At 35.2% G+C, this 72,089-nt stretch overlaps 1 protein-coding gene across 2 annotated transcripts; it reads right to left on the bottom strand.

Annotated features, from left to right (window-relative positions):
- Positions 1–29,591: 29,591 nt before the first annotated feature.
- LOC122294008 (serine/threonine-protein phosphatase BSL3) lies at positions 29,592–54,733 on the bottom strand. 2 transcript variants are annotated; one of them, XM_043102476.1, is made up of 21 exons: positions 53,927–54,731; positions 51,894–51,954; positions 51,650–51,728; positions 51,458–51,537; positions 51,278–51,372; positions 51,050–51,149; positions 45,642–45,711; positions 42,886–42,987; positions 42,714–42,795; positions 41,235–41,414; positions 39,233–39,506; positions 38,902–39,139; positions 38,619–38,789; positions 35,588–35,826; positions 32,357–32,441; positions 32,152–32,250; positions 31,868–32,067; positions 31,701–31,776; positions 30,647–30,782; positions 30,410–30,549; positions 29,592–30,272 (listed from the first exon to the last, which is right to left on the bottom strand). In XM_043102476.1, the coding sequence occupies exons 1-21, from the start codon at positions 54,357–54,359 to the stop codon at positions 30,189–30,191; spliced, it is 3,024 nt and encodes a 1,007-aa protein (XP_042958410.1). In that variant the 5' UTR covers positions 54,360–54,731; the 3' UTR covers positions 29,592–30,188. The 2 variants fall into 2 exon arrangements, with proteins under 2 accessions (XP_042958410.1, XP_042958409.1); XM_043102475.1 differs by having other exon boundaries at positions 31,868–32,250; positions 53,927–54,733.
- Between the last annotated feature and the right edge of the window lie 17,356 nt (positions 54,734–72,089).

The following is a 72,089-nucleotide window of genomic DNA, read 5'->3' as shown; positions in this document are numbered from 1 at the left end:
GAGTAGAATTAACTGGGTCAGGGAAGTTCAATCTTGCTTTATTCTAGAATCCATTGATGGATCCTTGAGGTGAAATCCTAGTTGATACCAAATATTAAAGAAATTCTTTGAGGCATTTCTTTTCATGACCAAAAAGCTTTTTCAGCTATCCTAGTTATCATGCCATTATTGCATGGTGTATTTTTCATAGTCAAACCCCTTCAGCCTTATTTTACATAAGCCTTTATGTGTTCTTTTAACTACATCAATCATTCTCGTTCTAAGCCTAAAAAACCATGAATTACCTTTTACATTTTGAGAAAAATACTTCTGTGGAAATCTACATTTAAAGAGAAAGTTAGTTCAAAGAAAATTATGCTTTGTTTGATCAAAGTGTGTGGAAAAAAAATTGAACAACAAAAAAAGAATTAAAAAAAGTTGAAGTGGTTAAAAATTTGAAAAGGCTACAAGAACCGAAGTGGCTGACTGAAAAAGGTTGGAGGCTAAAAAAAAATATCCTTGTTGGGTTTGTCTTTTGCCCAGAGTTGATTTATCCATCATGGGAAAAAACATAAAATAGAGAAAACTCAATAAGTGGAGTGTGGATCACTTTAGAGTTTGCTAAATGTGTATTTGGTAATACTTCATTGATTACAGCAACAATAATGTCACCAGTATAAGCATATAGTTGAGAAAGAGTTATGGTTTGAATCCTGTGAATATCTCTTTTATTGTTCTTTCCACCAAGTATTTTTTCAGTTTGCTTTGATTTTCCTTATCCATTTCTTTCTTAGCACACATCCTATGGCCAACCATTACAACCTGATTAAAGACTTTTTGATCTCTGATTTTGGTGTTTGATTACATTAGTAGAGAGGATTTCTAAAAATTAGACTTATGTGGTTAAGTTTTGAGATAATTCTTATGGTCTCATTTTTTCTATTTTTATCTGAGTTTACAGGTGGTTTGGAGTTAAATTGATTATATCACACACACACACACACATACACTCAAGTTCTTAGCTCTAGGTTGACGTAATCTCTTAACTCCTGCTTGAAAATTTGCTAAATTTTTTATTGATTTTCCTGCTATCCTTGATATTAAAAGAGTAAGATACTAGTGATGAAATCTAAATTCATATTATGGCTTGGTAAGTGATGAGGTTTTTCTACAGGGTCTCATTGATATTGTCTATAGTGGTCTTTTATTTTATTTTATTTTTGTTTGAGGACAAACAAAGTTTCAATTTTGGGGGTGTTTGATGCCTTGCATAAATTCATATATTTTATCTCTTCTTAACTTCAAAATTTAGTATGATTTTCTTTATTTTTGTCAGTTTTAGGCTTCATTATTTTCTTGGAATTTTATTTCATATTTGAAAAAAATGAATATTTGAATGATTTTATCTTTAGAAGACCTTTGGTTTGACTTGGCAAAAGGCATGCAACACAGGCCCTTCCTATGATTTTACGAAAGACGAATGATGCCGAAGAACAAGGAAAGCAAGATGCAAACTGGCAACAGAATTTTGATACATTTTGAGCAGTATGCAACGCTAGGGCTTTTTGGCTTGGATACTGGAAGGATCATATATGTAGAAGCAGGCAAAAGTTTTAGCCTTGGGTGGGCCCTTGGATGAACATAACGGAAAGAGAAGGTTTGACTTGGCACAAGCCACATACGCAGCATCTTTATTCTTTTCATTTTAAATGGCTAGAGAGGATTTTGATATGCATGAGGGGCAGATTTCATTTTGGCTTGAGAAGCTAGGATGTGAGACACACAGTAAAGGAAGCAAGAGACGCATGAATGCAGGACCCAGTAGGGTTTGCTTTTCAGCTTGAATGGAAATGAAGGAAGTTAGAGTTTTAATATTTTTGGACTCTCACACCAAAAGAAGAAGAAGAAAAGAAAGGAAGTTTTAATTTTTGCATGGCCTCGGGATGCACGGAAGAAATAAAGGGGATTTTTCTTTTTGCTTTGAGGAGGATGCTGCGACTACGAAGAGTATTTTTCAATGTGGATTATTTTCTCTCAGAAAAATTATGGTGAATTCATTGATGTTGAATTTAATTTTTAGTTTGAACTAAATTTTTTTTACTCTAGGAAAACTATGTAATGTTTCAAACTATGCTTGTTTTTCTATACTAATTTGAAGTAATTCTTTTCTATGTTTGTTGATTTATTCTGAGCTTATTGCTTGTAATCAGCTAGCCATCAATTAGATAATTTTGATCTTGTGATTTGCTATTGAAAAAGGAAATTATAGGATAGAACTTATATATTTCAACATGAGTAAATATAGAGATCAAAAAACTTATATGAATATATGTAGTCTTAAAATCATTGGTCTTAATGCTTTCTTGCTTTATTAATTTGCATATTCTGTAAAATAATGAACAAGAATATTTTCAATTGACTATCGAAAGAGGCCTTTGGATGAGTCTGGAGATTTAGCAAACAAACAAAGAGAATTAAATTCAATTAGTTAGATGAGAAAAACATAGTGAGAGATTATATGAAATCGATTTCCTAGAAGTTCTTTTTCTCATTAATTTGATCTTCAAACAACATCTTTCTTTTCCTTTGAATATTTTCTTTCAATTTATTTTATTTCAAATTGCAATTACAAAAATCTTAGTGACTTTTCTAAATAAAGTCAAAATTTGTTTAATTTCGGTATTTGTAAGAAGTTACCAATCCCTGAGAACGATACTCTTCTCTTCATTTTACTATAAAATTAAAATACTATGCACATGTAGTTTTGCAATGATTACCGAACAACCTAACTCCCCATGACGGTTAATAGGCAAGTCCAACCCCCTGGCAACCCTGCCTCCCCCATGGAAAAGAGTGGGCCCGGCCTCTCGGCCAACCTAACAAATTACCCTGTCCCCATCATGGTGAATTGCGGACCGGCTATTCAGCCATCCAAAATTTTCCTTCCCGAGGGTGCCAAATAGATGGGTGTAATGCATAAGGCCGCTTGATCCCTCCTGTGGTGAAATGCGGGCTAGTCCTCAACTGCCCAACAACTTACCTTCCTCGTGAGTGTCAACAAGCAGTAGCAAGTCTAGTTCCAAACTGTCCGAAGAGACTACCTCCCCAAGAGAGTCAACAAGTGAGACCGGCCCCGTAATGGCCTAACCTTCCTAAGGAGGAGAATAGATCCAACCTCATGGCTACTCGAACAACTTACCCCGAACTCTGCCATGAAGAATAGTGGGATCAGCACCAACCTAAGCCTCACTTACCTTCCTTGCTACCCCAACTGATGGGAGCAGGTCTAGTCGCAAACTACCCAAAAAACCTACCTCCATGTGAGGGCCGATTGGCAGGACCAGTTGGCAGGACCAACCTCCAGGGCAGCCTGACCTCCCTATAGAGGAGAGCAGATCCAACCTCTCGACTGCCCAAATAACTTACCCCATCCCAATCATAGTGAATTATGGACCGCTTCTCAACCGTCCAACAAATTACCTCCCTAGGGGACAAAATGGGAAGCCATGACTTAAGGCATCCCTACCCCTCCCTCGACAGAGTTCAGGTTAGTCCTTCGACTACCTGAAGTAACTTTGGAATGCTATCTCCCTCCCTCGCAATAGAACGCCTCTGACCTTTATCACTCCTCAGTAAAACAGCCCATATTTGCAAAATTCTAGATGTTATTTGCACTAACTGGTTTGACTCTCACAGTTCAAATACACAACTCCCACCTACCTTCCCATTGAGGACCAACAAGCCGGTCTGGCCTTGCAACGAAGTGCAAGCCCAGTCTCTCAATGGCCCGGTGTATCCCAAGGCGAGTCAGCCTTAACGAGCTACTCAACCCCCATTAAGGGACAAAGATTACCTCCTCAGAGGACTATAGGGGAGGGGGTGATGCCCCCAACCCCTGCTTGGGAATGAATGGTGACTGGAGCGTCAGGACATATAACACAAAGCTACATACCCCTCGTACATGACAGTTAAGATGCAATGCACCTGTTGATATCTAATAGTATGCAGTATATTGCAGTGAAAATTATACTTAGATCAATTGAAATAAAATAGATAGATATCATGATACCAAAGCACATATTCCAAAAAATAAATTTTCATAATAACCATCAAAGACTTCATATTTTTGAAAGAAACTCCCAAAATATGGAACCATCACATCAAGAGCTATCAAAACAAGTCATTCCTCAAAAGGTCTTATAGACAAAAACCAAAGTCCCATCAAAAGAGGTCCCCATAACATAAGTCCTTTAGTAAGGCCAATCCTTCTTGGCCTTGTCCTGATTCAACAACCTCCTCAACTGCTCAAAAAGCTGCAACACTTCAGTAATGAATCAGCCGGCAGCTTCCAGCCTTTCCAAAATGGACTGCTCTGAAGAGACCTCTCTTCGGAGTCTCTTTAGGTATCTAGGGAGCTGGTCTTTTACATTTCCCCATGACTATCTTCTTGGGCTCTTGTCATAACTTCTACCATTTCGGGTTGGAAAATGATAGTGGAAAATTACAATAGTGAAATTTTAAAAAATCTCAGTAAGTAAACAAATAACATGTAATAGATATCGTAAGCATATGTAAGCAAACTCAAAAGGAATGCATGGACATGAGACTTTACTTATGCATGTGACATTTTGAAAATGTCGTGTGCATCATGACTTTCATAAACCTTTTGTCTTTCATAGAATATATTTTCATCATTTCATTCTTACTCATATAAACATACTTATGAGCTCTGGATCTTGTTCATATAACATGCATAGCATAATTTAGAGCTCAAGGCCTTTCTTTGACTTTTAACTTATAAATGGATACCTCATGACTCTCCTATGCACTGTGTGTTCCCCGCTAGTTACCACATCAACCTTTAGCCCACTTTGACCAAGGTGACTACATTTTATTTTTAATCATTCATATTATGACAGTTCACTTTTCGTCTTCACCGTAGGGTACCTACTAGCTTAAGGTGCAATCTCATTCTGGTATCCTTTTCTTTTAGGAACCATTCTAAGTCCGCCAACAATACTTTGTCAACCCAAGAGTTACCACTCCATTTTAGACACTCCTGAGTGGTTAGAGGAGTTCTACTAGGGCATTTTCCCATCCTAGCCTTTGGGGTCATGACAAAACTTTTTAAAAGACTATTTTATATTTTAGAAAACTTTCACAAACCCAATGCATATAACATGAACTATGAAATTTTGAAATTTCATAGGACACATGCAATGCCGAAACTTTAATTATAACCATGTGACAACAATCATGCATATCCATATACATCTTACGTTATGGCTTGAAAATATTAGAACATGCGATCATGTTCTAAATCATAAATTCTAAGTCATTTGATCAACAAACAAGAAGCAAACATTCACAATATCACTTACACTATACAATAGCCGAAACCATAAACACTAGCATGCAAGAGAATAAATTCCATACTTTTAAAACTTCTAATCACAACATGCCAACCCTTTTATCCATGGTCATAGCCGAAACCTCTTAGTCTTTAAAATACATGTTACACCCATTTTCATGAACTTAAAATCTTCTAATATGTTTAACAAAACTTTATCCATAAATTTCCATGTATAGCTAAAATATACAAGTGAGCATGCATAGGATAAACAAACATTTCATTGTGATTAATCCTTTAAAAGAATAGGTAATGTAATCATCTTCATGAACATTTCATAAACATGAAAAAACCGAAACCCTAGTTATAGCCATCCACTTCATTTTCATCACATAAAATAACAACATATAAGCATTACAATCTTGAGTTGAACATTCACACTAGGATCCGAACATAACATATGAAAGATCATTATGTCAAGCATAATCATGCAACCGAACAACAAGTAAGTTCACATTGCATATACATAAAATATCAAGAACAAGTTAGAGATTTACTTACAAAATTCCACAATCGAACACAAGCAAGCTGAAAATATACATATAAAAATATTAGGTTTGGTTTGTGAGAAACCCTAACCCATGTGTGCACGTGTAAGCTCATGCCATCTAGTCTAAGGAAAAACTTCCAATACTTCATACCTCCACTCACCAAGTCCAAAACTTTCATCGACTCAAACCCTAGTTCAAAGAAACCCTAAAATCGTGTGTGTAAAGGTGTAAGTTCATGTGGAAAAATTCCTCAAAACATGAGCTATCTTCCTCTAGCTCATGTCTGTGTGTATAAGCCTAAGTTCATGATGAACTTACTAAATGTTGAAAACTTCTGCTCTCAAGGCCGTGTGTGATAAAATGGAAAATGAGGATTTTTGGCTTCATACCTTGGTGATTCTTTCCTTAGAAGCATCTCCTAGCTTAGCTTGCCTTCAAAATGTTACTTGAATGAAAAGAGAGTAATGTGAGTGGTGTTTGGGTGGTGAGAAAGTGAAGTTTAAATTAAGAAACACGTTTTATTTTATAAACATTGAGTCTTTTGTATCCCGGCATGAAAGGAAAAGTTGTTTTAAAATGAACGGTAATTCCCATCATCTTTTTTAAAATCATTTTCTAAAGGTCCCACCACAAGGAGGGGCGTTACAGTCTGACTGTAGAAATCAGGTATAAAAGGCAATCCCGAAGTACTAGGAACTCTTTTTTGAACTCTCTATTCTCTTGAACTCAATATTGAGACAACACTGACTTTAACAACAGAGGCTCCCTGGCCACCACCATGGCCACAATCTCGCAATGTTTTCTTCTTGTTTGCAGGCCTAAGACTGAAGACCCGAGTTGCTGAGAGGCCTACCCAAAGACGTTAACAGTGAGTTTTTGAGCTCATCATTGGTGTTTGGAGGGATGCTCGAACACATTGTTGTGGCGTTGGTCAAGCAAAGGTGAGATGTTGTCAACCATAAAGGTGGCGAGATGCTACTCGACTGTTGAGCCTCTCTGAGTTGGCAAGATTGCTTCTCGTTGCTAGGGGCAAGCAATTGTGGATGCGTACATAGCAAAGTAGTAACCTATCACAAGAATAGTGAGTCGCAGTGGGCGAGCAAAGGAGCTTACCCACTATATGATTAATCACGGGTGAGCTCACATATAGTTGGTGAGTCACGACTCACCAACACAAGTCCGCTATGACTAGTAGTCACTGCCCACCACGAGTAGTGCCCTGGAGGGACCATTGCTCGCTATGGGCTCAATGAGGGTGGCAAGGAGCTTCCTTCGTTGATGAGGAGCTTCCATGGCCAAGGTGGGTGGTAAAGTAGATCACAGTGGCAAGTAGGCGATCAAGTAGACCACTATGCAAAGGAGGTGGTCAAGCAAACCACCAGTGGGTGAGATACCTGACCCAGGAAGGTGGTCGTGCAATGCTTGCCTGCCCGTGTACATGGTGAGCTATGGAACTCGCCATTGTGGTAGGACGTCGAGGTTAAGGAACACTTCGCTGGTGATAAATATAGTCAAAGGTCTCAGGGTCAACCGTTGGTGGCCCCCACTAGTCCACAATGAGTGGGAGAGGTGGGACTCAATTGTGTGTATGCCCTATGCACATAAATCGTGAGGTATACGTTACCTCCATGGTTGGGACCACTTTGGCGGTGATGTAGGTTCACGACTAGCTGCTGTGAGCCTTACAAATGCATGTTATGTGCATGGCCTCCACGATTAGCACCACCTCACATGACCATAGCAGTTGGGGATAGCTATCACAGAGACAAAAAGTCTTGGAAATCCACATGTAGTTGATGGGATCTTTGCCGGTCCCACAATGAGTGGGCGAGAAAGAGCCAACTAGGTGCATGTTGTGTGGTCGTTGTGACGAGCACCACATCAACAAGGGGTGGTCGAGGACCACCCTAGTGAAGGCAGAGGTCTTCGATAATCCACTTGTGGCCGTCGACGTCACTGTTGAGAGCCCACTGTGGGCTAGGCAGAGTGGACGTCCTGGGTGCATGGTGTGCACCTAGCCTATATCGTGCTTGGCACAGGCTCCGCCTCCATAGGGAGGGGTGGTTGGGACCACCTTGGCAGGAGCAGAGGGAGCCGGTGGTCCACATAGTGGCTATCAATGCTTATGCCTAGCCTATGGCAGGTTGGTCCGAGTGGCACTCTTGGGTGCACAACGCGCACTCAATCTACACCATGCATGGTATGTGTGCATGCCATGCACGATCAAGATATCCCTCAGTGCACTGTGCACTTTAAGTGTACAGTGCATGTGGTGAGACTCTCTCCTTGTGTGGTGTGTTGGGGGCATTTTCCACTTTGGGTCGTCACCCTTCAATTTTCAAGCAGAGATATTTATAAAAATAAGAGGTGTAAGGTCGAGAGCACTTATCTGAGGGGAGTTCCATCTGCTCACTCGGGGATGATTTTGTATGCCGAAAAATCTTCATTCTCCCACTCTCAATGTAGAGAGTAATCATATCCCATAGACAGTGCCAACTATTATTACTTAAATTTTCACAAAAGATCAAAAGGGAGGAAAGAATTATTCCTGGCCCACGATGATAATTCGGGCATCGATACGGTGCTCTTCATGTTCATCCATGAAATAAATAACAAATAAGCAAATAAAAATAAATAAAGGCACATAGATTTACATGGTTCGGCATAATGCCTATGTTCACGGGTTGTTTGAGAGTGAAATCTGCTATAATGGGTGATTTTATAATCTCTCATGGCCTTACATATCTTACAATACAATAGAAGAATTTAAAGAAGACCATTTGGAATCATTGTGTGTGTGGTGGAGTCTAGACATAGGGAGCTTCTGTGGAGAGCCTATCAAATTTGTGAGGATCTCCTCCTTATATAGAGGTCTATTTCCTTAGAGTGATTGATCCCAACTTGCCTTGTGAAGCCTTTTCCTTTTAGAAGTTTGCATCTCTTTCCTTTTAGGAGTCTGAGTGTCTTTCCTTATCTCTTTTTAGTCTTATCTCTTAGCTTGATTTTTGACTTTATTTTGAGGTTAAATTATAGGCTGCTAATTTGATCCCTATAGTATATTATTCAAATGGTTTCAATCAATGATGCCACATCTAATAGCCCACCAAAAATTCAACGGATGAATTTCTTTAGGCTTTAGGAATCTCGTGAAAACTCCATAAATTTTTATGAATCGACCAATCGCTTAGGTTTTAGTCTGTCAGCATAGTCAATGTTACCACTTACTATGGTGCCTGATGCATGATTTTATTTATTTAAGGTAGTTAGTAGAGTCAGATTGGGATACGGTTTGATCCATCAAACTCAAATGATTATTTAGAATTTTATGGTGCAATAAGCTAATTTTCAGTTTTTGAACGAAGCACTGTTCAAAAACTCACTTTGATTATTTCATGGCACTTACGCCAAAATTTGATAAACAATTTGCACTATTAGGTTAGTATGATTATTTAAGATTTTACAGTGCAAAATTTATTTTCACTTTTCCCAGAGAGAATAGTAACCCGACGTAGTACCAAATAAAATCACAGTGTGGAATGTCCAAATTAGGTTAGAAAATTTTGGTTGGACACTTGGCAAGATTTTAGCCATACTTGTTGAATAGTATTTGACACTTGGAACCAACAGGAACCATGAGATGGAAATGTAAAAGAAATCAAGGTGTGAGATCATGCTAGCTAAGCAAAATACTATTCCATCCAATCATCCATTTTGTGCCAAACTAAAGAGGGTTTCAACCCTAGTGAAACCTTAAATACTTATAATCCAATCGAAACCCCAAAAAGCTTGAAGGAAACTAAAACCCTAAACGGTTACCTCAAACCCCAAACTTGATTTCAAAACCCTAATAGATCCAATTTTTACTTTAATCATTTGATTAAATCACTTCCACATGTTATTAATCTCTCAAATTCATGTTATGACATCCCTCAAATAGTCCTTGAAGGGAAAGCAAAGGCCAGCTCACCACAACCACCTACATGGCACCTCAAGGCAACCCATACCATGGGCAATTTGCCCCTGGTTTGGCCAAGACATCCATTACTCAAGTGTCACTCAAGACCTCACTTCACCCTCTAGTTTGTGTAAGAAGAATACAATCATTTTAATTTATTTTCCCTTCTCATTTCATCTTTTTTCCAACATGTTTTCTAGAGAGGAACTCAGAAGCTCTCTCGAGCAGTTTTCTAAGCCTTTTTTCTTGCTTTTTTCTTAAACTCTTGTAAGTATTTTCTAATGATGATTCCCTTCCTATTTGAGTTTAGTTTCTGTGGGTATATTTTTTGTTTGATTTCATGATCTTTTGATCGGTAAAAAGTTATTTTGACCATGGAATTGTCATTCTTGGTAATAAACTGGATAGTGTGCTGTATTTTAGAGTTTTTGACCAAACTAATGGACAAATATTGGTCCAGAATTGCTATGGAGTGTTTATTTTCAAATAGTTAGGGCCACATGTCCAAGAGTGACTCCTATCCAATTTTATTAATAGACCCTCACTTATGAAGGAGGAATATTGTAGTTACATTTCAAGCATTTGGAGGTTTACATTAAAAAAAAAAAAACTCAGCATGCAAAAAAAGGACCAACCTAACCGAAAAAACAAAAACCAGAAATAAAAAACAAACCTCTAAACATTCTGGACAAGGACCAACTCTAAACAACTCTCAAATTAGGCAAACCACATCGATCAATACACAAAATTCCTTTAAGCATATGAGGAATATTTTCTTGTATAAACTCTTTAGAACTTCCACTACTGCCTAGTCTCACAAGCCAATCTACGGCGGAATTTTCTTCTTTAAAAACACGTTGATACCGCACATTCATCCCACTGAGAAGACATTTGATTTCTTCCCAAAATTCCTTCAAATACCAAACATTACACCGACCTTCTTTTAGCCAATTAACAATCAAGAGAGAATCCAATTGAAGGACAATATTATTAATACCATATAACTTACAACATCTCAAACCAAGAAGAAGCGCCATCAATTTAGCACAATTATTAGAACCAACACTAGTATATACAGCAAACACAAACTGAGTAATGCTCGCATGACTACGTAACATGCCTCCTGCACCATATTCACCTAGATTATGAAGACTGATACCATCCACATTTAATTTAAACCATCCCCAATTTGGCTAATGCCAAGAAATTGCATGCACCTATTTTGGACGAGCTTAAGTAATCGGCAATTGCAACTCTTGTAGAACAGAAATATCTCGTTTATTCCATCAGTCAAAAACTCTCAATCTACTACCAACCTAACCAATCCAGTATTTAACTGACCTCCATAAAGCATCAAAATGCTCCCGACGACCTTCCATTCTAGCCGAGCACCTCCATGACCACAAACATCAAGTTAAACTCACCGAAACCAAACCAACCAGATTACTGACCTGTGAGGATTTTTTTTGTTCTTCAAAACCATGCTTCCACCATCTAAAACCAAGATCAATTAAACACATATGGTATACCCAAAAAATTAAAGCAAGTCTTCCATAGTTTCGAAGCAATTCTACCCCTATATAAAACATGATTTAAATCTTCAAAAGCACCTTCTTTGTAACATTCACATTTGAAAACCACAGGAATACACCTTATATGGTCATCTATGCTCAAACTATGTGAAAAAGCTTTCCACATTGCAACGGAGAATTTCTTTGACAAAGATGAATGCCATATCCATTCTGACCATTGTCATTTTGGAGCAACTACACGAACTAAATCCCAAGCATTTGAGGAAGTAAATCTGTCATCCGAGTTACCCAACCAAATTAAAATATCATAACCATTTTTAGTTCCCCCTATCTTAGACAAAATCTTATCTGATAATTCGCGCCCCATAAGTTGCACCAAAAATTCCACATCTTAGCTGTTTTCCAGCATACATTCTTTAATTTTTAGATTTGGAAACTCCACAATTCTGAATTCATCACATATCGGGCTTGGCTTTAGCCATTTATCTCTCCCAAAGGAAATGTTACCTTCTTTAACAAGCCAAGTTGAGTGACTAAGTACAATAAGGACCGAGTCCAAGATTATCTTCCAAAACTAGGTCCCCTTTAACGGATTGACTAAAGAGATATGCTGGTTCTTCACATACTTGGCATTAAAAAAATTAGTCCACAAAGAATTTTTTGTGAGAAGTTTTCAAGCAAACTTAAGATGCAAGGATTTTTTAACATAAATAAGACTAGTAGACCAACACGGCCTTCATCAACTAGTTTACACAATATATCCCATTTCACAACCCCCCCCCCCCCCGAACCCCAAAAAAAGTGCTAAACAAATGATTAATCACAACAAGAACAGACTTCAGGGCATGTAACACTACTAACAAATGAACTAGCACAATTGATAAAACATGCTTTAAGAGTAATAAGCAGGCCCCTAAAGATAGAAATCTCATCTTCCATCCCTCCATTTTCTTTCTTATTTTTATAATCAAATCCTCCAAATACAATGACTTCATTCGACTAGAAATAATAGGTACACCCAAGTATTTAACAGGAAAACTCCCAACCATGAAACCTGTCATGGATAAAATTTCTTGTCTTCTAGATGAAGAAATTTTTTAAGAGAAAAAATATAGAGGGTTTCTCTGCATTAACAAAATATCTCGACCAGCTGGCATAGACATTAAGCGTATCTCTTATCATTTTAACAGACTTTTTTCCACCATTAACAAAAATCACTATGAAATCTGGATAAAGTAGATGAGAGATCAAAGGGCCAAAACGTAGCTGGGAAAATAAACCAATCTGACCATCCTAAAACTTACTACGTAACAACCTCATGAATACTTCCTCAACATTAATAAATAAGTAAGGAGAAATAGGATCCCCTTGATGAAGACCACTTCCACCCTTAAAGAAACCTTTTGTCATACCATTTATCGCCACCAAATACCAAGTAGTAGTAACACATTGTTTAATGAGATTACAAACATCAAAAGAAAAACCAAATGCATGCAAAACTTGGAATAAAAAGTTCCAATGAACTATCATAAGCCTTAGCCATGTCTATCTTCATCATAATATTACCACCTCTAACCAGCTTCTTAATATCATGAACCAATTCTTGAGTAATACTAATGTTTTCAAATATACTTCTTCCTGGAAAAACTATACCTTACTCTATAAAAATTAATCTACTCAAGACTAACATAAGTCTTCCAACCAACAGTTTAGAACAAATTTTATAAACCACTGAATATAGGCTTATTGGTCTAGATTTACCAAATGATGAAGGATTAGGGACCTTTGGAATTAAAACAGGTTAGGAAGAAGTATAATACCTAGGAAGAGAAAGAGATAACCCCAAGAAAAATTCCTGCATAGCCTCAAGAAGCTCAGGTTTCACCAGGGACTGCAATGATGGAAAAAACCTAACCCAAATCCATTAGGGCCTTGACTACTATTGACCGGGATTGAGAATAAAACATCCTTAATTTCTTGTTTCGATGGGCACCTACAAATACTCTAATTCTCCATTTCTAATACCTCAGCTTGAATTAAATGTGAAAGAAACAGAACTGAGACGCTTGAACGAGCCTAAAAAATTCCTTAAAATATTGCACGTCTTCATCATGAATGGCTTCCAGGGAGGATAAAATCTGTCCGTCACTGAGATGCATATTGTGAATTGTAATATGTTTTCACACCTGTAATGCTGCAAAGAAAGACGAATTTACCTCTCCATTATCAATCCATGTTTTTTTATTTTTTTTTTTAGCAATCCAAGTTTCCTCTCTTTTTAACCAAGAAGTAAGTTCCAGCTTAGACGCTAAAACATCAGTTTCAAAATCTTCCAAGTAATTTTCTTGGAGTTGTGCCTCGCCTTCCTCCACTTTTTCTTCCAGCCTTTTAATATGACCCACAGTCCATCCAAAAATCTCCTTATTCCAACGTCTAAGAGCTATTTTAAGCTTAACTGCAAGTTTCAACAAGCCAGAACCAAAACTACCTTCCTGCCAGGCTAGCGATATAATCCTCCAAAAAAATCATCATGCATAGTCCACATTTGTCGAAACTTAAAACACTAGGACCATAACACAACGGCATGTCCATCAACCCAAGTAGTAATGGAGAATGATCCGAAGACATGCATGCCAAATCTTTCAAAGAAACTGAAGGATATAATTCCAAATACTTGGAGTTACAAAGAGCTCTAACCAGACACACCCAACTTTTTGCCAACCCCCCTTGCCCAGTGCACCAAGAAAATTTATTCCCTGTAAAAGGAAATTCAATCTTCAATATCCCTCCATCATCTATAAAAGTTATTAATATGTTTATATGAATGTTTGTTAAGGATGTGTTGCATGATAAAATTTTTTGATGAAAGCTTTTCTTACGTCTAGAAATTTAGAAACTAGAAGGAGAAAAACAGTTTCTGTTTTAAGAAAGTTCAGATCTTTTGTGTTTTAATCTTCCCCCAAAGACTTTGATATTTTTATTTGATGATCCTAAGCCTTTGATCTGCATGTTATGATCTTTTTTTGAAGATTTTAGTTGTGGATTTGTAAAGATATGATCTACATGCATAAGGATACTCGGTTAATTAAAACATATGAGGTTTTTGGATAGATCCATGTTTTGGTTTAATTTTGGCCTTGTGATTTTTAGGTTTAATGCCTAGATCTAATTAAGGACATATTTTTAAACCATATGATTTTGTTAGTTTGATGTTTATCATGGTATGTCTCAGATCAAGAGGATCAAAACCAAAGTCAAGAAAATTCTATTTTGATGAAGTGTTGGTGCCAAGTGCTTCAAGTTGGATTGTTGTGACTTTTTGTGATTTGTATTTGATAATTCAAAGCATGTTAGTTCTTAGGAGTATGTTATGGATATGTTAGAATAAATTCTTAAATTTTTGGAGATCGTGGAGATGTTTTAAAAAGAGCCAAAACGTAGAGATTTACGAGTTTATGTTTTGATTAAAAGTTTTGATCTTTTGGCATAAAATTTTTGTGTTTTTGTGAAGTGGATTTTGTTGGATTTTTAAAGCATATTTTTAAGCTTAGGATAAGAGGATCTTTATTGTAATATTTTGGTTTGAGCATAAGTTTTGAAGTTAGATGAATTTGCAACAAAATCAAGAGATATGGCCTTTGGAGTGTTTTGGCCATGGTGTTTTTCACATGGTTATATATTGTTTTAAATTTTTCTAATTAGATATTTGAGTTAAGGATAAATTTTATAGGAAGGAAGAAAATTTTGGGTATTTTTAGAGTTAGGATGTGAAACCCTTAATGTAGTGTTAAAATGATTATTTTCCCACATGTAGACAGCAAAATGGTCAATTTACTCTAAAATAGCATTTTCATGTTTCTAAGTAATTAGTGATGAAGTTCTAACATTTAGAATCCCTATTTACAGTCTCTCATGTTTCGTGCTTTTCTCCGTAAATGCAACAATCACTGTAAATTAGCTTCAAACTCAATGCTAGATTACCATGTACGTGTGATGGGTAAGAGAACTAATATTTATGTACTTATGTTATACTGTATACCATGCTATGCCATGTCACTACATGTACGACTGTTACGCATATTATATTCTATTACAAAATATTTATCTGCCACATAATATACTTTGTCACGTAATATTATCTATTACACATTATGCCATGTCACATAATATTATCTGTTACATGTTATGCCAATTCACGTAATAATTTGTCTGTTACACATTATACCATGACATGTAATGGTTTGTCTGTTACATGTTATGCCATGTTACATATTGTTTGTCTATTTCATGTTATGGCATGTCATATGTCTCATGTACATGTCACTTTATATTACGTTAGGTCATCTTTTCATTTTATGTCACGTTTTGTCTCAAGTTCAGAGTGTGTCTCGCAAACATCATTTTCTCAGTTAATCATGTATGGGATACTCATAACGTAATCACTATGATTTTTTTAGTATCTCCATTTATAATTCACGCAAGGTACTTCCGGCGTAATCATTTTGATTGTTAGAATACCTAAACTTAAATGCTCTTGATGTAATCATTCTAATTGTCAAAATATTACTAGTTACTCCTGATGTAATCATTTTGATTGTTAGTGTATCTCATTTAAAATATTCATGGTGAAATCATTTTGATTGTCTGAGTACCTCTGATGGAATCTATTGGGAGAAATCATTCTAATTGTTCACTATTCTTGATGAAACAATTGATGAAATCATTTTGTATAGTCAAAAATCATTTTAGTTTCACGTTCACATTCACATTCAATTTCAGTTCATGTTATTTCACAATCAGTTTCAAGTCACGCAATTTCAGTCAATTCTGAGTTCATGTATTTCACGTTCATGCTCATTTTTTTTAACAATCAGATCAGTTCATGTCATGTCAAATTCATGTTTCAATTCATGTTCCAACTCACATCATATCAAGTTTGGTTTCAACTTCAGTCCAAGTTCAATTTAAGTCATGTCAATTCATTCCATGTTACAAGTAAATTTATGTCATGCTTGTTTATTATTATGATTATACATTCATGTCTTTACTATCATGATGTTAAGTAATCCCCCCGTCTAGTAGGCGGTATGTTAAGTAATATTGTATTACATGTTCCGACATTTTAGATTAAGTAATATTGTATTACATGTTCCGACATTTTAGATGTTTGTCCAATCTTGAGTTGAATCTGGGGGCATCACACAACAAGCTAATCTAAACATTTGAACCTGATGTTTGCCTACATTTGAAATCGTATGCCATCTAAAAGGATGTTCCCTCAACAGCATATGAGTTTTAGCAAAGTCAAATTTGAGACATTTGCAACCTTGGGGTTCTACGAGTTATGTTCATACCACTCTCATAATTATGGAAAACTTGGCCCTAGAGCAATTAAGCATATCTTCATAAGATATTCAAAGAGTTCAAATGGCTATGTAAGGTATGGTGAACATCCTAATGGAGAAATGATAGTCTCATGATGTCACATTTATTAAGACTGATTTTTCCAATAATGGTGAACCAAATAAAGGTCTTAAACTTTTTGAGTTCAAAGAACTCAAGGGAATTACACCATCTTTTGGTGAGGGTGGAGAATTAACACATCCTATAATCACAAAAGATACTAAGAGTAACTTGCCTACTAGTGGGAGCCTACCTTTAAATAGTCACAAGAGTCTCAGTTACGTAGAAGTGAACGTGGAACCATTTCTCAATGTCATTTTGACATTGAGTAAGAATCTTTCATTTGTGATTTTTATAAAGAAGAACTATGTGGCACCCCCATTTCTTAGTAGCATATTCCATGATGATCCGAAGTGCCATGGGTGCAAGTCGGTCAGCAACACTCCAGATCTTACTCAAAGCTAGGCGTGCATTCTCGTATGAACACACAACAAGTAAAATAAATTGCAACGGAATAAGTTAGGGATTAGTTGGAGACTAATATTAAATATTCCATAGATTTGTACCAGTAAAAAAAGTTAACCTTTAGTAATAATATCCATATGTCATCGTCACTTCTTCCCAAATGATATTGTACATTGTCATTAGTTCATCACTTATATCAAAATACAACGAACCTTATATAATTCTTCACCTAACTAATATACATCTTAACAATTATAAATATCTATTAACCGGAAACAGTCCTTTGTATCTACACCTCGGGCGGGATTGGTCCTTCTTACTCTGGAAACTCTTCCTGACATAAATTTGCATCAAGATCTATGACTCTAGTAAATGAAACCGCAGGTGGGACCACCACAGTGAGACTTCTAAAGTATCCCAATGGGTTAAAACCCATGACAATACTATTAACGAGAGACAATAGAAATGAATATGCATGCACTGTTTCATGTAAATAAAGTCATGAACACATATTTATGCATGGCAACCTCATAATAAATCTCAAGTATAAATGCATGGTGAGGAATTACCCTCTAAATAGGCAAGGAATGGCCCTCTTACCAATCCACATCAAATCCACAATACCTCATTGCATAAGTACCATCAGGAAATCACTCCACCATTTGACATAGAGAATCACTCTACCGTGCCAACGTGCAAGATCTTTTACCAAATCTAGAACCATTCTACTCGAGGAATCACTCTACCTTGTCAACACACAGAAAGACACCACACATGATCAACCCAGGGACTCTTTCTACCTGAGTTATCAATTGAGGCCAATAAGAAGACATTTCCCCCATATCATAATGGGAAATTACTCTACCCATATAAAAATTCATGGCAACTTGCCTTAGAAATGGTGTGGGGACTTCTCAACCATCCATGATTATCAACACACAATAAGACTCAACACTCATAAATTACATCATCATCAAATTACAATTTCAAATTCATCATCTCAAAATCACAGTATAAAAGTAACTGATAAACATAATGAAGAAAATATACTTTCATGTAGGAAGGAAGTGAGTTACAAAATATGCAAAATCCTGAACTTATAACATACTCTACATTCCCAGTGTGGTCATAAAAGCTAACCTACTTTAATAGTATTTCTAATATTACAGTAGTTTCAATGTCAATCCTTTCGTTGTAAGCCTTGAAGTCCCTTAATTTCTTGAAGACTCTAAGCAGAAGAGAGAATGAACACTTTTTTTTATCTCAAAAGTGAGATTTTGGCATTTGTCCAATTTGATTTATACTGTGGGATTGGCAGCCCTAGTTCTAGCGTCCATCTGACTCTAGACATGCTTGAATAAAAGACCTGCAATCTCAGCCGTCTATTTGCTCTCTAGCCTTACAGGATGGTAGAGACTGATGGGGACAAGAAGTGCACATCCTTTGCAGCTTACCTTGGGTCAAGTCCCACTATCTTTCCTTTAAAAAGGGTCTCCCACGTGGCACTGGACGATACCTTTGAAATCAAACAATATGGCTTGCAGTTCCATGATCTTTTTTCCGCATGCTTACTCCAGATGTGGCATTTCTTATGGAGTATGAGCCTCTATATACACAACCTACCAAACTCAGAGCACCTCCATGTTATCTCGAAGAGCTCTCATGTCTGTATCAAGCTTGTCCTTCCTTATCTCATCAAGGTACGATCAGCACATTATTTTTCCGCTTGATCCAGGGTGAAAAATCATTTTTCACCCATTGCTAAACCATGTCAGCCAAGCTTTCTACAAAGTGCCGCTCACCTTTCTCCTGGATTAACTACACTTTGTGCGCCTGGCAAACCCTTGGGAGGGGATCTCTTCCCTTGCTTTGGCGTGGTCCTCACATATTAAGTTTACTTGCTACAGATAATTTGTAACAACCCACTATAAATTCAATGGTAGAATTTTTATAGGCTTTAAGAACCTTGTGAAACCTCCATAAGTTGTCATGAACTGACTAATCGCGTTGGTTTTGCTCTATCTAATAGTCAGTGTTGCTACTCATTATGGAGCCAAAAATTCAATTTTATTTATTTAAGATAGTTAGAAGTGTCAAAATGAGTTACGGCCTGCTTAATTGGACTCAGTTGATTATTTAGAATTTTATGGCTCAATAAACCCAATTTCAATTTTCGGACGAAACATTTGTTTGAAAACTCATTTTGATTGTTTTAGGATACTTCAGACTTCAGAGTTGAATTTTGATAAACGATTTGCACTATTAGGTTAGTATGTATATTTAGGATTTTACTGTATGAAATTTATTTTCACTTTTTCTGAAGTGAATAGTAACCTTAATAGTAGCATCAAGTGCAGTGTTTTCAAAATCACAATGTGGAATGTCCAAATTAGGTTAGAGTAGTTTTTTTATTTGGACACTTGACAAGATCTTAGCCACACTTGGTGAATAGTATTGGACACTTGACACCAAGAGAAACCATGAGATGCAAATGTGAAGGAAATCAAGTTGTGAGCTCATGCCACCTAAACTATCAACCATAGTGAAATCCTAAATACCTAGAATCTAATTGAAACTCCAAAATCTTGGAGAAAACTGAAACCCTAAATGGTTACCCGAAACCCTAAAGTTTGCCTTCGAACCCTAAATGGATCCTATTTCTAGCATTGTGTTTAATCACTTGATAAAATCACTTTCTTATACTATCAATCCCTTAAACTCAATCTATGACATCATTATTCAACCCTTTAAATTTTAAAAATTTGATTGGGTCAAGAAAAATTAGATTTGGGCTTGATAGCATCTCAAACCCTAATGAATCCCTCTTTAAACCCCAAAATGAAGCCAACTTGTTTAAGGCCCACAAATTTTGGCCACCTTGGTAAAGCTTCTTAAGGAAATTTCCATCCACCCATGGAAGCCCAACCTCTATCAAAGGTAACTCCAAAAAGTCACATGATGTGAGGGGAAATCCACCTCATCACCTCTACTCTACACAGCAGTTGTAGCCCAAAACCACTCATTATTTTCCCCTTGTTTTGATCATGCAGGACATTTCCTCACTAATTTCATCACTTTCATTTTTGTTCTTAGAGAGGACACTTAGATTCTTCTCTCGGGCAGTTTTATGATCATTATTACCTCCAAGTCTGGAAGCCCTTGTAAGTATTCTTACCAAGCTTCCTTCATGACAGTTGTTCCTATTTGAGTCTAGTTTTTGTAAGTACCTTTTTTCTTTGATTTCATGGTCTTTTCATTGGTCAAAAGTTGTTTTAACCATGAAAATTTCATTCTGGGCAAAAAACTAGATAGTGTGTTATATTGTAGAGTTTTTGACCAAGCTAATGGATAGATCTTGGTCTAGACTTTTTATAGAGTGTTGCTAAGATGTTTATCTATAAATTTTTGTTAAGGATCCATTGCTTGATAAAAGATTTTGATGAAAGGTTTTTTGAGATATAGAAACTTAGAAACTAGAAGGAGAAAAACGGCTTTTGTTTTAAGAAAGTTTAGATTTTTTATAGTTTAATCTTACTTAAATGGCTTTGATATTTTCATTTTATGTTCCTAACCTTTGATCTACATCATAGGATATTAATTTGAAGCTTTTTCGTGTTAGTTTCAAATATATGAATTTTTATGCAAGATAATATTAGGTTGGGTCAAAAGTTTGATGATTTCGGCTAGATCCATGTTTTGGTTTATTTTTCGCCATGTGATTTTAAGTTTAATACTTGGATCTACTTTAGGACACATTTTTAAACTATATGATGTTGTTGGTTTGGATATTTTAACATGGTATGTATCGGATCAGATGTTTGATCAAAGCCAAGTTGAGAAAAAGATTATGTTTTTGACTAAGAGTTGAAGCCGAGTACTTCAAGTGAGATTTTGTATTTTTTAGTGACTTTTATGTGTTGATGATTCATAGGAGTGTGTTATTAACATGTTAGAAGAAATGTTTGAATTTTTGGGGTTCTTGGAGATTTTTTTAAAATGGTCAAAACCTTAAGATTCAATGGTTGTGTTTTGGTTAAAAGGTTGGATCTTTTGCTTAAAAACTTTTGTGTTTTGTGAAGTAGATTTTGTTGGGTGTTTTAAGCATGTTTTTAAGCTTAGGATATGAGGATCTTTGTTGCAATATTTCAGTTTGATCATGAGTTTTGAAGTTGGATGAAATTATAACGAAATTGGAACAAATCAAGAGATATGGCCTTTGGAGTGTTTCGCCTTAGGGTGCTTTTCACAATTTTGATTGGTTTCAAATTTTTCTATATTGATATTTGAGTTTAGGACAAGATTTACATGAGAAATGTAAATTTTGGTGATTTAAGTTAGGGATAAAATGGTCATCTTCCCATATGTAGAGAAAAAAATAGTAATTTTACTCTAAGTTAGCATTTTTCATGTTACTAAGTTATTAGTGATAAAATTTCTAAAGTTTTAGAATCTCTACTTACAGTTTCTTGTGTTTCGTACATAATCCCATAACGCGACAATCATTGTAAGTTAACTCTTAACTTACTATTATATTACTGTGTATGTGTGATGGGTAAGGTACCATTGATGTACTTAAGTTATCTTATATGACATGTCACCTCTTATATGTCCGTTACATATTACACTTTGTCATGAAATACTTATCTGTTATAAATTTATTCTGTCATATAATGCTATCTATTACATGTATGTCATGTCATAAAATATTATCTGTTACATGGATGTCATGTCACAAAATGTTATCCATTACACGTATGCCATGTCACGTAATGCTATCTATTACACGTGTCATGTCACGAAATGTTATCTACTACATGTTATGCCATATTACAAAATATTTTGTCTCATATTACGTCATGTCTTTTGTCTCACATTCATCTCATGTCACTTTACGTTCAAAGTTTATGTCCTTTCATCTCACATCACATTTTATCTCGAGTATAGTTTGTGTACTTCAGGAATAGCCTTTGAAGTCAAGTCAAGTCCGTTCTCGTTATCACGATTCTAAGTACTAGGATGGGGTAATATCCTAGCGGCATTGCTTTCTTTACACTAGAGTGTCTAATCTAGTGTGAAATTCTCTGGGTTGACAAGGTAAGGATCAACAGGTTTCGAATAGAGCCTAATTAGCTAGTCACCAAACCAAAGTCAGACACTAATGCCAATAGTGACACCCACATTTCAATTCCATGTTATATGTACTTGTAAGGGTATAGATACCATGAGATACGTACATTACATGTGTCCATAGCGGGTGCAGATACCTGTGTTGTGATACGGTAATCGGCAGGGATACAGGAGTCAAAGGGAAATCATGTTGCACCCATATGTTCACTTTTATTTATCATTCTTATTGAACAAGATTTCAAGTTCATGTATTTCAAGCCCACGTTCATACTATGCTTAGTTTATGTTATTCAAGTTCAAGTTCATATATTTCAGGTCCAGTCATAAGTTCACCTTTAGTTCATGTTTTAGTCCAAGTTTAGTTTTCAAGTTCATACTAGGTCAAGTTTCAAGTTTAGTTCAAGTTTCAATTCAAGTCATGTCAGATTATGCCATGTTACACGTTAATTTTTAAGTTCAGTTCACATTTCAGTTCAAGTCATGCCAGATTATGACATGTTACATATCAAGTTATTTTATGCCTGTTTATGAATTTGATTATGCATTCATGCATTTACTGTCATGCATGCATCATTAATCTATGTAAAAGTTATCTGTTAACTTGTTGAAATTTGTATTTAAATCTCACCAAGGTAGTCCTAACTACCATTTCCCATGAATGTTAGGAAATGTGTCAGGACCTAGAGAGGGAAAGGAGCTTGGAAGACTGGAGAAGGTTGATTAGGCAACGTCAACGCGACAAAAGCTTGTGGCCTCCATAATTAGATTTATAGACAGTATTATGGCATTATTAGTCGAATTACGCAACTTGCAATGAACTAGCCCAATGATTATGTTTTTGGTGATGTAATGATGGAGCTCTAACTCCCATACTTAGAGATTACAGTCCTTTTGAGATTCGTACTGTAATCATGGATTTTTAGCATCTCAATATGTATGGATTATGATTAAATTATTTGGGATATCTTTAGTTGGTGCATAGTATTTCTCAAAGAAAAAAAAATGATTCGCTACAAATTTGCATACTTTAGAGGCATTGTTAGATGCATAATAGGCACATTGTATCTTTAATTTTCATGAATGGGGGCAGATAACCTTGTGTTGCATATCCCAACGCTTCATATGTCTGTCCAATCCCAAGCGAAATCTGGTGGTGTCACATCAATGGTTAGCTACTATGAGAGATAAGATGAGTTTTGTGGCAAAGAACCAAGTTTGGGAGTTAGTTGATATTCCACCTTAGCACAAATCTATTGAGAAAAGATCAATTGACAAATATAACTATCTTGTGGAGAAGGGCTATTCCCAAAGAGTGAATATAGATGGTGAAAAAACATTTTCCCCTATAGTGAGATTTGCTTCCATTCAACTTATTCTAGCTATAGTTGCACATTTAAATTTGGAAATCTTCCAAATGGATGTGAAAATTTCCTTTCTCAATTTTGAACTAGATGAGATCTATATGGATCAATTTGTTGTCTTTGAGGTTGAGGGACAAGAGCGCAAAGCTTGCTAGTTGTTCTATTTATGGCCACAAACTACTGTCTAGACAATGGTACTTGAAATTTCATGAGGCCGTTACTTCCATTGGCTTTAAGATGCAAGAAGAAGACCATTGTGTGTATGTCAAGCATATAGGGAGGAGTTTTCTAATTTTATCATTGTGGATGGCATCTTATTAGCTAAAAATGATATAGAGATAATTGTAGACACAAAAGTAGAGGTTAGGTGCTTGGAGTTAAAATTTCAAGGAATTGGTGCAGGACACTTCTTGGTTTGTTTCAAGCGACTTATATTAAGAAGGTTCTAAAATGATTTTGTTTGCACAATTCCAAACTCATAGACACTCCAATTAAGAAATGGTATACATTAAGCCTAGAACATTACTCAAGAACGATGAGAAAAAGAAAGAGATGAGCATAATTGCTTATGCAAGTGCAATTATAGAAGTCTGATGTACACTATGTTGTGTACATGACCTAACATTTGTTTTACAGCTGGATTGGTTAGTTGTTATTAGAGTAACCCAAGTTTAGTTTATTAATTAGCAGTTAAAAGGATTTTCGGATACCTTCATGAGATAGCAGATCTCATTTTTTGCTATCAGGGTGGACACATGAGACTGGAGGGTTATAGCGATGTTAATTGGGCTAGTGATAATGATGAATGTGAATTCACATTGAGTTATGCATTTATACCTAGTGGGGGAGCTGCCTTTTGTGTTTAAAAAAACAATCATGTATTGTTTTATCCATGATGGAGTTAGAGGACGTTACTTGTACAGCAGCTTAACAAGAGGTTGTTTAGTTGATGAGAGTTTTTCAGCACCTTGCAGATGAAACTATTAAAATATACAATGATAATATGGTAGCTTTGGAATATGCCAAGGATCCCAAATAACATGACAAAATCAAACATAGATATTTGAATTCACTACATTCAAGATGTCAATGTGTGAGGTGAGGTGATATTACAACATATCTCAACTAGAAAGATAGTAGCTAATTCTCTTACTAAAACTTATGTTAAGAATTTGGGAATTTATTGGATTTGATATATGTTGCATTAAGGATATCTTATTGACTTTATTGCACATTTGACATTATTAGTATCTATTGTGTTAGAGATATTATTGCTTTAATCTCCTATTATAAGTTAATTGATATTAAGTAAAAAGTACGCATTACAAAGATGTCACCAAGTAAAAAGCAATGCACTCACATGGATGATCAACTTGGTGCTTGAGAAATAAGCAAAATGATACAAAATGATTACTTGGACACTTGGAAAGTGAGCAAGTAAATATCTTGATGCTTTGGCAGTATTCAAGATAAATTTAAAGAATGTCATCTTAGCGATAAGAAAATATTTACAGGAGTACATGAAGTATTTGCACAAGTTCATAAAACTTGATTAAAGCAGAATGTGAGATCTTAGGCAAATCCTAGATGAGTGATTGTGCTAAGAAACTCAACTTAGGGAGATTAAGATTTGTACGGCATTTGAATGTGATAAGCCCAATTGATTGGGAGTTTTACTGTAACATACATTTCATACTATATGTGCTATAAACCACTATATGTGGGACTGATTGGATGGGTCCCTGCTATGTCATTATGTGAGCCCTAATAGATCAATAGATGATCTATTCCTATGTCATAAGATGAAAACTTGATGTCTCTACATTAGCATGTTATCTCAGGGCCACAAATAACATAGTCTCACAGAGCATGTTTGGGAAAGTGGTCAAAACTAATTGAATTACTATGATTGCCCGGGGAAGATTATTAGATTTTTACTATTTATTTTATTACTCAATTCGGGCAATTATATCATTCTTACTTGATATAATAATGAGCATATTATATAATGTGAGATCAAGATTGCTTTCAATTAAAAACTCATGAGAGATTAAAGACCCTTGACCTAGTAAGATCAAATGGTCTGGGGGCATGGACGAGATGTAATGAGTGATATATTATGTTAATAAAATGGTGACGTAATATAATACTCCTATCATTTGCCTTCTCGCTAGGTCTCACCCTTCGTTTTTTTGTATGAGGAATAATTAGTTGATATATGAGGAGATTGTCATGTACATGTCACCCATTGTGGCAAATGGAAGATATTAGTAAATAGGTACCCCATGATCCATGTAGTGTCCTCATGGGTGAGCAAGTTATAAGTAGTTACTTAACTCCCCACCACAAGTAGTTAATTAACTTCTAGGAAAATTAATTAGCCGCCCCCATAAGAAGACTCTTAAAAAATTAGATCTTACGTACATTAGTTTTGTGTGTGGAAAAAGTTAGTGAACGTATAAATAAAAGCCTCTCCCCTCTCTACAATCTCCTTGAGCAACTATCTTAAACTCTTGATCTTGAAGTGTGGAATCATTTTGGGAGACTCTAGTAGCCTCCTAAGCGATATAGAGGTAAAATCACAATAATTTGACTTGAGCTGTAAGACAAACAAAAATCCGGGCATGTAGAAATTCCACTCTACTTGAAGTAATTCGAATTAACCTTCTCTAACAATACAAAAAAAGAACCAATTAGATGAAGATAGCAACAATTACAATAAGAGATAGAAGTTACCAATTGAAGTAAGTATGTCGTTGTCCTAGATCACCAAGCTGCTCCCTCGTTGAAGTGTCTGCAGATTCATAGAAGTGTATATTCCCATTTCACAAACCAAACATGCATTATTTCTTTCCTTGCCTTGGAGTACTAGCATCAATTTGCATGACACCCCTGACCCCTGCTTGGGATTTTCCAGATGGTCGTGATGTCGGGATGCATGCCACATGGGTGACACCCTTTACGTTCCATAGAACACTGTGTGTATATTTGACATACGTGTACGAAATAATCACAGCTGAAAAGTTAGAATGCGAGTCGATGCTAGAGATATATCAGTACCAGATAAATATACTTAATTCATCAAAATAATATCCATAAGTCACATCATTGCCACCATTATTATAATATTGCAGATCATCTATGTTCATTGCCCAATATAAAATAATTATCAATCACTACAATACAATAATAGTTCAAATCTGAGACAAGCCCTATACTAGTCCTCGGGTTACACTGGCTCTTCTTCATATGGTCCTACATTTGCATCAAAACCTACGGTTTCAAGGAGCGAAACCCATCATGGCGATATTTGGAGAAAATCTCAGTAAGTTATAACTCAAGATAGCAACTAATAATGCAAGTAATGGCGATGAATAAAATGAACTTCAAAGTAAATAGAAGGAATATCATACATACAGAGGTATCGACCTTCGAGCAAATGAAATAAATATAGTTCACCATAAAGTTACCAATCATCCAATGCCCAGACCATCACAAATATAATTATCCCAGAACCCAAGTCCATTCAACAACATAAAAATCATTTTATCAACCGTTTCCATTCATTAACGTGTGCACCACAGTCTCCTCTTGGAATGGTTGTGCACACACCTTGGCTCCCTTCACCGCACCACGAGTAATGATCGTGCATATGACTTCGTAATGAGGGATGCTTGGCTTTATGCTCTATCATTGACCATGGCGTCCTCTAGCCTTCACCAATCGAGAGGCCATGACTTTGATCTAAGAGCATTATCATCTCATCCAAGCCCATTGCCCCCATATGACAACCTAGGAAACATCACTCAGTGCTTAAACACTCCCAATTAACCAGAAAAGCTCCACCGTAATAATGTCATGTATTGGCTTAAGGTCATGATCCACTCACATACGCATATACTCCTTTTAAAACAAGAAAGTTGTGCTTTTTACATAATAACATCAACCCTTCAACAAAAACAGCCAGCAAATCATAGTGTGGTATTATGCATGCAAGGAAAATGTCAAAAGAATGGAGATAAAGATGTAGTAGATCGTAACACGGCAAACTCAGAGTCATTAACCAACATTGCTAGCATTGTCGTAGAGAAGAAACTACCTTAGCAATTAGCTAGTTCTCACTGAGTTGATCATTGATGGGTTTAGCCTCCCTTGGTTCGATGAAGCATTCGACGTTTAAGTGCACGAAAGTGTAAGCTTAGCCATGGAGTTAAAGAGTTTTTCACTTTCTCTTGAGGAATTAGAGAAGACCACACATCACACACACGTGTGTATGTGTTTAGTGGATTTATGGAGATCTCAATGTGTGGAAGAGAAACTCAACGATATGAAACTTACGAGTGATTTGCCTCTCACGAGCCTCACAGTTCTCAATGCATGTTGGTTGGTGAGTCGGTGAGAATCCACTGTCCAGGTGTACGTCAAATGGAAGGGGTGACAGAGATGGAAAATGCTCTTTGCGTATTTAAAAAATTCAGCCAAGGAAATGGTGTTTGTGAATTTTGCCCACGTGCCAAAATGCTTCTGCGCATGGTCGGGCGTAGTTGAGTGCGTGCTCCTCCTTTCCGACACATGCTTATTGTAGAAAACGCTGTTGTTTGGGGCTAAAGTATTTGTGAGATCGCCTATTTGTTCTCTGAGCACTCGGAATGCATTTTAGTCATGCTCCACTCACTTGAATTTTGAGTCTCTGCCTGGAGAGGAACGCATCCTAATGTCGTACGTTCTATTTTGTCTCACTCATGGTACACGTTTCGAATTCCGGCTCATTCACCTGTTGCCCACCCAAATAACCTTTACTCGCTTTCGGACTTCCTCACCCGGTTTTAATGTCGCATTCCTCTTGGTCGCCTTGCTTTTGTCTGCCCATCATGATGCTTGCTTCGTTCACTCCTTTTTCCCCTTTACCTAAACCTTTGCCAGCCTAGGATTGTGCTTGCTTAAGTCCAGTTTGCCCAAGGCTTTGCCTGCCTCGTCCGTCTAAACTTATACTTTTCTTATATTTTTCTATGATATTTTAGAATTCCATGCAAATATCTTAATTTGCCAGCCTTTCTTTGTATCCAACCGAATATCTATATTTTTCATCTATCATTTCTTGTCAACTTTTTTTCAATCCAATAATCATAAGAATAAGAATAAAATATTAAATTGAGATTGCTAGGTCAAATAAGAATAAGAAATATTAACGTGTCAGGAGAGACTTTAGCTAATCCTCTACAAGTCATTTTTGGCTGATATTAGATATTTGTTGGGTTCCACTAGCATCTGGCTAACCGCCAGTGCTCTTGTAGGCTTTATTTAAAACTTGAACTGAATTAAGATCAATTCAATTTAGTTTAATTTTAAACTGGATCTTACATTCAAACACTCAACTTTCAAAACAATAAACTCATCTCAATTCAAAACTTCTTTACACGTGGGATTAATAACTTTTTTTAATTTAACACCTCTTTGCACACAGAACCTACAACATTTTTTTACTTTCCATAAATATAGATAAACTCGTATTAACATTCAAACACATCTAAACTTATTTTAAATAAACCCCACAAAACTCACTTCACCATCTCAACTCATTACTATTCATAAACAACTCAACTCATCTTAACATCCAAACAAACCTAAGGATTTTCTGCCTCATCTTAAAAGACCCAAAACTTCCTATATTTTGGTACTGCTATTGACTAGCATAGTCAGTTCAAGCCCGCGATAAAGATCTACTTGGTTATGGAACTTGAAAATTTTGAGATTTATACTTGACCCGACTAAGAAAAACAAAAGCAAACGAAAAGGCAATGAACTCGCAGATGAGTCAAAGCCAAAGCTACATCTTTAATTCCGTGGAACAGAAAGCAAGATACAAGATTCTATGGCCAAAACTTGACATATTTTTCATTTGTGTCGGGCAAAAACTTATCTTCACACGAAAGTTGCGTTGTACAACGCAGAGATGAAAATTACACAAAGCAACACCTCTATGATACATGGACGTCCACAAAGATTATATATATCTCACCATCAGGTATAAAAGACCTCGAGTCCTCTCAAAATAGAAAAATAAAATAAAAATTAATAGGCCTAAAACAAGAAATAAAAAATATATAATTAATTATGGAAAATAACCCATCACTACCAACCCATTGGAAGAAATAACCAAGACTGACTTCTACCTGCCCGTGGCTCAATTTACAAACGGTGTGCGGACCCGAATTGTAACTTTTAGCACATCAGGAAAAAAACTATCTGCCGCCTGCAACCTGGTTCTCCAAACAGCTTCATCTCAAGGCTGACCAATTGTGCGGTAAGAACCAGAAATTCCGAAAGCTATCCAATTTCTATCAGGGAACCAAGATCACAAGTACAGGATTCCCTGTATATGGCATCATGCTCTATACAGAACAGTAACTCAAGGTGATAGCATGGGCTTGGAATGAATTCAGTAAAACAATTCCAACCAATGTACTATATCCAAGCAAGGGAACCTCGATCATTTGTTACTTGAGGACGGCCTCTAGTTGGGGTCGGAGGCCTGTTAGCATTCAACTCCTGATCTCATTTTTTTCAAGGGAAAACAAAACAAAACAAAATCAACAAGAAGACCAGGGCTAATACCAAAAAGAATGTTACAAATAATCTCACTTTGATGTTATATATATCTACGCATATTTATAAAGCAGCATCACCTGCATCCATGTATCTTCTATATGACGCTCCGGTGATGTTTCTGGTGATGAAATTGCTGGAGGCAATGGATGAATAAGTTTTGGGACCACCACCAGATCTCTACCCAAAACTAAGATTGCTCCCGCATTATTTGCAGTACCTGTTGTGTTGGGGGGAGGGAGGGAGGGTTCAAATTCAAATCATATACCATCTCAGCGTAGGTGCTGCATAAGTAGTCACAAAATCCAGGAGCATACCACAGTAGTTGGTGGCTGAGAAAAGTGTAATCAAATGTCCCTGGGCAAAGCGCTCAAAGCCATCCATCACACATTCATGTGCTCGTACAATCAACTGAAGATCATTGTTGTTGCAGAATTCCATAACACGATCAGGCTGAAACAGCAAACCATTTAGATGCAAACAACACTCATATACAATCTTGAAAAAAAAAAAACACCTAGCTGTTAGTATGATTTGAACTTGAGACCCATTCCAAAACCAACCTACCATTTATGACCTGAACCAAGGCCAGCAATTAAACAAGTACATAATAGAATTGTCTCCTTGGACCAGTTCTCCAAATACATGTTTTTACAAGTCAAAAACGCAGAAAAGGGACGCTACCCAAGTACAAAGTGCATACAAGAGGAACACCTACACTAAGTAGTTCAAGGAAGCACAAAGACAACATCCAAATAAGTAAAATGCCAAGAACAATTATGAGCAGAATCCTCCCGAATGGGCTTTGGGGCACAAAATGCCTTCCACGGAAAACTGCCCGCAGACGCAATGAGTGATGAAAATCTCTAACTTCAAACTTCCTCTCCCTTGATGGAAACCACAAGATTCTATCCACTATACCTCCATAGGAGCACCATCCTCCCCGCATGCAAATCATATTTGACTTCCACAACTAGGGGAGGGGGGATGGTCAATGGAAGCATATACAATTAAATTAATGAAAACACAGAACCACCATTTAGACAAAATTACCAAAGTCCTAGCATCCAGTCCCCAAAAATTTTGTACTTCCATTAGTCAATTAAATTAATGAAAACACAGAATCAACATCCTACAACTATTTCCACATTGCACAACGTAGACATCAACTTCAACAGATATGCCAACAGACATTCCTGTCTGAGACTTAAGAAAGTTGTCAGATGTAATTACCATATTCGGAGATATTCTAATTTTAAAATACCACCTTTGCCAACATCAAAACTCATAAATGATAGTCAACTTTTTAATATATATACACTTGTTAACCTAAGACATGTAAGAGAGAAGAAGCTAAAAGATTAGACTCACCCCAAAAGTAACTAACCCTGGACCTCTGGCATTAGGTCGCAGTCCTTCCACACTATCGTTTTCTGTTGGATCGGACCTAAAATTATATTAAAATGTCATTCATAAATCGTAGACACGAGAAAAACTCTCACAAGAACCAAACTGGAAAGGCAGGGGCATGCACTGACCACAATAAATCCATCAGCACGATTGAGCCTGCTTCCATTGTTATTGGACGCTGAAGACTCTCGATCTGTTCTACGTGATTTATAGAACGACCAATACCACCATGCATACAGATGATTTTCTTTTCAATTAGAGCTGCCAGAGGAAGCCAATTGAACAGTCGGTTTATCCGATGCCATGCCCATATTCCATCTCTCTCACCCTGCTCAGCAAAATATGAAGTTGTTAGTAGCAACCAGTTGATAAAAGAGTGCACAGACACTACTTGATGCATTTCGCAACATACCATACGCTCAATGCACTCAATCCGGAAGCCAAAAAGAGCATTAATATCTGCAGCTTCATGATTCCCACGAATTAAATGTACATTGTGGGGATATTCTACCTACAAAATTGACATAAACTACATAAATCTTAACAAGTTCCAAAAAAAGATATAGATAAACATTAAATAAATTGAATAAACACAAGCCATCAAGCTCAAAAACTACCTTCAAAGATAGCAATAGAGTAATAGTTTCTAGGCTGTGCTGACCTCGGTCAACATAATCTCCTAAGAAGAGATAATCGATATATCTGGTAGTCAAATCATCCAAAATTAGCATCATGGGAATAAGTATTTACTTACCAGAACAGAGAGAAATAAGGAATAAAAAGTATCCAACTATAAATGTCTACAATATAAATCGGTGAGCTACTACCATTCAATGGAGAAACAAGCAACCGATAACTTCTTTTTTTTTTTTTTTTTTTTTTTGATCGGTTAAGGACCAAGCAACCATTAACTTACTGATAAAACTTAAAAGGAGATGCTCTGGAAACATATAGATGGAACCTAAAATTTAAAGATGAATGGATGGCAAATAGGCCCAATAAAATGAAACTTGTTTTTTTTTTTAATAGGTAATAAAATGAAACTTATTTCTACAAATATGAACTAATCACCCATCACTAGTAGAAAAGTAATAATTTTAATGGATATGATCGATCCAACAAACTCTTTAAATGAGAACAATAAACATTTTCTATGAGGGCTATTTCAGGAAGTTTTAGTTCGGTTAATTGGAATTGTATTTATCCCATTGTTGATGATGAGCATGACTGTCTTACTGTGGTTTGCAATTATTCTTTGTTTTGTAGAGATACGAGAAACTTGTGCCTTCTCTAAGTGGGGTTTAATTTATATTTTCTGGTAGTTTTGCTTTTGTATGAGCTACGTCAGAGGGAAGTAGAGAAATTATGTATGACCTTGACAAACTTTTTGCAGTGTGCAATATTTTGATTGTAAGACTACAGTCTACACTTAACTTCTTCAAGGCTCTACTCTGAAAGCCAAACATCAAACTTTCACGTTTTCCGCTCTTCTTAAAAATCCTAGTCTCCAATCAGATTTATTGGTTACTCCTTTCTTGTTATCCAGCACTACAGTTTCAACTTTTAAGGCAAAACCAGACATCTCTTAGACCATATAATCCCTAAAACGCTACATTGCAATCACAAACTCTTAACCCTACTGCTCTACAGTTTAAAAACCTTTCTGCCTCGTTGGGTTACACAGATCAGATCAGATGAGATGAAAGTTAAAAGTTCAATAAAATATTGTTAGAATATTATTTTTTAATATTATTTTTGTTTTGAAATTTGAAAAAGTGAAATTGTTTATTGTATTTTTCCTTGGAGTTCGGAAAAGTTGTAATAATTAGATGAGATAAGATGCTTGTGTAACCAAATGAGGCCGAACCTCATTTCCAAAAATCCTGCAACTCTCACCTTCAAAACACCAAAAAACATTATCGATCCAACCTTTAGTCCATCCATAAGCCTAAATTATATCTTCCTTCTAAAAAACTTCAAAATAAAGGAGCTAGTTGCCATATAATATGCAGATATCCCTTGGCAGTTATAAGGGTTGTCCAATGTTAGCACATCTTTCCAAAATCAAGAATCTATCATTGGATATTTGTATCCACGACTGAGCTTCATGCATGCTAATAAATTTATGACTTGGTTCACAGTTCAAACATCGTCAGGATAAACTTCACATTATTTAGAATCCAAAATTGCTGTCAATCCTACATTATTCCACTTCAGAACAGAGCTTATAAATCTGCAAGAAAGAGACTTTTCATAATGCTCGAGGTCAGATAAAAGACATCATAATTTCAGTATAAAAAGCCAGAAATTCCTGCTCAACAAAGTTTACACTCAAACTAACAGCTGTAGTCCTTACATACAAAGTGGGATAGGATAACATCGTTTGGATAGTCATCTCATCTTATCTCATCACTACAACTTTCCCAAATTCCCACACAAAATATAATAAACAATTCTAATTTCTCAAATCCCAAAAAAATAATAATATTAAAAAATAATATTCTAACAATATTTTATTCAACTTTCAAATTTCATCTAAAACCATCTCATCTCATCTCATTATCCACACCGCTTAATATAACGCCTTATACACATATATAGGGCTCCTTAAGTTTACTATAATGCTCCACAACGTCGTCAACATTTCCATGTTACCATCAATTTGACAATACAAACCAAACCATTAGATCAACAAAACTGTCTAATAAGTAATCTGACACATTCCCACTTTCATTGCAATATGATAGCATCATTTTAAGAGAGCAAACTTTAATGCAGCAGGTTGAACCATAGATTGTGCACATGGAACGATATTTTCAAATCTGGAAGCATATGGACTATTACATTTTTTTTAGTGCATTATATATGTCCCAATTGGATTTTGAATCCCCGACCTTAACTCTACCCCATTCTTAAAGAACAGGAAATGCCATTTGAGCTAAAGCTCATTGGCTTACAAGATTTGTGTAACATCTCAATTCCACATTGGGAATATGAGCAACCCAAATGGAGTGGGTAACTTGTAATGGTAATCACGGGTGCTATGTCCCACATTGGCTATTTACGAATTGAAACCATGCTTTATGAGTAATTTTAAGGAGCTACAAACTAACTATTCTTTTTGTGATTATTGTGCAAAAGTGGTTTCCCCAGGTCATTATAAATGGTATTAGAGCCACCTTACGCTAGTGATATAAAGAAGCTGGTTAGACTTGTCACTTCATTAATAATTCCATCACCTGTTCATCAATTTGCACAACTCATATACAAAGGAACTATTACCCCTGATGCTTCATCAAGGTATTGGTAATGCATCAACCACACCAATCAAAGTGTAAACAAGCAAATAAAGTGTTTAGGAAAAAGAACACAATCACAAGCAAGACAAGCATTTACGTGGTTCGGCACTAAGGTCTACATCCACAGGCAATCCAGCAAGGGAGAAATTCACCATCAATGTAAAGGATTACAAGAAGAGAGGTTTAGACACTTAGCTCTCTACAAGCATGGTCTATAACCAAATCACCCCAACTCTTACATTCTCACACTCACAATGTATTCACACACCCAAACACACCATGAAAGCGCCAAACATCTAGGATCACCCATGACCAGAGTCGGAATATGAGTAACCCACAGAGTAGGTGAGTTATAAAGGTAGTCATAGGTGCTAAGTCCTACATTAGCTATTTACTAGATGAAACTGGGCTTTATAAGAGATGCTAGGAAAGGTTCAAATTGACTAATTCTTTATAGGTGTACATCGCAAATGTGGCCAACACTTTCCCTGGGTCATTTCAATTTGTTATGCTTCATACAAAATAATTCAAACTAATCAGAATACTTACGCAATATCCCCAGCAGTTGAAGGTGCTCCATACTCATCAAAAAGGCGCATGAGGTCCCCAAATTGCCCATGTAAATCACCAAATATTTTGATGGGAGCCTTCAGCTGTAAGACACTTGGCTCACTGGAAAATATGCGCTCTGCACTGTCGCAAAGATCAGCTATTTCATTGCAATCTAAAAAAAATTGCCTGCGTACTGGAGGCTTCCATCCACGAGGCTTTAGAAGATGTGCTATGACCTGTTAAGGTAAGGATACTCTTTCAAAAAGACAACAAGGAGAGAAACAAACAAAACAAAACATAAATTTTCTTTAATGGGTATGGTTAAGACACCATGGAGGGGGCATTATTCATGGACATCGAATAAAATGAGCAACTAAGAAAATGAAACCTAACATTTTCCCAGCATCTCAAGATTTTCGAGGGAGATGAATATAATTGATAGATGCATGTTTGCTCAACAGATAACAAAAGCAATTGGGAGCAAAACAAAATTATCAAAAAAATAGCTGTGATTGTTAATATGCTTATTTAATCCTGGGGTGCATAGGCCCTTGACAAAGAGTTGCACGCAAGCGCCTAGAAATTGTTTGCACCCAAGGATTCGAACCTTAGACCTTGAGGGAGCATACCACTAAGACCAAGGCTCTTACCACTTGAGCCAACCCCTAGGGGTTAATTCTAGAACGCTTGTTCAGAATGAACTAGCTAATTTGATGAGTTGGTGAACCATCCCTTGAATTGGTGGTATTTTAATGTCATATGCTTCTAAGTGAAAATTGGTTTTAGATTTTATATTGGAAGAAAACGTTATTACTAGCCGCAAGTGGGATGAGCTTTCATATAGTCAAATAATCGATTACATTTATGCTTGGTCTAGATTGGATTGCTTTTATGACTCCTTTGAATGGTAAGTACACTTTCCTAGTGTGACTCAGAAAAGGCTACTTTATCAAGAGTGCAGAAAAGGCTACTTTATTTTGGTGCAAAACTCAAAGCTTTGAAATGGGATTTACAAGTTTGGAATGGTGAGGTGTTTGGGATGTTAGGGAAAAAACTACTATGAATAGTTAAAAGACCTTGACATGATTAAAATAGGCCATTGAAGGTGGAAGACAAAGCTTATGAGTGACTTGGAAAGGACAACTTTCATAGAGAGAGACGTGGGAGACAGATCAAGGGCCATGTGGCTTCAAGAGAGGGATTGATGCGCTAAGTAATTTCATCAAGTGGCTTATTCAAATGGGAAGAATACTTCCATTATCTATAAAAATAAAAAAAATAAAAAGTAATTCCATTGATTCCTTGCATGTGGTTGGATTGTTTCCTTATGCCTTGGCAATTAGGAATCACATTGTAAAATTCCATCAGAATTTATATTATGAAAAATTAAATTGGATGCCTAAGTTGGATGGAATTTCTTTTGCACCCCTTGGGGTTGGCTTAAGTGGTAAAGGCCTTGGACTTGGTGGTATGCACCATCCAGATCTAAGATCCAAATCCTTTTGGGTGCAAACAATTTCTAAGGGCCATTAGGCTAGAAGAACTTCTCCTTGAATACCCAATGTGCACTTGCGGGAAACTCCTTGCCAAGGACCTATGCACCCTGGGATTCAAACTTGGTTCTAGGCCACCCAAGACCAATCCGAAATAAAAAGGTTAGAAAGACCTTTGAGCAGAGCAATGTGCGAAAGTAGTGAACGCATTCAACGCAGACAAGGCACCGAGACGATGGATATTTTTCCCCACGCTTGTTGGGATTTGCTTGAGGGAGACAATATGAAGGTGTTCTATCAATTTCATTTGAAGGACAACTTTGAGAAGAGCCTTAATGTTACATTCATTGCCCTCATTCCAAAGAAACTAAATGCAATTGATATTAAGGATTTCAATTTATTAGGCCTAGTGGGGGTAGTGTTTACAAAAGTATGGCTAAAGTTCTTGGAACCAGATTGTGATGATGTCAAAGATTATTCGCTCAGTTCTTATTGCCAATGAATGCCTTGATATTAAACTGAGATCAAGAGAACCTAAAGTGCCATGTAATTGGGCACGGAAAAGGCATACGATCACTTGAATTGGGGATTCTTGATAATTTGCTGGAAATGTGCAGATTTTGAGAGATGCTTTGTTTGGTTTGCCCAGTGCATCTTTTCATTCCATTTTTCAGTTTGGTGAATAGTACGCTGTGGGCTTCTTTAGCAATAATTGAAGTTTACCATAAAGGGACCCCTTATCCCTTCTGCTCTGTCATTGTTAGGGAGGCTTAGAATAGGATGATTGCTCGTTGAAAAATGTTATGAAGACTGGAAGAGTAAAGTGATATTTACTATAGTGCACAGGGGTCTCTTATCTGGCATTTCTGGTAGGCACCGATAATGAAATAAGGCTTAGCATCTCTCACTTCTTGTTAAAATATGACACATTACCATTTTGTGAGGCCAGCCATGACCATCTCTGCTACTTGAGCTGCTTATACCTAGTCTTTGAAGTTGCATTTGAGTTGAAATGGGAACTTAGCGAAGTTGGAACTACCCCATTCAGTAGAGTTGAGAATGTCACTAGTTTGGCGCATGGCTTTGGATGCAGGATTTCTATTTCATCCATGACCCATCTTAGTCTTTCTAGGAGCTCCCTCCCAAGCTTTAACATGATTTTGATAGCCTTCTCCAAGGCATGATTTTTGGCCTTTTTGGGAAAATTGGTTTATGCCTCGTGGTAGATCTCTTCGCATGTTGGAATTTGGTAGCCATCCATGCCCCATACTGTGGAGAAAGGAATGACCATAGCTTCTACTATTGCGAGAAATTGGTACCAAAGTTGAAGTCTTTTCTTTCTTAATACCCTCTTTCATTGGATTGTGGCCCAAAATAGTGCAGTTTTTATATTTCTATTTTCCGAGGACTTTTAGCACTTTCATTTTTCTAGTTAGGTAGATCTTTCGTATACTTTTCTGTGTATTGGGGTAACACTTTCTTTCTTAACAAAATTTAGCCTATTAATCAGAAAAATATAGCAAGATCCACTATACCTTTTTGGGCACACTATTGATGGACATTTGCCGATCTAATAGTTTTCTAGCAGCAGTTGCACTCTCTGGGGTTCCATAACTGACCCGCCTGCCTTCATTTTCAAATTGATCGATTGAAAGTTGTCTGACCATGCCACCTAAAGCTCCACCCGTCTCTGCAGCTACAACAACCTGACAATATATGTAGTAGCAAAACATCAGATAGTGGCACCAATGCTTACAGATTTTCATGGCAAAATTTGCTCAAGATGATATTTAAAAGATGATCAAAAGCAATACTGACAGCTCTGTGATGCAGCCGAACGCCAGCTGGAACAATATTATTTGACACATCAGAATCAGGCTTAATTAAGGTAGATATCGGTTTTCCACTAGGGGTAGCCTCTGCCCCACGATCTCTGTCAGGCAGTTCAACTTCTCCATTAACTTGCCGTGCCTTGGCAGCAGCTAACGTGGCACTGATGGCTTCTGCTTCTGCTGCTGATGCCTCAACCAAATACTCAACACCTTTGCTCATTCTCCTGCATAAAAGTCCCCGTCCAAATATACTTCGAATGAATGAGGAAGATAGAAACAAATTAATAACTTTTACCCAAAATCCATAACCAGCTAACCGTGATCCCTGGAGCATGGCATTTTCTGTGCTTATATCAGTATACATGTCACCATTTATGGGGGGAGCAACTGGATTTCCCAGCACAACTGCACCATCAGGAGCTGCTTCAGGCATTGTTTGCCTTGTCCTTTCATCAATGAATCCATAGCGTCCAGGTGACCGCCCTGCTTGAACATTCGATGCAGCAGCAGCAGCCGCAGCATGTGAAGCAGCATTTGTTGTTTCAGCAGCTGCCAGATCTTCAGCAACAAGTAGGTCATCGAGCAACACCCCTACAGCATAAAGATTACAAATCACTATGCTAAAATGTTGATATTAGTATTTAATAGCTCATCAACTCATGATAGCAATGGGAACTATATTTGAAAGGCTATGAGAAACATGGCACTGACAACCCTATAGATTCTACATGGAATACCTAACTAAAAATTGATAACTTGTTTTGATACAGCTCGTTAATAGTGCATGGATGATATGTTTGCTGTAACAGCAGATAAGCGTAAAAGTTGGAGATAAGTAAATATTTTTTTTTTATAAATAAACTATATAAAAAAGAAAGAAAGAGAGAAGGAAAAAAGAAAAAAAAAGGTGAATAGTCCCAGAAATAAGGCGACTCTCTGTCAAGGTAGTCCCGACTTCTCAGATTCTCATTCCTACTTTATAGAGAATACATGCCTAACTCACATTTATATTCATGAATATCTTATTTATATGATATTCGAGGGACCTGTATTTCTAATAAATTAAACCAGTGGTTGCATCATGCTAGATTTGCGACACATTATGACCAAGAGAGAAAAAACAAAAATTCAGAAGAGCATAAGCACTTAAGGAAATATTGGCTTAGGAAAAATTATAATAAATCAAGAAAAAACAATGCTATGTAGATACATGTCTTCTGATTGATGTATTTTATCGTCAAATCTCATCTCCAGAGAGAGATCTTTCGATCTCATAAATTGTAATATCCAATTAGTTCCTCAGTTTCCAAACATCCCTCCAAATCTCAGACTGCATATTTGTGTTGTATCCACAAGTCAAATTATAGTTATTCAGCAATGCAATGCCGATTGTGCCATGACACTAGCCCATTCAAAGCTTGTAACACCATAGTCCTACACTTGGAATATAAATAGTCTACAGGGTAAGGTATAAAGGTAGTCATGGGCGATATATCCCCATTGGCTACTACTAGGTCTAACTAGGCTTTATAAGTGATTCCAAATAAACTTAAAACACTAACTAGTATTTTTGAAGTCATAACTCGTGGCTAGCGCTTTCCCTGGGCAGTTGCATTGGGTAGCAGAGCCACCCAATAAGACCAGTCATGAAACAAAGCACCAAACAACATGAACCAATTGAGGACCTCAGTAATTTAAAAACGGGGTTTATTTGTACACCCTAGTCCCAAAATGAGAATATGAATAATACACATAGAGTAGGTACATTATAAAAGTAGTCATGAGTGCTAAGTCTCATTCACATTAACTAACTACTTATCAAAGGAAACTAGGCTTTATAAGTGATTCTAGGTAAACGACAAATTGACTAGTCTTTAGGGGTAATAGCACAGATGTGACTAGCGCTTTCCCAGGCCGTTACAAAGCCTCAGCTTCACTTTTAAGTAAAGATGAAGCAAAATCCATGTAGCAGACCAGATCGCATTTAATTTGCAGCCTCCACATTTCACCATCTTTCAACAAGCATCAACTTGATCTGCATAAATTGTCAGAATTCATCTTGCATGGCCATATTAAGCTCTATGTAGAAACCACTATATCGAAGGAACCAAATTGACCTCAATAAACCGAAGAATGCATTTCCTTCTTAAAGCAAGACTTTTTAAGTGGTTATGCTCTTACATAATGATCAGCATTAGATGTTGTTCTGACAACACAATGATGTACAAAATTATTCTCATTGAAGGGATTCATGCCTACAGTAGGACTAGAAACAAATGCACCAAGATGAATTGTTAGATAATTATATTCATCTCTTACCGCCACGTAAACCACCATAAATAAATATCAAGTCACCAACTGCAGCTGCTGCATGCCTGCAACGCCTTGTCAATTCAACTGCAGCATCTCCACCGGCTGCATCAGCACTATATCGGCCAGTCCTAGGACTAGTAACAACGGATTTTGTATCACACCAAACGCCCGCAGCAGTATCCAACACTAGACAAGAAGGAATGTGAAAAAGATGTAACATTTTTTGATGGGTCACCTTTTAAACTTACATCAAGAAAAGGATCTTCTGAATAAATAAACAAGGCTTCTTTCAGCATAACAGCAACAAATTTTTGGGTGATAGGTGCATGAACAACAAAACATTAATATAACCAATAATTCATTTGTTCTATAAATATTACTCAAAACCAGCAATAAAACAAAGAAAATATTTTTGAACAACTCATCACCACTACAAACTCAAAAGATTTAAAATATGTCAAGAAAAAAAAAAAAAAAAAAAAAAAGCTTATCATTTTAGTTTGTTTTGGAGACAAACCCTCAGACCCTAAGAGTGACAAGATAGCACATGTTGAATAATGACATCTTGCACTGAAAGTGAGATAAAATCTGATAGAAAATCTAACATCTGATAAGACCAACAAGACAACCAATAATTAATTAATTATAGAGTTGGACAGGAAAACACATCCGGCAGGTAGGGGAAAAGCACATATAATAGCATGAGATCAGAAAAGTTGGCCACAAAACAAAAGGATCAACAGCTTGCAGTAAGGGTCACCTGCGTCACATAGGACTAGTACTCTTTACTTAATAAAAGAAAAATGTAGTTCTATTCCTTTTTCTTTTCTTGGAAAGTACTATATGATCACCGAGTTAGGGAAAATCTTAGCAAACCAAAGAGGTAGAGAATCCAATCCTACCCAAACTTTTAGTTTTTTAATAAATGCATCATACCTAAACTTTACCATACTTATCTAGAAAAAGCATAATGATTCTTCATAAAAGAAAAAATAGCTGGTGAAATTTGAGGCCAAAAAGGAAAACCACAGTGACTAAAATTCCTGTACACATCCTATACTCATTATACTTTCAATTCTCTCAGCATGCATTAGAGTGAGCTGTTCTCAGCTGAGTTAAATTAGTCACCCAATTGAGCCTATGAGGAAGCGCCTGTCCAATTGCTCTACAAAATAAAGTCCTACTTTTGACTTTCAGCTTCACAATACAAATTGTAAATCGAGAATGGCCCATCACATCCCAGGTCAATTCAAAACCATTGATAAAGGCATAAAAGCCTACAGTATAGCGCAAGATTTCTTGCACTGAGCTTATGAGCTTGGTCAGGGCACAGCTCAATCAACAATTTCCAACCTTGGTTCTAGGCTATTCCCAAGTACTTGAAACACCTGGTGTTTCAAGTAACATATGCATTGCATATACACTACAAGCCACTTGCTCATAACACCCCAGATCAAAACTCCAAAGTTTGTAAAAATAAAATACCTGCAACACTTGAAGAGTCTTCTACCATGCGTCCCCCACCAAGGGCCCCTCCAGACACATGAAGCCGTGCATTAACAAAGACCTAGAAACATAGCATGTGATTAATCTTCTTCCAAAAAATAAAATAAATAGTAAACTTAAAGAAAATAATATGAAAGAAACCAAAACCCACTGCTGCATGTTGATATCTGGAAGATGGTGAAACACCAGGAGCAATTGCCCACTCCCATCGACCATCCCTATGTTTAGCAAGTCCATACGCACTTGCCAGTGGCTGCAAGAAAGGCAGGAAGAAACAAAAACCAGGCTTAAACCAAACCTCAAACTTCACATATAGAGAAGCAGAAGAAAATCCTTCCAAATAAAAAAAAAAAAAGATTTTTTTCTTTTTGATAACAAGAAATTCCGAAGACCGTGCAAAAGCAACATGTCTTTTATCCAGTTAAACTCTGGAACCATGTAATGCATCTACATCACACAGACCAGGTAAATCATCACTTTTCACTGAAATAAGAAACAAGAATTACATAACAAGCTACACAAGTTTTTTTTGGGGTGTGTGTGTGCTTTTGTCTTTTTTTTTTTTTTGGGGGGGGGGGGGGGGGGGGGGGGGGGGATGGGTTCAACACAGATCTGAAAAGCAGAATATTCTTGCAAATACGCTAGATTATTCCTATGTGTGGGAGTTATTTACAATATTAAAGCTGCCATTTTTAAAGCCACTACAAATTTGCACAATAACAGAATAAGAATAATCTGATGCCGGCTTATTTGCATGCCTTCAAAAAATGCTAATGGCTCCACATCAGTATAATAGTTCCCTAAAGTCCAAGGACAAATCCTCTCCATTTCAGTTGAAATGGATAATTTCTTATTAGGTTTTAAATTTTTTTTCATAGATATTTCAATTGAAACAGATAATATTCATTTAGTGTAAAGACACGGGGGGGCATTTTAGTCATTTCACCTGTCAAGATGGAGAGGATCCTTAAGTCCAAGGATTTATTACTAATTACGTGCGTTCTTGTAAGAAATATTTATTAAAATGTGCAAAAGGTGCAATCCTCATACACAATATATACAGAGCAGCACCTATCTAGAAGGAGAAAAAGATTCAAGAAAATCATTTTTAATTATGTATACCTTTTTTTTTTTTTTAGGCCAAAAGTCATGATACATGTCTCTGTTGTAATGCAATTAGAAACTACAAGATGAAGGAGCAGTCTTTTCTGATGAATAAAAAAACTGTCAATTGGTATTTAGCTTCACTTCCTCGTTTCTTGCAGAAATGGAAACTTAGGTTCCCCAATTGGAAAATCCTATCAGCTTTCATTTTAACAAATCCTAGGAACATTTTTTTTTTTACGAATATACTAAATAAATTATTCATCTGAACAAAATAATTTACAAAAATATTTGATGCACATTCTGGACCAAGGCCATTGTAGGAGGAGAAGAAGGTAGCTCAAGTTGGATTATGAATATACAGTGTTGCATTTACTGTAAGAGAATCAACAAACACGAAAGTAGTAAAAGAGAAGCCAGCAGAAACCTCCCATCCCCCCCTCCCAAGAAAATGGAAAATTACTGTACATGTACCTGTAGTTTTGACTTTTTCAAAAGTTGTACCCGTGGTTATAAAAGTTTCTAAATAGTACCTATGGTTATGGTCAAACTTCAAACTGGTACCTCTGTCAATCTCCTGACGTTGCAGTTAACTGCCACGTCAGCATGAATCAAAGGACGACACATTAACCTGAACAGCAAAAAATTGAAAACAAAGTATTTAAAAAGGGAAATTTAAGCCCCGTATACTTTTTTACATTTGAGATTCGCCCCATGTGCCTTTTTTTTAGGATTAACTCCTGGGCTATTAAGTTTTTGGATCAGAACCCTCAATTAACGGATGATGCATGTCACCCAATGAACTAGGCCACATGTCAAACTATTTTTTCTTACTTTTAAAATTTCAAAATGGAAAATGACACTTTGCCCCCTCAAAATTACCGCTCCAATATTTTAATTTTTTTTTTCTTAATGATTAAGGATGTTAAATAAATGTTTAAAAGAAAATGAAAAAAAAATTAATGCACTAGCATTGTCCATTCAAAATTTTAAAAAAATAATAATAATAACTTTTAACAAGTTTTTACGAAAAATAGAAAATAAAAAATAAAAAAATTTGTGGTTTGTGGGAGGGGAGACCTCCTCCCCCCTCCCCACCGGGGGCCACACCAAGCGATGGCCAAACCACCAGGGTTCTACCCCACGGTGGTCAGACTTGGGACTGGCTGTGCGCCACCCCCATATGTTTTCTTCTTTTTTGATATATAATTATTTTTATTTTTATTTAATTTTTTTATCATTTATTTACTGTTTTTAATTTTTTTAGTTTTTTTATTATTTTTATTTTTATTCTGTACTGTTCACTCTGACGTGTCGTCTTCTGATTAGTGTTAACGTGACCGTCAACACCCACATCAGCATTTTCCATCAAGAGACTGACAGAATACTAACGGAGGGGGGACCAATTTGAAATGCTACCATAGCCATAGGTACTACTTAGAAACTTTTTAATCCGCAGGTAGCAATTTTGAAAAAGTCAAAAACTACAAGTACCTGTACAGTAGTTTTCCCAAAAAATTGAGAGAGAGAGGATAACAAAATTTTTCATGAACGTATACCTAATATCATAAACAAAACCAGTGCATATCAAATAGTACCATAACACTTCAATTTTGTTAAAACATAACTTTTAATTAATGTTAGAAGGTGGTATCAAATGGTACCATGAGTGTATCAAGAATTAGATTTTGAAGCAGCATAAAATTTAACCCAAAAGAACCAAATGTAAAAGTAGGACCACAACCACAAAGAAAGAATCAAACATAAATTATGTACGTAAGTGAAATAATTTTTTTCACTAACCACACTGTTTGCATCCCTCCCTCCACAGAGCAGTAGAAGACCATCCGAGCGTGCACTTGCAGTAGCATACCTAATCAAATATGTAAAGCAATTGCAATTGAGGGCCAAACTCGATTGATACAATATGCAAGCTTGCTTCTTGTGAATCCAAACATCATTTTCGCATGTGCAACAAGTATAAAGCACTGAAAAAATTGGAGTTCAATTGAGGGCGAAACTATTTTCTGTTTTCCCAAATGATCAATGGAAAAAAGAATAAGAATAATTCTCTCATGTGACCACAATACACAAACATGACATGAAAACGTGTAATACAGATCCTTATTGTTTATACGTAAAATATCACGTAAAGGGGCACGGCTGTTGAGACTCAAACCAGTCAAACACTAAACAGAGGCATTATCAATCAAATGTGAAAGTGTCAAACCAGAATATTGTCAGGGAACTACCAGTAGCAGTAATTTTCAAAAACGACCCAATTGTACCCTTTCAATGAGACACAAAAACTGTTGAACTGAAAAATCCTCACATTATATAGCCCGTGATTTTCTAAGCCCTACAGTCCTGCTCATCCACTTCTGGCTCAAGTCCTAACCTGTGTTGAGACCCACACAATGGAAAAACTGAAAAAGCTAAAGAAGCTCCAAAGCAGTTGAATATAATTTACTTTCTGCAGATGAAGTTGCCAGATGAAGATAGTAGTGATCGTGTACTATGTCAAAAGAATTTTATTCAAAAGGAGAGAACTCTTCGATACATGGATTGTGAAAACCCTCCTAAAGATTACAAAAAAAGAAACACGGACACAGCCAAAAGCAAACAGCCACTCATTCAATAATGTGCAAAACAGATTTCAGGTCAAACATAGCAAGCTGCTCAACATTTCTTTTTATTGGTGCAAGCTCCTCAACATTAGGAGTCCAATTATTCCTCTACCTCAAAATAGTCTCCATAAGGAAAAGAGAGTATTCCAGACCATATAATTATTATTCAACAAACTTCTTTTTGTTATTTAAAGCATCATACATCAAACTATCCTCCACTCATAATAAACATCGACTCCCATTGAACCCATATAAGGACAAGGAGACAAACATACCTCTCTAGCAACAAAGAAATGAAGAAATAAGTTTTTTTTATAAGTAAGAAGAATTTATTGATCCACATAATTAGGCCTTGCCCAGGTACACAAGAAGTATACAAGAGATGAACCTAATTACAAACTAAGCACTGTGGAAAACAGCATAAATGTCATTAAAACTAATCTTGTTAAATACAATACCCGAAGCCCAAAGTAACAATGTATGAAAAAAAAAGTCCTTGAACCCTTCCATCAAAAGTTCCCTATTATCAAAACAACAACCATTCCTTTCGTTCCAAATGCACCACATTAGACAGAGGCACCATCTTCCATACAGCTGCTATTTGATGATTGCCCTGAATACCTCTCCAACATCACAGTAAATCTACCACCCCCCTAGGCAAGACCCAAGCAAAACCAAGCCTAGTAAAGATTTCATCCCATAAAGCCTTAACCAGTGAAGAAGAAGAGGATCCTCCAATCCACCATTACTTTTGCACATAAAGCACCAATCTGTTATAACAATACCGCACTTTCTTACCTTATCAGTAGTCAATATTTTCCCATGGGAGGCCAACCAGCCAAAAAAAGCAACCTTGAGGGAAACATTACTCCTCCAAATGCTCTTCCAAGGGAAGACAATGGTAGAATGGATCGCATAACCTTATAAAAGGATTTTACCGAGAAGTTCTTGTTCCCCAAATGAATCCAAATCAACCCGTCCACCCCTCCAACTTTTAAATTCAGCACATATACTATACAATTCTATAATATCTCCCATCTCCCAATCCTAGGCAGCTCTAATGAACCCCACAGACCATTGAAGAGAACCAGAAGAAATGTCCATGTTATCGGCCACTGAAGCATCCTTGTCCAATGCAATCCTGTAGAGAGAAGGGATGGCATTCATCAAGGCAACTTCACCACACCAAGTGTCATACCAGAATCTGATTCATGTTCCCCTTCCCAACTCAAATCTCAAATTGTTGAAGAAATCTTCCCATCCATTCTAAATAAATTTCCATACTTCCACACCATATGTCCCTCTTACTTTATTTGAGCACCAACCTCCCCAAATACTCTCATATTTGACACCCATAACATTTCTCAAAAGAGCATCCCCTTCCCGATGGAACCGCCATAACCACCTCCGTAGTGCAACATTGAAGGTTCTCAACTTTCTAACCCCCAAACCGCCACAAGATAAAGGGGTGAAAGACAAGGCAAGGAAAATGGCTATTGTAACAGAGCTGGAAAAAATACCCTTATGGAGGAGATTTCTTGGAAGATCTCGGGCTCTTTGGTTGAAGGAAGTGGACAAGATCACAAAGTTTTTCCACAGAGTAGCTAATTCTCAACAACAAAATAATGCCATTGAGGTTCTGCATTTGGAAGGTAGGGTACTTACTGACAGCGTTGACATTAAGGAGCATATTGTTTACTTTTATGATATGTTCCTCACGAAGCAATACCATTGGAGGCCTAAGGTTGAAGGGCTGGTTTTTTATTCAATTGTGATCAGTCAAGCACGACGTGATTGGAGAGATCATTTGAAGAGGAGGAGGTACTTAAGAGTGTTAAAAGGGATGGACAGAGATAAGGCACTGAGTCCAAATGGTTTCGCAACTGCTTTCTTTCAGACTTCTTGGGATATTGTTAAGAGAGGACATCATGCAGGTTCTTCTTGAATTTCACACGCTAACAAAATTTGAGTTATTAATCAACTCTCCATTAGGCTTTAAACATAGAGCACAAGTTCATAGGTGTTATATTCCTTTTGATTATCCAGACAATTAAAAGCACCATTTAACAGACTGATGAAAAAAGAAGCATTGATAGAAGTAACATGTAGATTAGACCAAAAAAAAACACACATTCTTGATATGTTTAGCTCCTATCCTCTCTCATTCTAGTAGTGTAGGGAATGCAAAACTGACAAGAAGCTGGTTAGCATTAAGTTTTTTACAACACATGGGCATGGAACAGCTTCTTTCCATGCACGAATGACTTCAGAACTAAGAAAAGGAAATTTAAAGTCCTTGCCTCCAAACATGCACAAAGAAAGAAAGTAACATTGCGAACTAAAACTTGGAAAGTAAACTTGGAGGGGCCTACAAGGCAATCCACAAATTGCATCAATATGGAAATGGCTCCCATATGTCTTTTGTGTTGCATTTGGAGGGAGAGGAATGATAGAAGTTTTAAAGATAATAAGCAGACAATGGATGAACTTAAAGTCCTCTTCATCAACACCTTGATCCTTGGGGCAATCACGATAGATTTTAATGGACTTAGTGTCCATGACCTTCTTGTATCAGTTGTAAATCCTACGTATCTCTCTTGTATGCATCTCGTGTACTTGGGCTATTCCTATTGTTTTCTCCCAATGAAGCTTAGGGGTTGTTTGAATGTTGAGATGATTTCATCTCATCACATCTCATCATTCAAATACCATTCAAACATACACTTTTCAATTTCAAATTTTCAACTTTTTCATCTAATCATTACCCACTCATTACAACTTTTTCAAACTTCCAAACAAAAGACAAAAAACAATTCAATATTTTTAAATCTCAAAACAAAAATAATATTAAAAATTGATATTCTAACAATATTAACTTTATAATATTTTTATTCAACTTTTTCTCTCCTTTCTCAAAACCCCATAAAACATCTGTGATACCTCATATGATAAAGATAAGGGTAGGTGTTATATGGGACCCACATTGCTTGGAAATGAGAAGTTCTTGCTTTTTATAAGATTCCAATGGGGCTCCAATTGTATCATTGACTAATCTTTTTGGAGTATAGGCCAAAGAAACTAACATCTTCTACGAAAGGCGTTTTTCAAAATAGAAGCGTACTCTTATAGAACATCACTACCTCTAGAAAGTGATTATATTAACTTTAAAAACCATAAGTGCATGTTTGGGTATGCTTTCTTATTCAAAGCACAACCCAAATACACAGAATGTATACAGTTGGAAACCCAACTATAGCAATTAAGAAAAAGAACACACTCCATGAAGTCTATGAAGCTATAGGGGCAGAAACAATTTTACGTTGCCATCAGTACATAAAGGCATTGGATGTAATGATTCTTAATTCTTGCATTGTCCTCTCACTGCCTTCAAAAGTCACACTGCGTCGTGTTCAGCGTGCTGAATCAAAATTATAGAAAGAGTAGGTACAAGAATGACCACAAATCAATATTCATATGAGTGACAAAGTTAATCCTATCTATTTGTTTGGTTGTGACAATCGAATATTTTTTTTTACAAGTAATAAAACTTTTTTACAAGAGGAAAGGTGCAAATCAAGTTCAGAGGACGTATAAAGAACACCCATCTGGAAGGATAAAATAGTTTTTTTTTTTTTTTTATTGACACCAGTTATCCGAGACCAGCGTCCCAGCAGTACCAAGTAAATGGTTAAATGTAAACACAACATCATAGAACATTTTTTTATTATAAGTAATTGTGTTAATGAGAATAGGCATAGCCCAAATACATAGGGGTTATACAAGAGGTAACACCTAGTCAAGAGGAAGAATCGTAGAATATTTATATTATGTAAATAAGTATAATTATACACAATAAACTATTACATCAAAATAAATTATGCTATTAGTGAATTAAAATAATCTTTGAATTATAATCCGGGGTATCATAAATGGCAATTTCTATCTCTTAGCCAAAGACTGCATATTGTCCAAATCACAAGAATACCTACTCTCTCTGGTATTAAGTTTTTTTTGTTACGTTAGAGCAAGACATTTAATGTTTTACATAACTAGTCGTGGCATATTCACCTACCTTAATGATGGTTCTTGTTCTAACCTTACCTCGGCATATGGAGGATACTTGTGGTCTAAAAGTACAACTAGCGATGTGAACAGATTTGCAGGGATAAATTATGCCCATCAAAAGCCTTGGAAAAGTAAGTGTTGCATCAACAAGAAGCCTACATAATCTAGTAAATTAACCACCACAAAACAACTGCAACTTGTAGTGCACCCAAGTGTTAAGAAGTTCCACCACATAATGCCCACACGTAGGTAAAGTCAGTTAAAAATTTGTGTAATTTTCGACTCATGAATCATGAGCACTTTTAATGCTAAATTTCAGGCGGACATACAACAATTTAAAGATATACTCAAAATCAGAAACTCTTTTTAAAGTACTGCAAACTCTTGAATAAACCAAATATATGTTGCTGATTTACTAATCAAAAAAATATATATGCTGCTGATTTACAATTTTGAGTTTCTACATCCATGAGAGAGAGAGAGAGAGAGAGAGAGAGAGAGAGAGAGAGAGAGATTTACATGCATGGAGGTGGACCTTCCCCTTCTGGTTCCAACTTACGCCATTCATAAGGCTTGGCAGCCGTATCCAGGGCCCATACATCAGCCAAAGGCCGCTTTCCTGAAAAACACACAGCAATACTCTTCCATTCACTTAAGACTCAACACATGAGATACTTATGCTTTTTACTTAATTTTTCTCCAAAAAAACATTAACAAAAGAGAAGTTCAGATCATTAAGTAACTAACCGTCATTCCCACCAATTGCCATAAGATACCTTTGCCCCACTAAAGCCATCACATGCCCATAACGTGGCCCTGGGCCAGGGCCTTGGACAACAACTCTACAGAATACCAGCATTTCTGAATGAATAAATAGAGGAATATTCTTAAAAGAAATTGTGCAAGCACATCCTTCGCGAATCTAACCTATGCCATCGTGGTCGTTGCTGTGTGAGGTCAAGAACATGTAGATCCTCAGCAGACAAACCAGCTGGACCAATTCCACCCTGTTTTGAAAGATAAAAGGCTCCAGTCAGAACTAAATTATAAATTTGAAATCAAAATTCAAAACACAACTTAGTCAATCACAGCCAAAAGAAGAATATACTGCCAGCTAACCTGAATAACTACCATAGTTCCTACAGCAGTGGCCACATGGGCAGCCCTTGGTGTCGGCGGTTCCCCAAAGGGAGTGATCCTGCAAGAGAAGTTTGTTAAAAGCGCTAAAATGATTTATAGAAAAAGTAAGAATAATTATTTAACTACAGCCAAAAACTCAATTTAAGAATGGGCGTGGACTGATAAGATGGGTGGTGGGGGGGGGGGGGGGGGGGGGGGGGGGAACCATTTTTCCTAGGCTTACCTAGACCATTTATTTGTTAGTACATCATAACAGTGCACATCAGCTGTAGCACCCGCTAGTCCTGTAATAAGTAAATCGTAAGCCATGAGAGATCAAAGAATGCAACACTATAACTGCAGGAAACAAGCAAGGTACGCATCCCTCTTTTGAAATAATCTTAGAAAAAGGATCAACTATTCTTCATCTTCAGCCATATCTTGCATAGATTTGTAGAAAACACATCAATTGAAAATATCAAATCCTATTGCATCTTACATTCAATTGATATTGTTTTTGATTCAGCGTAACCATGCACCAAATAAGTTTATAAAATAGCCAATACGAGGAACCTTGATGACATAAGATTTCAAGATAATTGACCTACTTTACACTGTTAGCAAATATTTTCTCACTAGGAGCACAAGAAATTAACATTAGGAATACTCATGCCATAAACAAAAGAAGACAACCTAAGACTATTATCCATTACATCAACTTCAATAAAACCATAAATCATGAACAACTAGAACCAAAATTTTGAATTTTTACTCTGTAAATTAAATGATGATGATATAAGTGGCTTCACTATAGGCTTCAACGACAGAAAATCTAATTAAAAGCTAAGATAAACAATGACACAATCATGTTTATAATGACCACAAATAATCTTGATAAGTAAATCGGGAAAAAAAAATGAATGATATTAAAAGGACAAAAAAAGAATTGAATCAATTGACTCCAATGAAATTCAGCCTCTTTTTTTTTAATTGGCACTGGGTGTCTGGGAACAACATCTCGACTAATCCCAAGGTGCATGCACATGCAATCGGCAAGTAGCTTCCCGCAGGTGCTTCTCAGGTAATTCAAGGGAAAAATTTTCCAGTCCAATGGCCACTAGAGATTATTTGTACCCAAGGGAATTTGAACCTTAAACCTGGAGGAAGCATACCCCGAATCCCAAGGCCTTTACCACTTGAGCCAACCCCTAGGAGTTCTCAACCTCTTACAACACTTGTATTGACAAGGATTCCAAACAATAACAACAATAATTAAAAGGTAACATTTACTCAGCATGACATAAAAATCCAACAATACTGGTGTCAAATTCACTTAGACTCCAATTCCATAATATTATTCCAAATTCTATGACACCATAATCGATAACAAACCAGATAGAAACAGAACATGAAGTAATCGCCACTTCACTTCACCACTACCATGACCATCGTGCCTCTGGCATTACTTGAGTGTATTTTCCTTTTATTTTTTTTATTTTTTTTATTTTTTTTATTTTTTTTATGAGAAAGTTATTTTCTTTTAAAAGGAAAAAATGCAGAAAAATTAACCAATAAGGATTGATTTGGATTCTGAGATGAGATGAGATGAGATGATTTTAAATAAAAGATTAAAGTTAAATAAAATTTTGTTAGAATATTGTTATTGTTTTGAGATTTGAAAATGTTTAATTGGAATTTTAAAAAGTTAAATTATTTATTATATTTTTTGTAGGAATTTGAAAAAGTTGTAATGATACGATGAGATGATATGAAACGCTTTCCGAATCCAAACGGGACCTAAGTTAACCTCCATTTCTTTCTTATGGGAGAGAAGATACCATCTAGTCAGAAGACCAAACAAAACAAATTTAAGGTTACCAGTACCATGAATGATGTCAAAATAAGCATACGAAGACAAGCTGGAGTCATTGGAATTGAACAAAACTAGGGATCACAAACAATTTGAAAGAATAAAGTTTCAACTCAGCAACAAATTCTATTCTATTTCATGATAATCAAGAACAGAAAACCAAAATCCGTAATCAGCGCAACAATGTTAAAACACTATAAGTTACGGTTTATATCAAAATTAGTAACAAATTAGGGTTTAAATCAAACTTAATAACAAATTAGGGTTTCTCATTTTATATCGAAATTAACAACTGACCAACTTCCATCCCACCAAAAACACAAAATACCACCTCTACGACCCAACAAGCAACACAGTAAAATGGCAACAAAAGAAAATTAAATGAGCAATCCAAATGAGAAACATACGAATGCCGGCGCTTCCGGCTGATGAAGGAGTCCCCGAAGCTGCAGAATTTCCCTCGAGCGCGGTAGCACCTCCAAACAAAATCAACCTAGGACCGATATACCCAGGCGTGCCCTCCTCCCCAACCGCCGCAACAGCGGTGAGAGTGTGGCCACACCTTGGGCCCGGTCCGTCCTCTTTCTTCTCTAGAATTGCATTAACAACCGAATAAGTCGGAGCGTGCCTCGGCCCCACCACGGGGCTCTGCTGCATCTGAGGTGCCGGTTGCTGCTGCTGCTGCTGCTGTTGAAGAGGTGTTTGCGTCGGAGACTGAGCCGGCGACGAGTCGCCTAGCTGCTCTCTCTCCATTGCAGCAGGAGACGAGGCCGTATTGGGATTCTGCACCGCCGGATCGTGATCACCCTCCGGTAGCATCGAAGAAGAATCCACATCCATTTACTCAACCTCCCGATTCGCGCTCTATATTCAAGATCGGAGCTAGAATTTCCGCAAATTCGCATCACCACCGCCACCACCACCACCACCCTTAACTCAGAAAAGGCCACAGAAACGAAACCCTAGCTTAGATCCTCAACTCTTCAATTCAAGAATACAACGCACGAAACTTAAGGATAAAGTTCAAAAAACATAGAAAATTGATTATGCTTTCTCTCGGTCTCTCTCTCAATCTATCGAGTATGGCAAGAAGACGAAACAAGCTGGGAGGAAATGAAAACGGGGCGGAGAAAATCTAAAGAGGGGCCTAACAAACAAAACACATCAACTGGTAGAAATCTCTCTCTCCAAAAAAAAAAAAAAAAACATCCTCAGTTTCTCTCTCTACCAAAATATTATTTTATTATTATAATTATTTTTTATTTTGTATTTTAGTATTGTGGGTATCTGAATCTCTCCATCGATAGGTGTCGTTTCAATTTACTTCGGAATTTGTTTTTCTTTTTTTGTTTTCTTTTTTCTTTTCCCGTTTGAAATTCGATTCACTTACAGCAACCAACCGGTCATTTGTGCGTGTACGGATGGGGAGGCAAGGCCAATGTCATTGTCCCCAGCCTTGGTGCTGTGATGCAGACGGAGGGATTACCGGATTAACCGGGGGACGGGTTCGACTATTATTAACGGTGATTACCGGTTCCTATTTATAGGGACTTGGCATCCCGCTTCTCCTAAGTCCTATCTAAAATACCTAAAACTGCAACAACACGCTCCAAGGAGAGTGGGGTTGACGCGCCTTTTGTTAAATCATGCGAGTCCCTCCTCCATAATCATGGTTATAAAATCAGGTTGTTTTGCAACTGTCCGTCCGTTGTTAAGCCGTCACCAGCATCTAATAGAAGTCATCCACGCAATCATATCCACGGAAACGCCATAAGGATCAATACACTAGATGAAATCAATGTTTCAGCAGAAAACACAAAACAACAACCTCTTTTGACCTCACAAACTTCATACCGCCGCTAGCTACAAGTTCTGTCGCCCACCGTGGTGTTTTGCATAACAAGCACGTTCGATCGCCAACATCATAGTAACTCTTCCGTAGGAATTGCTCAAGTTATTGAATCAGTCCATTTCTTAAAAGAAGTAAATTGCAATAGGATTTGTATAAGTTTTGCTTGATAAATAGAGGTAAAGGTCGACTCAAGAGAAAGTCACACGTCACTGGCTGAGTTATAACCAACAAGTTGAGCAATAAGTAGTTCAGAAAGGGAGATAATTAAGGCAAATATGACCTATTGGTCTTTCTAAATCCAGAGGTCATAATCTGAATTTGGAGTTGAGTCATCGAGTAAAGGTTTTGGAGTTTTACAGGATCCATCAACATATTTATAGAGTATTTGGCCACAAAAGTAAGAAACAAGTTGAACCTTCTACAATAAGTAGTTTTTGAGAATGAGCTTGACAGAGATTGTATGGGAGAAGTTTGGGAGAGGGAAGGTGGTAAAGAAAGAAAAGTTGGAATTTTGGGAAGAAGCCATGGACGTTAGTCCTGTGTGGGCTCTGATACTATATTGAATAAAATGCATTCTATATTTTCATTCATAATTCTAACGTATTACACTGAGATCCTTTTATAGAGTGGAAATATATAGAAGAATATTCTAGTGTCTACAGCTTTATGGTTTTTACAAAGTAGTGCAACAAAAGTGCATAGTAGTGCAGCAGAGGCACGTCGTGTAATGTACACGTACATGTTGCCGAGATGACTAAGATGTTGCTTATGTACTAAACGAGATTTTATCCTTAACATATTTCAACTCTCTTCCCTAGGAATTGGACCATGCCATGGATTTGCTCTCCGTCGCATCCCCTTCTCTACTATGCCTTCACTTCTTCTCTTGTTCCAAATCCCCCCACCATCTCTCTTCATTCAAAATCCAAATACCCTCCACTTCTACATGTCATCCCAAAACCTCCGTTCACAACTCTCTCCACACCTTCTCTCTCAAACCCCTCAAATCCCCAGCCCTTAAATCTCAACAACATGAAAGAAGCAGTGTTACTTTCATTGTGAACATCAATGCCGTGAAAATCCTACTTGGTTTTCCCCTCTTACCTTTCAAATATTTTCAAAAGAGAAAAGTATTTTCGACCTTTAATTTGTTTTTTCTTTTTGTTTTACTCCTTTTAATAACAAAGCCTCTTTTCTCTTCTTTAGATGGAGGAGAAGATGAATAATTTTATCAGCTTCATTTTACTTTCATCATTTTCTTTTTCTTTTTCATTCGCATAATGGGATTATGCATATTTTTTTCAGATGCTTTTTAGTTTTCCTATCATTAGTCTTTTTTCTTCTCTAGAGAGAGAGAGAGAGAGAGAGAGAGAGAGAGAGCCTAGAGTTTCTGTCTCCTCCAACTAGAATCTGCATTTACATGCTTGACTAGGTGTAACATTCAAGTGGAAGTAAAGGCACTGGTTATTCGAGGGCCAAAACTGGCAATAGTGATAAGCCAAGTACGAAAACTAGAAGCGTCTGTGCTAGTGCTAGGCTAGAAGAAGCCATCTTCAATTGTCAATTGGTGTGTCAAATTAAATCGTTTGATCTTTCTCTTCCCAACATTTGATGTCTTGAATCTTTTTATCTTTTAATTAGAGAATTGTGTGGTGGCTGTGGTTGGAGGGGGGGTGGATTTCATGCAAGAGGATGGGAGATGAGGGAGAGGGCTTTCATGTAGTTTGCAGGCACATAGGTACTAAAATGGAGAGCCTATTTATCAACAGCCTATTGGAGGAGTGTTGTTTGAGATTTATTAGACGGGCCGGTCTGAAGATTCTCTCTTATAAAATTTCCTTCTATATATTCTATCCTTATCAAGGTTGGCATGTTCATAAACCATATCATTTTATCTAATTATTATAATTTTTTCAAACTCTCAAATAAAATATAAAATTAATTCAATTTTTTTAAATTTTAAAACAAAAATTATATCATAATAATATTTTATTTAATTTTAATTTCACCTCATTTAATCTGTGTAACCAAACAAGAACTTATTCTATTCTCAAATATAAAAGGTAATAACAAATTTAGAATTTTAGTCTTCTCCCTTTTTATGTTTTCGCATATAATTTTATTTTAAATATATGTTTTTTAACTTTTTTTTAATAAGTCACTTCAGTAAAACAGAATAAGTTATATAAATTAAAGTATATAATAACATTTTCCCGATAAAATAGGCCCTACAACCCCCTTTAATTTCGTCTCTTATGTATTAATGTTTGGTAACGTGGCGTTTGGAGACGGATATTAAACGTTAGAAATCCTCATATTAAAAGGCTATAATGTACTAGCATCTTGTAAGTTTAAGGGTCAGTTTGAATATAAAATTGAATTAGAGTGAAAATTGAATAAAATATTAATAGAATATTATTATTATTTTAAAATTTAAAAAAATTAAATTATTTATTATATTTTATATTATAAATTAAAAAAATTATAATAATTAAATAATATAAATTAAGATGAATTGAAAAGCTTGAGCGACCAAAGGTAACCTAAGTTGCTGAATGGAATCGACTTTCTTGAAGACCGAAGTGGTCCAAGATCATTGTTTTGTTTTTTTCCAATTGAAAATTTTTAAAGAAAGAAGTAACTACACCTGTACACTCGTGTCTGTTTTGATTGGTGCGTGTGAAGTAAACTGCACTTAGGAAGTGCGTGAGAGGAGCACTCATCTTTAGCAGCCCTGACAGATACATATAGGGTGGAGCTGGCTTAGCTACATATTACAATTTATGCCATGAGACGGCTCCGACAATAGGGAAAAAAATAAAAAAAAAATTATTATTTTTATTTTACTTCATTCAAATTTTTTTATTAAAAAAAATTCACAACATCATTAAAAAAATATTTTCTTAATTATTAAGTTAAAAAAAAAAAATTATCAGAACCAACTCTCGGTACAGCAATATTTCTCTTACAATTTACTTCCTTTAACAGCCACTTGGGGCATAAAAATAGTGTTTTCTTAGATTTAAAAAAGCAAACTTGTCTGTCTATGAACTATCAAAACACCTTTCAGTCAAAAAAAAAAAAAAAAAAAAAAAAACACCTTTCAGTCCAAGGATTGATCATCTTCGTAATAGCCAACATCCTTAAGGATCAACTAAATTGGAATTATGTAAAAGTTCCCTGTAATACAAATCCTCCTATGCATGATTTGGCAAAAGAGACATTACTCCATATGAATAATTTTACATACAGTTATAGAGTGTATAAGTATCGTACAATTATTTTAAAAAACAGTTGAGTTTACTATTAAAAAAAAAATTTTTTCATTAAGTCTAGTATTTACTAATTTTTTTTAAAATAACTATACGGTGTATGTATACTCACGACTGCAACTATAATTATTTCTTTATATTATTCATTGTTTTATGATTTTCTTGCACCTTTAATTTTTCCTTGTAGTGAAGGATTATTTGCCCTAAAAGAAAAGAGGTAACCAAAAAATTAAAAGAAAAAGCTTTGCTAAAAGAGGTGATAATAATTTATCTGATCAGCACATTTAGAGTAAAAGAAGGTTAGTGTTATAGAAATGCATTGTAAAAAGAAGAAAGATAAAAGAGTTTTTATAAATTAGGAATTTAGGTCTCGTTTGTTTTCATAGATGGTCTCAACCAATTTCATTCTATTTCATTTCATCTCAATATCTAAATGCTATTTAAATACAAACACTTTTCAATTTCATATCTTCAAAATTTTCATTTTTTTTCTTAATGTCAAGTCTGGTCTCATTGGGAAGTATCAAACCAAAAAACAAATATAAGGAGGAATATCCTCCAAGACAATACACTCATCATAGAGAAGCAATGGATCCTTGGCTAGAGTATGGGCAACGTTATTTGTCCCTAGGAGCATGCCTAACAGACAACTTATGGACTCTTTTAAAAAGAGTTTTAACATCCCTGATAACCAAACCATCTGAGCTCCACTTCTCTTCAGCACCATTGATGACATTGACTATAGAAAGAGCATCACCTTCAAAGACCACTTGTTGCAATTCCATTTCAATACATAATAGGGTAGCTTTAAGCACTGCAATGGATTCTCTTAATTGTGTGCATTAGGGAAAAGACCTCTTGAAGATCTGTATGTAGCATCTCAATTGATCTTGATCGTATCAGGAGGTGATGCTTCTCATCTTTGCACATGTGTCATGTTGTTCTCTACTCGAGCTTGAGACTCTTTTACTATACTTTCTATAGTCTTATAGTGTATGATGAGACTGAAGAACCAGTCTCTTAGGAGGTGAAAATTTATCTTAAAAAATAAGCAGGTTCCTTCTTTTCATTTAATCATTACAAGATTTCCAAATTTATAAACAAAATATAAAAAACAATTCAACTTTTTCAAATCTTAAAATAAAAATAATATTAAAAATTTATATTTTAACAATATTTTAATTTTATAATATTTTTATTCAACTTTTTTTTCCTCTCATTTATTAAAATCTCGTAAAACATTTTAATTCAAACTATTTCACCATTATTTATAAGCTATCTCATTAATATTATCAACGTTCTCATATCATTTGAAATTTACAACTAAAGGACACCTTAGACCTCCCTACATACTGTGCAATTCTTAATTCTGCTCAAAAAACTTTTATTTTTCATCAGTCAGAACACATCTTTATTAAGAAGAATTGCTATATTTATCGTTTCCAACAATAAATTATAAGGTTCCTACGTAACATAAAGTTTTATTCTTTGATTAAATAAGAAATACATATATGTTTTACACCTTTGACTTGTTCTAGTTTTTATTTTTTATTTTTTTTTATTTTTATTTTTTTTCAGTTTGCACTTTAAACTATCAAAGCTGATAATTTGCATTCTAGATTAAAAAGAAAATTGATAATTTGTATCCGTTTGAGATCCAATCATTAAAGTTTATGAAAAGATAAGTATTAGGTCTGAGAACAATCTCAATAAAGTTTAAAAATTGACGTAATATATCAGACGTAATATATCAAATTTGTTTTATAATAAATAAAATTTTATAATCTAACGTATCATATCAAAATACATCAATTTGTAAAATTTATATAAAAATATTTTTAAATCAAGTATTTTATGACAAAAAAAAAAAACAATATACACTTAAAATAATCTAAATGGTCGATTAACAAAATAATCTAAATGGTCAAATGTTAATCTATGCTATATTTTTCCATACTTTGATGGTATAAAAAAAAAAGTAAGAATTGTACACGCCTTTGACAATTTAGAGTGTTATTAATAGAATACAAAATAAAAATAATATAAAAATGCAAAACATAATTTAAAAAGATATTTTTACAAAGTTTTATACAAAAAAATATTAATGTATTTTAATGTGATATATCGTATTTGCTTTACAATAAATAAAATTTTATAATCTAATATATCATATCAAAGTATATCAGTTTGTAAAATTTATTAATAAATTTTTTTAAGTCTAAGTATTTTCTGATAAAAATATATACACAATAAATAAGTCTAATTTGGATTTTAAAGATACTCTTCTTATTTAAAAAAATCTCATTTAGAATGATTTATTTTTTTTAATTATCATATTTTAAGAACAGAAATTATTTATCCAATTTTAAAATGTGCTTAAATTTTGTTTGAAAAAAAAAACAAATCTAAAATTTACATAAAAAATTTATTTTTTAATATTAAATTATATTTTTTTAAACTAATGCACAAAATTTTCATATCTTAAAACTATGTTAATATTATTTTTAAAAACATATTAACTACAGAAATTATTATCTATTGTCGCGTTATTATTAAGTGCAAGCACCGCAAGGACCATTAATTTCATGCTGAGTAATCATTGTACTAAACTAGTTAGTTAAGAAGCTTGTTTCAAGCAGATAGGCTATATCTTTCTTTTCTTTTCTTTTTTTTTCTTTTTGTTTTTTTCCCAACCAGATAGACTATTTCAGATTATTTCCTCATACGCATATAGCTACTTAATTAGTTTTGAGGTTTTAGTTTTTTTTTTTTTTTTTAATCAAAGTTAATGTCAAATTTTCTGAGGCATTTTAATTATATCGAACATAATCTTTCAGTAACAACAAAAAAGCAAGAAAACTATAAATTATCAGTATTATGACTATTTCCTATTTTTTGTGTAAATCAATAAAAGATAATTTATTTTTAATTTTCTAAAAATATTTATTTTGTGTTATTATTTTAAAAATTCATAAAGTAATTTACTTTTTCCCTTTAAAATTAAGAAAATAATCAATTATCCAAAATATTATAACAATATTATTTCTTAGAAAAACTTACAAATATATAGAATTGGTTTTACTAGAACTCAAACTATAGTCCCAATTTAGAAATTTCTTACACACACAAATCTATATTATAAATGAACTTAAAACTTATAAATATGGAATTCAATAAGATCCACCAAATTAAATCTCTCATCTCTCTTTTTAAAGCAATGATGGAAAATCTAAAGAGAAGTGATTCATACACAAGAATGTTTTGCAAAATTAAACCTACAAATTAGCACTATTTTATATAAAATGTTAGATTTACTTTATAATAAAAATATAATTATAGTATAATGTATTATATTAAAACAAGTCAGTTTGTAAATTTAATTTTATAGGATCTATTTTTAGAAATGCTATTTAGTATCCTCATACCATGTACTAACATTTGATCTGATAGTTTTGTCATTCTATTTAAATACACATATTTATACATCAATATATATATATATTTAAATAGAACGACAAAAATAATAAATTGTATATTAATATATGGTATAGGAAATGATAAATAAAATTTTTCTTAAAAATAACGAAGTTCTCTATCAAAATGTTTTTCTTTTTTAGGAAAGGAAAAAAATAATACTCTTTATGGTGCTCACTTTATCTATCTCTCATTTTTTTTTTTTTTTGGGATAAATCAATGTCTCGTCTTATTCTTTGTCCCTTTCCCACTTTTATTATATTATCCCCTGAAATGATAGATTAATAAAAATTAAATACAAAAAAAAAATGCTCAAGCAAATGGTCCCCACTAAGTACATTTTTGTAATGACAAGTGCTTCACTCACAATATGCTGGATGGTACCCTTTTAGGCATAATAACATGATTAACCTAGTGTCAGTGTCGATGCAATATTCTGAAAACATTAACCCTAAAAATAATTTTCATAAGTTTTATGAATAATGATATATATAAATCTTAAATGTACAAGTCTTGCACATATATTTTATAAAAACAAGTAAACCTCACAATAAAAAAAATGTAAAAAAGCTCAAAGAGCTTAGCAAGACTTGTGCATTTGAGATTTGTCCAAAAAAATTACTCATATTTTATAGTTTTGGATTTTTTAGAAACATTATTGTTTTATATTTTTTTATATTTTTATTTAGAAAATTCTTATCATTTTTATAATTATTTTTTTTAATTAAGGGCAATTATATCGATTTTTGTAAAAGCTTACATTTCAATTTTGTAGCAATTTGTCGTGGTAAGGAATAAAATTAATAGATTAGAAAAAGTGATTACAAATTGGGCGATATATAGTTTGAAAAGATTTTAGGTATGAGAATAATAGTTGCAGTTGTGAGAGTGCAATCATCGCACAATTATTTTAAAAAGAATGAATAAATATGAGACCCTTACGAAAAAGAGATAATTTTTTAATTGTAAACTCTATTTCTTTTAAATAACTATATACTATTTATGTATTTTATGATTATATATAACATTATTCTCTACATATTCCAATAAAACAATCTCAAAAGTGTTGGAAGAATTATAATTTATGATACATTTTGACCTTTGATTCTGTCAGCATATATAAGGATTGCTATGGCTCCATTAATATATAGATAGATAAAGAGTATTTTTACCTTTTTATGACTGACTGAAAATGATTGCTCAGTGGGCTAAACTTAAATACTTTTTATCCAAAACTAAAAAGACAACCATTTTGAGAAAGCAGCTGCAACTGGCAATTTTGCTTTGATTAATGAATCCTCCACTTAATGAGTCAGATGGAAATTTGCTTTAATAAATGAATCCTCCCATCAATGCCTCAGTTGAATCTTTAATAGCTAAAGAAAACAGGTTCGACTGAGCAATTACATCAAAATATCTCTAATTTTTGCTTTGATTATGAGTACCACACACATCAATCTCTCCCAGCATTCAAGTACACTTATAATGCTTACACACATAGTGGAGCTTTGAATTCTATGACATTTGCTTGTTTGGGAAGCTTTTAAATGAGGTTGTACTGTTGCTTAGAAAAAATAAAAAATGAGGTTGTACTTATGTGAATTTAGGTTGATGTTGAATTAAGTTGATATGAATTAAATATTTTATAAATAGTAGTAAGTTGAGATTGTGAAATAGGTTTTGTGAGGTTTACCTATAATAAATTTAGACATATTTAGATATTAATATTAGTTTAGATGTATTTATGGGAAGTTAAAAAAGATTATGGATCATGTATATAAAAATGTATTGAGTTATAAAAAATTGTAGGTGTCATGTGTAAAGAAATTTTGAGTTAAAATGAGTTTAATGATTTAAAAATTAGATATTTGAATATTAGATTGAGTTTAAAATTAAACTAAATTGAGTTCAGTCCAAATTCTTAATGGGACTTTAATGTCTTCATAATGGACAGTGTATTGGAAATTTGGGACAATGTTAATTGCATACACATCCTGTACTATTTGTTCGCTACCATGTTTATTTGATACGTCTCTCTCCTGCAAAATAATAAGCATATATATATATATATATATATATATATATATATATATATATAATATTTTTTGTAATTTTGCATTTGAATTAATATACCACAAGGAAAATAAACCATCCATCAACCACCTCTGTATTAGCCGAGGGCGGCCTAATACAAAGTGATGCCTAGGACAAAATTTAAAACAGTCATTTTAAATTATAATACAATAAGTTAAATCAATATATTGAGTATTTTTTTAAAATCTTAAATAAAATCTCAAAATGTTCAATAAAATAGGTCTTATTTAAAATTTCTAAATTAATTTATATTTGATACAACAATTTAAAATAAGCCATGTTGTAAACTTTTTGTCTCAATTTAGCAAATTTTAGGAAAATTTATTTTAAAATATAAACTATTCATTATATTAAATATAAAATCTAGTATAATGATGCCTTGCATACATTAAAAAATAGAAATATTATTTAAATCTTTATTTAATGAAATGGTTAATATATATATTAAAAAATTAAAATTAAAATAATTCATTTTTATTGTTATGTCCTTGTTAGACTTGTTCAACCGAGTTCCAATCCGGGAACTCGAGTACACCCGGGCCGGGAACCGGATCTCAAATTCAGACCGAAACTCGGCCCGGGTTAATCCGAATCAGATCCGATCCGGAACCCGGATGTATCCAGGTTTTAAAAAAACCTGATTCTGGGTTTTGGGTTGAACCCGGTTTCTACAAAAAGCGCACTGACACAAACGCACAAGAGTGAGACCCACAGGGCGTGCCAACAATGTCCAGTATTTTCAGGGACATGGCTTTGGGATCCTCTAAAAGACATAGCCAGTATCAGAGCCCCATGCCCCAGCAGCAGCTCGTATACCCGGTCAAAGGCCTGCCCTCCCCGTTCGACGACCCAGGCTCGAATCTTTCGGACTCCGAGCTCCAAGAAACTGCTTATGAGATCCTCGTCGCCGCGTGTTGGAGCACCGGTACGCGGCCGTTGACCTACATCCCGCAATCAAAGAAAACCGAACGGGCTCCTGCGATCTCGCATTCGGCTTCGCTGCAGAGGTCGCTGACTTCATCTGCGACCAGCCGGGTGAAGAAGGCTCTGGGGCTGAAAACGTCGTCGTCGGTAAATGTATGATCCAGTTTGAAGAAACACGGGTACCGGGTACACCCGGGTTTAGACATCCGGGTTTCAGCCCGGATCAAATCTGGGCCGAAAACCATAACCGGAAATCTGGTTATCCGGGTTCCGGTCCGGACCGGGTAAAATCCGGTCCGGATGAACAGTCCTAGTCCTTGTATAAGATAGGCCTAAAACTAGTACTTAGGCCTTGTTTGGATTCAAAATACATATAAACTTATCTCATATCATATAATCATTATAATTTTTCTAAACTTTCAAACATAATATAATAAACAATTTATTTTTAATGATTAGATGAGATGAGATAAGTTGAGATAGATTTTGAGATAGGCCTAAGACTATTTAGACCTATCGTAAACAATTTAATTTTTTTAAATCTAAAAATAAAAATAATATTAAAAAATTATACTGTAACAATATTTTATTCAACTTTCAACTCTTATCTCATAACATCTCACCTTAACTCAATTCACTATCCAAACCTTTCCTCTCGACCGACTTGGCATTAGTTTATGATAAATGTTACTATTTATCCGTAATTTTATAATATCCAGCTATACTAATTTATGTGCCACATTCTCGATTATTTTTTTATTTAAATAGTTAACTTAGCCTTCAAATACGCTTTACATCAACCAATCCAATTGAAAATTATAAAATAAAAAATGAAAAGAATCATTGCTCTCAGTTTATTTAATTTTATTTTTTTGTAATGAATACTTCGCAAAATTCTCACTACTTTTTTGAAAATAATTATTTTTATTTTATTTATTTTTTGAGTTTTAGACCCGAAGAAGACATTGCAATGTATTTTATTTTTTAAGTTTATGAAAAACCTAACTCCAAGAGATGAACCAAAAAACCTATGTCCTTCACGATACATTTGCAATCCCTAAAGAAGTAAATATTATAATTTTTTAAAAAATAATATTTGTAGTTGTGGAGTGGTCAAGTGCCGTATAATTTTTTTTTAAAAATGTGAATAAATATAAGACTTACATAAAAAATAATTTTTTAATAATAGATCACACTCTTTTTCAAAAGAACTTGCATATTTTATGATTGTATATAACATTATTCAATTTTTTTTTCCATATTTTCAAGTAATTATAAATTGCACTTTGTGTAAGAGTTAATTAATTCTAAAAGCTTAATTTGGCTTGGTTTAGTTACACAAACCAAATTATCTCATATAATTATTACAATTTTTACAAATTTCAACATAAAATATAATAAATAATTCAACCTTTTCAAATCTAAAATAAAAATAATATAAAAAAATATATTCTAATAATATTTTATTCAATTTTTAATTTTTATCTCATATTGTTGTATCTCATTTATGCAACCAAATGAGGCCTAGACAACGTAATTTGCCGAAGAGTTAAAAGACTCTCATAAGAAAAACCTTCTTTCTTTCTCTATTTCTTTGATTTTTTTTTTTTTTTTTTTTACCCCTAAAGAAGATGACACGATGCATCACCAAATATATATATATTTATATATATCTTCTTATATATAAAAAGTGGCTATTAAACGGATTTTTATTGTTTTAACAGATTTTATTGTTTTCTGTTAAAGTTATCGCCATGCCATCCATACAGTCAAAAAATTAACGATTCATATCCATATACGGTGAATACAGCTCCCTAACTTTAATTCCTTGGAAACCAAAACGACATGAACCTAATACAAAGAGTTTAATTCCTCAGTTTTCCAAGCAGTGAAACGTCTGCTTAACAAGGACTATAAGAAACCACAAAAACGAAAAGAACCCAGACTCTAAACTAGTATATATATAAGGAGGCATGAGGAAAGGCTGGTTGATTTGCAGTTTTGCATTGCGCCTTAAATGCGGGAGCTTTCGTTACGACTAATTTGATGAAAACTAATCGGAGAAGCATGTCTCCGATTCATCGCATGTTACACAAATATGGGAAAAAAAAAAAAAAAAAAAAGAAGAATGAAACCTCCATCATTTCCAATAATGTAGGAAATACACAAAAAATGCCAATGCCTCATCCAATAATAATCACCAAACAAAAGATCAACAAAAATAGAACACCAATTCTTTACCTTTGAAACCAATGCTGAAAGGTATATTTAGGGCCATGAAGAAATAAGCCCATGTATTAATGGTCGAAATCTGAGACTCCAAGGACTGATCTATGAGCTTAAGGATTGGTTTTATTGACATGCATTATAGATAATAGAGAATAGATAATACCTTCAATAGATCAGGAAAGTAATCATTTCATTTTTTACAAAGAGTCTTTAAGATAAATTTTAGAAATTCGTCGTTATTATTCTTGTCACAAGCTTATAAATTACACTTGAAGATAACACATTTATTATATTCACTCGTATATTTATATTTATATTGAGACCATATCTCTCTAACTTAGGTATCGAAATTCTATTAAACATTCTGTGCTAGCTTTTCATTTCGTTGCAAGTCATTTGTACTATTGATGGTGTGGAACATATCCTTAACAAATGCCATTACTTTTGGACAAAAAAGAATATAAAAATCTGGGAAAACACAAAAGTCCAAATGAGCACAGCATACAATCGAGGGGAAAATAAAAAAAATACAACCACATTTTCAGAATAATCCGCGGCCCATTACAATCCATTCAATTTCTGCCAGACTTCTTATGCCTTCCCACTATTCAAAGGGCCAACTAATTTTAAAGACAAACCTCCTCAAGTACTTTTAATAGATTCTTTATTCTATCATTTAAAATAAATTATTAATTATTAATTTTTATAATATATTATATATCAACTTATTTATTTTTATCTTATTATAATTTAAATATTATACTTTTTAATACTTTTCTTCCAATAGAAAATCAACAACAAGAGAGAGAAACTAATTTAAAATATTTACAATATCTAGCAGTTCCTGTAGCAAAATGTAAAATAAAAAATAAAATATAAGATCCATCGAACGACACTTTTGAGAAAATTATTTTATATTTAAAAAAATTATATTATATAACATCCATTAGGAGTGCTCTCCTGTGCTAGTTAGTATGGTTTTTGTGTAAGCTATTACACACTAGGCGCATGCAAAAAAATTCAGAAACATGCCATCACATAGAAATGAGAAGTAATAAAAAAATTTTATAAAAATAAATTTATAAATTAACGTACCTTCATGTGATATATTAGAAAAATAACTTTATAATTTGATGTATTATATTTTTAATATATCACATAAAACTGCATAATTTTATAATTTTACTTTTGCATAATAATTTTGGAACTAAATTAAGCATTTTTCCGTATAAAATATATCGGTAGTCGTGTTTCAGGGCACTTTATCCATGAAGTCGTTTTTTTTTTTTTTTTTTTTTTTTTTTTTTCTCAAACCAGCACTCTTATTTAAAGCACACAACCCAAACCACAAAAGCAGTACCGCCTCAACGCACTTTTTTTAAGATCTGCTTGAAAAGGCTTCCTTTCAAGGGAAAGAATCAGCACCATTTCTAAGACAAATTCACAAGTTATCAATGCAAACTTCTCTAGATTTTTCATGCCACCCCACAACGCAAGTAGCTAACTAATCGAAAAGAGAAACGTCTTGTACCGATGCATGCATTCTTGCAGGCTGCAGCACTATGCAACGTACACTATTAACGAGAAGAAAACTCAATGCCTTTGAAACGTTTTATCTAAAATGGCTTGTCTGGATCAAAAAAATAAATAAAATGGCTTGTCGTAAAATACAGTAATAAGAAGATAATAATTTATTAGCCGAGGAATATTATCTCGAATGTAGTGATGAACTAGGATTTTTTTATTTTTATTTTTATTAAGTAGGAATATTCAAAAGCCTTTACATAATACACCATCTACATAGTATAATTTGATTAGTAAGATTTAAATTTTAAAATTTATTTTTTAAATTAAATTATGACAAGCGGATGACATACATGTTGTATAAATGTATTCAAATATAAATATTTTTTTAAAAATATAAAATATAAAAGCAAAAAAGGAGATTTAGCAAGATATCATTCACTAGCGTGATAATGCTATATACTAAGGCAAAGCAACTCTACCACGTTGCATAAAACCATGCCCCTTATATAGGGAGGGAGGGAGAGAGAAGAGAGTGAGAGAGAGAGAGAGAGATTTTTCTTTGCAGGTATATATCAAGAGAAACCTGATAAGTCACGTAAGTCCCTTAAGCCAAAATTTCAAATATTTCAAGCAGTATGCATGCAATGTAGATGGCGGGCTGGGTCATTAAGCATGTGAAGACCATGCAACGTAGATGAGAGAGAGCTGGGATGTGGAAAACCATTGCATGATGCATGCAACGTAGATGGGAGACGGAATCCATGCAGGAGTGGACTGGGTCGTGGTTGTTTATGTGCAGATCCGTAGTTACGCATTTTACGTCATTTTCTTTCCGTTAGTGTTGCTCTGTTTTGGGCTTTGTTTTATGCTCTGTTTTACGTGTTTGAGTTCCGAGTATTAAGCTACTAGTTTCCCTCCATTTTCGGCATTATTGTAATTGGCTTTGCTTATTTAAAGCAGCCTAGAAATGATCAAGAATCATTAGAAAAATTATTCAACTATTGTGGTTCATTTCTCACCCGAAGAGAAAGTCATTTACATTAATGTCTATCGCATTTGTTGGGACCTATCATTGGCCTTAGAGCCAGGTTAGCTAGGTTACTAGGTTACTATGGGAACTAACAAGGAGCGTATTGAGCACTTGGAGTCTGGACTCGGTGTAGTTCAGGAAGGACTGCTGCGAATGGAGGAAACTCTCAATCGACTTTCGAGTATGTTGATTGCAAATCAGGAGAATCCCAACCACGGTGGCCATCACTGAGAAGACAACGATGGGGGTCGGTAGATCATCTCCACCAAAACGGCGAAGCTGGAATTCCCACGATTTTCTGGGGATGACCCAACCGAATGGTTCAACCGTGTGCACCAGTTTTTCGAATACAAGGGCACGGCGGAAGCCCAAAAGGTTTCCATGGTAGCATACCATTTGGAAGGCGAGGCTACCCAATGGTGGCAATGGATTCGCAGGACATTTCGGGACGAAGGACACGTGCTTTCATGGGAGAAATTCGAGAAAGAACTCTGGGCTCGCTTTGAACCATCGGAGTGTGAGGACTTCGATGAAGCTCTTTCCCATGTCCGACAGCTAGGGACTTTGCGTGATTCTCAATGCGAGTTTGAAAAGCTCGGCAATAGGGTTCAAGGATGGACTCAAAAGGCGTAAGTGGGGACATTCATGGGTGGCTTAAAAGCTGAAATTGCTAATGGAATTCGGATGTCTAAACCTGAGTCCCTCAAGAATGCCATTAACTTGGCACGGATGCGATACGATCAACTTACACGGTAGTCGGAGTTCTTACTACAACCCTCACCTACACGAGCAGTTGTAGCTCTTTCACTAGTAGCTAGTGTAGCTTCCGCAGCACTTGCTGTTCCAATCAGGCACTTAACATGAGAGGAAATGCAAAGGAGAAGGGCTCAAGGTCTCTGTTTCAACTGCAATGAACAATTTACAGTAGGACATAAATGCCAAAAAACACAATTGTTACTCTTGGAAGGATATGTGGGAGCTGGCAACGGGATACTGGAGGAAATTATTGATCAACAAGCATTGGAGGCTGACCAAGGTGGAGGTGCAGTGGAATAAATTTGGTCCAATGAAAGCATCGTCAGGCAAAGGAGGCGACATGGGAGCCTACGAGTAAGCTGCTGGACATGTTTCCAAGTGTGGACCTTGAGGACAAGTTCCACTTAATGAGGGAAGTATTGATAGGTCACGTAAGTCCCTTAAGCCAAAATCCCAAATATTTCAAGCAGTATGCATGCAACGTAGATGGCGGACTGGGTCGTTAAGCACGTGAAGACCATGCAACGTAGATGAGAGAGAGATGGGACGTGCAGAACCGTTGCATGATGGATGCAACGTAGATGGGAGACGGAATCCATGCAGGAGTGGACTGGGTTGTGGCAGTTTACATGCAAATCCGTAGTTACTCATTTTACATGTTCGAGTTCCGATTATTAAGCTACTAGTTTCCCTTCATTTTCAGCATTATTAAAATTGGCTTTGCTTATTTAAAGCAGCCTAGAAATTATCAAGAATCATTAGAAAAATTATTCAACTATTGTGGTTCATTTCTCACCCGAAGAGAAAATCATTTACGTTAACGTCTATCGCATTTTTTGAGACCTATCCAAACCTTAATGATTTAAACCAACCCCACCATAAATTAAACATGGCCAAGAAAAAACCAACAAGCCATAATTTGAACAAAAAATGGCCTAACATCAAAGTAAGGGGGAGGCAATAATTACAAGCGCAGAGAAACACAAAATTGTTTATTTATTTATTTATTTTAAACTTGATTTTATCTTTTTTATTTTTTAATACCTATATAAGAGCAAAAGAAACCCTAATGACCCTAACAATCAATACTTTTACATGGGAAACTATCAACGCGTGGTTCAATCACATATTCACACTTTTAAACTGTTAGCTTGATTGAGTATGTAGAGAAATAAGAAGAGATCATCTCGAGTTTGCAGCACTGTGAAAACAAAATTGTAAACAACTGAATTTTGAATTAGTTTGTTAAGGTAGTATGTTACATATCCTTGTAAATTTGAATTCATTTTGTAACTACAGCTCGATACAACTCTATAAATATACAAACCTTTTCAATAAGGTATTAAACCCTACTCCACCATAATTCCTGTCTTATCTTACATGGTATTAGCCAATCGTACGGCTCATGCGTG

The sequence above is a fragment of the Carya illinoinensis genome, chromosome 14 (assembly GCF_018687715.1).
Source record: "Carya illinoinensis cultivar Pawnee chromosome 14, C.illinoinensisPawnee_v1, whole genome shotgun sequence".
Lineage (NCBI taxonomy): Eukaryota > Viridiplantae > Streptophyta > Magnoliopsida > Fagales > Juglandaceae > Carya > Carya illinoinensis.
Note: the sequence above shows the minus strand (reverse complement) of the source record. Positions and strands in the feature narration are given on the sequence as shown.

Excerpts from the sequence above, each read along its gene's own strand:
- LOC122294008 (XM_043102475.1), bottom strand. The coding sequence starts at position 54,359 with ATGGATGTGGATTCTTCTTCGATGCTACCGGAGGGTGATCACGATCCG. Across the intron at positions 42,796-42,885 it reads CCAGATATCAACATGCAGCA|GTCTTTGTTAATGCACGGCT; the intron begins GTGGGTTTTGGT and ends CTATGTTTCTAG. Across the intron at positions 41,415-42,713 it reads AGACTCTTCAAGTGTTGCAG|TGTTGGATACTGCTGCGGGC; the intron begins GTATTTTATTTT and ends CTTCTTGTCTAG.